Raw genomic sequence first — 72,089 nt, 5'->3', positions numbered from 1 at the left:
GGTGGACGAACGCGTTGCACGGATGATTTTTTGGCTCGACCATGGTTGGTCCTTTATGTTTCGTCCTTCAGCAACTTAATCTAAGCACGAATCATTCTCATCGCCAAACAACTGTATGTTTTTTTAAAAAATGATGTAACACTTGTAAACAGAGACAGTGAGAGAGAGAGAGAGAGAGAGAGAGAGAGAGAGAGAGAGAGAGAGAGAAAGAGAGAGAGAGATAGATAGATAGATATAAACGTTTTCCCTCAACAAACGTTTGCTTTGCTATCGTATAAAGTGAACGTACATGTTAAAATTCATCTAGCATAAATAATCAAATTAGAACAAATTCACATAAAGCGATTAAGTATGCAGAAAAGAAATATATTTGTTTGATTTGCTGTTTTTTTAAGTCCACTTTATGCACAGTAAGGCTAATCGGGACTGGACCTACAGTTTAAAGTGGGATCCGAACCACTTGTGCCTCCACCGGGTATCGAACCCGGGACCCCTTGATTACAAGGCAATGACGCTACCACTGCGCCATGGGGGAAGCCCCGAAATATATTTGTGATAAATACATAGTTAATAAGTAAATTCCAATAACCAGAACTTTCGTCACGCCGAATCTTGTTTACGGATGTTTTCAAACGTTTTGTTTTACAATTTAATTTTTTCACTGATATCCAAAACGAAAATACGTATTATAACTTAGTGACTTTCAAGGGGTCAAAATACTGTAATGTTAGTATGCTGCCGATCATAATTATGAGGTTTCTTCGAAAACGCCTTCGATAACGGTATTTGCTATTCGTAACGGATATGTGTATCACTTTTTCGAAACAGACTTTTGTGGAGGAAAAGAACTGTAACGTTACAAAAGTAACGAGCACAATTATACGAGACACCTACAGTGATGGACAAAAGTAATCATACAGTGGAACTGAAAGGAAGAAAGGACGAATTGCAGCAGCTAGGAAAACAATAAGGAAGTCAAAACTGTTAATGCTGTACCATGTATGCACCAAAAGATATATTGACAACAAAAATAAATATCAGATGCTGCTTGTAGAAAAGTAAAATACAATACATTCTCAATACTCGCTTCTTTGGCTGGACAAAAGTATTCATACACCAACATAAAAGTTCACTTTGAAGAAAAGAAAGAAACAAATACCATGTCGTCAGAATTTAGTATGCATTCCTCTGTTATGGAGAACAGCTGTCAGTCTATTTTGCATAGAATGAACAAGAGGCATGGTTATTTCAGATGTAATACTGTGCCACTCATGCAAAATGACCTCTTTCAGTCTATTCTTGCTTGTTATGTCATGTTTTCGGAGTCTGGTTTCCAAATGGCTCCAAAGATGTTCAATGGGGTTAAGATCGGTGGACTGAGGTGGAGTTTTGAGTGTGTGGGGAGTATTATATAACAACCAAAGGCGGACAATCTCAGCCGTATGTTTAGGGTCGTTGTCCTGCTGGAAGTAAAAATCATTCCCAAGACCCAAATGATCGATACTCTGCTGCAAATTGTTCTTCAGAATATCCAAATAGACAAATCTATCCATAGTTCCCTCAATAAAGACGAGTTCTCCAACACCTGAGGCTGACATAGCCTACAGCCCCAGACCATAACGCCACCACCTCCATGTTTAACTGTAGCCAAGAGATTTCGAGGCTCAAGCTCAGTATTGGGCTTTCTCCACACCAAAATTCTACCATCACTATAGATAATATTAAATTTGCTCTCGTCCGTAAACAACACTTTATCCCAGAAGTCCAAACTTTTACTCACATACTACTTTGCAAATGTTAATCTGGCCTTCTTGTTCTTCTTACTGATGTATGGCTTCCTTCTTGGTACCCTAGCTCTGTACCCTGCTCGGTTGAAAAGCCTTCTAATACTTCTTGAGGACACTTTTATCCCCAGGTGTTCGTGAACATCTGCAGACACTGCTGATGATGTTAATTTTGGGGTTTTCTTGATCATTCTCAACAGTCCTTGTTTCTCTCTCTCGAAGTAAGTTTCTGAGGACGCCCAATCCTTTCCCTATTTATCAGCACTTTTGTGTCTTTGTATCGTTTGATGACACTTTTCACAGTCGCACGACTTCTCCCAACTATGTCTGCGATTTCAGAATATGATTTCTTATTGTGGTATAATGATATCATAATTCTCCTATCTTCGATCGTGGTTTCCTTCCCTTTGCAGCCCATTTGACTTCCTGCAGCACGCCAACACCAAACCAACCACTTCCTTACACAGGTGCAAGTGTAGTAAACACATATCTGGCACTGAATGATGGAAACGGTTGTTTCTCGAACTTTTTTTGGGGTTTATAACCTGGCGTATGAATACTTATGACCATCCAGAAAGCAGTTTATCTAAGGATTACCCACATTTCTCATGACAATTTCAATTGTATGCACACAATTGCTTTGCGTTTCTATTCTTGCCATTCCAATGGAGCATATGTGCTACAGACTTGACTTGCCTTTACTGTCTTCTTTGTATAATAACATGTTTCATTCAGAAAATGCCTTTGTATGAATACTTTTGTCCATCACTGTATGTTATTCTATCCGGAACACGGCATCGGACACGGTATTGCACATCGGAACGTCTGTATGATACCAGCTATAAATAACGTTGTTGCTTTGAAAAAAGGAGTGTAACGTTTTTACAGCCGTGACCTCAATTAAATTACTGGTTAATTGTAACGTTACTATCACTTTCCACATACACTAAAGTTACTAGTCAATACGTGACGAACCTCTTTCTTACCCTGTAACGTTACTGGTTGCTGGCAATGGATGTAACGTTAAAGTGTCACGTGAAGACCTACTCCTTTAGAGATCAGTTATGGTTCGGTACCGTTATGCACACCTGTAACGTAATGTTCATATACCTGAGGTAACGTTTCTGTTCACGAAAAAAGTTATTCTGTTTCTGGTTGTAACGTAACGGAAACCGTAATTGAAAATACCGTTCCATTTCGTTACGTTACGACTCCCTGCTTGCAAGGAATGCAGTGAAAAACTTTGGATGTTTTCAGGCTTACCAACTATTGAATACTTGCTATTAAAGAGTAAAGGCTTACCTTGTCTCGTGGAACAAATGACAGGTCGGGCAGGTTGATATTTGGACACTGAGGTAACACGATTACACACATTTTCTTCATTACGTCACTCTTAATAGGACAAGGATATATATATATATATATAAAAAAGAATATGTTGAATATATATGCGAAAAAAAATGAAACAAAAAAAAAACGAGCGCACACGCAATCACTTTTGTTGCTAAATCAGATTCAATAATAATAATATGATATAGTGAAGAACTTAAAGTACGTGTCATTATGCGGCAACGGATTAGATAAGCACAATATTTAGTTCAGGTGAATGCATTCCTTGTGTATTTGATCTTGGGTCACTTCGGGGAGGAGGGGAGACTACGATGACAGCTGCTCCAGGTACTACATTTCAAATGTTGTATTGCCGAATTGATGCAGAAAATTTCTCAACATGGCTACAAGTTTCGTTTCCGTATCTTCAAAATGAGAATCTACACAGCTTTTTAAAAATTGAGTATACGCTTATGCTTACTGAGGACATTTTGAACAATATATCCTCGCTTTCTGCTCTCAAGAACTAAAACGTGGTTGGTGCTTATTCCACAAGGAGGTACTAGCAACAGTGATACATTTCAAAAGGAAAATACCACATATATTCACAGATTTCCAAAATAAAACACGTCGACGTGTAACGCAACAAGCCAATGAGTGAGTTACTTCACCTGAATATTTGAGGGTTGAAATTCGATGCACATTATCCATCGGATAATCAAAATTTGTACCCAACACCATGTTATTCCTCTCGGTTGAATAGCTATCGGCTTTTATAAATGTGAAGTGATGCATTGTTTACATTTCACTCGGCCGCCATTACATTGAACTCGTCACCCAGAGCTCGCTTCTCATTGGTTATGCTAAGAAAAATGCTACGGAAATAGAACCAATTCTATCCTTGAGAAATGCCATGAAATGTCAGGTACAAGGTAGCATTTTAGTCAATGCATAAATGTTTAGAAAAATGCTAAGGAAAGCGCTTTCGTCTAAAGCGGGCCTTATACACAATATGTCAAGGTTTCCTCTTTTACTGAAAAGGTTGGGTCAAAGCTATGTACAGTGGGATGCATAAGTATTTTCCAAGCAAATTGTCCATCATCATGTTTATACTACTTGTTTCACGCAATGAGAATTGAAAGAAAATATCAGCAAAGCCACTGACAACTTCTGTGTCACATACGTAAATACCCGGTCTTTAAAAGCACGTAGAATGAATGCAAGATAAAATTAAATGAAAAGGTTCATGGAAAATTTGCCGGGCAATACTTCTGCATCCCACTGTACAATAATTCGTGTAACAGCATACGAATTGTACAGACACGTTGTGTCCATCCAATATTTTTTGGGGGGAGGGGTCTTTTTTGTGATGAAAATTTGACTGAGGGAGCAAACAGTACACCATTGGACACAAGTTAAATTACGTTATCAAATAACTATTGCTTCTATATAAATAGCAATGTGTAACTGTCTAGTCTAGGGAATTGTAACTTATTCAATATGTATTATCGAGGGGTGGGTGGCAATATCCAACTCTTACCAAGGTTTTTCTCAGGGGGAGCAAAGTAAGATTTCATATCTTACGTGGTACGGGTGAAATCTGTGATCCTTTAAAATCCTTCTCACTGTACTTGCGCTGACACCAGAATCACGATCAACTTGCCTGATACTCACGTGAGGATTGAGATGGAAGGCTGCAAGTACACCAGCAGACCTCTCATCTCGAACAGGCCGAGCAATGCGTTCATGTTTGTTACTGCTAGAAGGCTGAACATTGCCCCTTCTGCGTACACGATCGGCAAGGGTGTGAAAAATATGTCTTGAACGATGTTCCCAATCGGGATACCTTGCAGTATACACACGAGCAGCAGCAGAACTATTTCGTTGGCACTCACCCAATACCATGAGCATATCTAATGCTTCTTCGTTCGTGAAAGGCATTATTAGTTCACATTCAAGAATTTGCCACTGCGAATTAAGTACAGGAATGCACACTATCCGCGAGGAATGCACTGTAGAACGTCCTGAGGTACCACACAATGCCTTCGACGATGCAACCACTTGTAACAGACAACGGTGAATGAGACCAAGATTGGAGGGGCGTATTCGCGTTATCAGTGGAAGCACACTGGAACCGACTGCTATGCAGGAGAGCTCGTCACACCTCCACCCGTGGTACTTTCCGATTCCCTTTGTTGAACCGGGTAGTGGCAACAGCGTACGTGCAGTCAAATCGAACTGGACGCACTGGCAATTGGCGTACTTTGTAATTTGTCGACTGGACCAGCATGCTGTGTTGTGTACTGCAGTCTACCCAACACATGGGCTTATGCTTATTCCTACTCGTACACAATGGACTTGAAATTCTACTCACTGCATGTTGTACACTCACATGTACTAATACGAAACAGCAAACCTCTCACCCGGACGTTCAGTACACTGACGTTACATGTGACGGGTGGCATGGTCTGACAATGGTAGCGAACCAGTAACCATTTAGAAACCTTGTCACGAATAAACAGCTGTTCCGCTGGCATTCTTTGTACAGGATCTCATGTACTCTGTCCAGTGTTTGTGTTTTGCTATTTACGTACGTAATTCCTCACTTTGGAACACCAACTTCAGGGGTCCGAATTGTTTTGGTCACCATTTTGAAACCGATCAGTGGATTACAAAATCATGTTCGCATCCTTTTCACGTTTTCTGTGACCTTTAAAACGAGGTATTACTCGACCCCCCTTGCCATTTGAAATTTTCGAGTTCTTCCCTAACTTTAGACCCCCTTTTTTGGGTCACGCGGTTTCATCCTTTTTAAGTCCCGCAGTAATCATGTGGCATATCGTTGGAAAGCTTGTGTCCTGCACTTTCCGAAACTGTTATGGTGCTGCACTTATCTTAATTATTAAGCTCGGCATGCTCGATTTGGCTCACCTTCCTTTTTTTGCAAAACCATTTTCTACACGGAAAACGGTAGGTGGTACAGACAAATGTTTCATATGACAATCGTATTGTTTCCCCGCCTTTCCGAATCTGCATTCAAAACATACCCTTCCCATTTGAAAATCGCACGAACGGGGCATGTGCCCCCCACTAAAACCACAAAGGATGGCTTTCGGCCTGTTGCAAATACTTTCTACGGATTCTTTGGGCCCAACTTAGTGGTGCATGTTGTCGTTTCAACTTGATACGATCTCCCGTTCTCGAGAAAAATGTAGCGTCTGGGTCGCTCTGAAACACCCTGTATATATAATACAGGGAGGTTATTGCAGCATGACACCGCAAGAGCGTCGGCCGCTTGCCGGCCCAGTCATGCAACAGGTGCCGGCAAATTGCGTAACAGATAGCCCGTTACACAAACCGCTTGTTTTGTAATGTTTCCACTTTTCACAATTATAGTTACAATTACAACTTAAATAAGCACGTACCTTGTCGTAAGGATGCTGGAAAAGGTGTCCTCTAAAATACAAATATTTCTGGCACTTTATTTTTGACATGTAATCTTTCTTAGACACCGCGAGAGCGTCGGCCGCTTACCGGCCTTGTCATGCATCAGGTGCCGCCAAATTGCGTAACAGATAGTCCGTAACAGAAACAGCATCGCGGCGCATAAAGCAAACCGAAAGTGTAAAATTATATTTAAAACTAATAATAATGATGATCACTAACCTTCTGTGTTATAAATGATGTTGAAAATGACCTCCTTCAACACCAATACATTTCCGGCATCTGCGTATGAAATTCCTCTGAACATCCATAAGCTCCTCAGGTGTGATTCTGGCAATTTCTCTTCTTATATTTTCTTTTAAATCCTCTATTGTACGCGGGTTATTCTGATACACTTTGTTTTTTAATGTTCCCCATAAATAATAATCACAAGGAGTAAGATCGGGGCTACGAGAGGGCCACAACTCAGTACTGATAATTCTGTCCTCAAAAATCTCGGCAATAAAATTAAGTGATTCATAAGCAGTGTGAGCAGTAGCAGAGTCCTGCTGAAAAAATGACTGCTGGCATTCAATGTCCGTTAATTGTTCAAAAAAAGGTTGTAGTATGTCTCTTCGATACCTTTCACCATTGATAGTACCTTCATAAAAAATAGGCCCTATTATTCTGTGCGCATTCAAACCACACCACACACCAATTTTTGCAGGATGGAGCGGAACTTCATGCACAAAGTCAGGTTTTTCTGCGCTCCAATAGCGATTGTTTTGTGAAATAACTCGGCCATTCAATTCGAACCAAGCTTCGTCTGAAAATATGATTAATTCTGGATTTACTCTGCCAGCAACAATATTATCCAGCATCCAGTTACAGAATCGAACTCTAGTCGCGTGATCGCGCGGTTGCAATTCATGAACCACTGTAATTTTGTAGGGTTTTAATCTAAGTAATTTAGTGGCATTTCGTGCTGAGGATTTTGAAATGCCTGTTTCCTGAGCAAGCCGACGGAGGGATTTTTTTGGAGTATGTTCAAGTCGTTCACCAATTTCGTCTAGCTTTTCTTCCGTAAGAACACGTCGTCTGGAAACACGTTTCTTAGGTTCAAGAGATCCTGTCTCTCGTAATCTTTTAACGAGGTTGTAAACAGTATGTCTGTCCGGAACAGGATTGCCAGGAAATTTTCTTGCGAATCGCCTGACTACTTTTCTGCAAGAGTTCGTTTTCACGTAAGTATCGTACATAAAAACTCTTTGTTCAAGACTATATTTGTTTGGCGGCATAACTAATGAATGAATAACAATTAACACACGATAAAGCACTAGCACTGAACAACACGAGTACTGATAAACGCAAACCGAAGTGAACACGTCTAAACAACTGGTAGCCGACAGCTGTCGCATTCGCGTAGTATCGAGAGGCTTCTCGCGGCTTACCACTACTCCGATAAGCCTCTGACGCTCTTGCGACATCTGAGGAATTTCGCTTCTAGCGTCGGCTCTATAGACACTGGATGGACCAAATTTTGAGGGAAGCACAACAAAAGACTACTCTATGAGGATATGTAATGCTCCTGCCGCAACTTTGAAAAAAAAAAAAAATATGGAAATTACGACGTTCAGAAATTTTGCGTAATTACGGGGAAAATAGAACTTTGGGATTTGGCCCCCGTTTCCCCCTGGACTCACAATTGTCGGAATTTACATAAAATGTTGCTTTTTGTTCATTCTTACATTTAGAATTTAAATTTCTTAAAAAGATGCAGTTGTTGAGCAGTTATAGCCTTTTATATTCAGTTTATCCCATAGTAGCAAAAGGGGAAAAGTGCTTATTTCAAATGGCGCTCTCAGAAAGAAAAACGCACACAGTGTATGATCGCTACTTTACTTCAAAAATATTCACACGTTAAAATTAAGTGACACTGTTAAATAATTCGTTTATCTGCGCTTTCGTTTTGCATAATAATGTATACGTAACCTCCCCCCTCGAAAATCTTGGGCACGCCACTGACTCTAGTGTTCAAAAGGATTAATCTTGTGTTATCTGCAAAATAAGAGTCACGGTTTTGTTTATTCGAAGGCAAGACAAGAATGAAAAATTGAATCCTTTATGTTGGATGAGTCATTGCTGTCAGAAGCGATATGGGCAGAAATAAACTGCCAGAAATATTTGTATTTTAGAGGACACCTTTTCCAGCATCCTTGCGGCAAGGTACGTGCTTATTTAAGTTGTAATTGTAACTATAATTGTGAAAAGTGGAAACATTACAAAACAAGCGGTTTGTGTAACGGGCTATCTGTTACGCAATTTGCCGGCACCTGTTGCATGACTGGGCCGGCAAGCGGCCGACGCTCTTGCGGTGTCATGCTGCAATAACCTCCCTGTAGTTGTTTGTGGTGTTTTGTGTTTGTCCTTTATGCAGAGTGGACGTCTACTGCTTAATTTTAATTCTTGATTACGAGTTTATCTCCATATAATTCGTTCCAAGAAAAGCATTAATTCTTTTTATTCGTGGGAACTGCGGTAAGTTGCGTTGTTTCTAGTGATCCATTTCAGTTCAGTATTGAGAGGCAGATAGAAAATGGTCTAAATTAATTATTCCATTTACAATTCCGAAGCTCATCATCTTTCTTGAGATGAAACTAGTGATATAAATATTCAAGTTATAAGATAATAATATAAATGACAAACATATATTTTTTGAATTTTTTTAACCAAGATAAATATGATCTTGGAAGAAAATAATTTTCTTAAGTATTAGAAACAAAGAAAGTCACTTACTGAAGTGCAATTCTCCTGTAAGAGAATTCAACTATATGTGCTTTGGAGAACATATTGCCCACCTTCGGTACGTACAAGACTTGACATTCCTTCTTCTCAGGGCAGGTTTTTCAATGTCTGGTCAACTTTTTGGTCAGCCAACTCCCAGTTGGAGCTTACCTCCAGACTTAAGTAACACCGATTTTTCAATGCGAAAATAACCAAAGGTTGCTGATCGTAGTTTGGACGCCGAAGAATTATATGTTGGTAATGATTGCGAGAGAAATTCGATCACACTGCTATCTAGATGTCTAAAATTCAAATCAAATTTCGCCTGGTGTGAAAAGGTAGAACTGCAATAAGACACATGCGGTTGTTGAAATTCATTGTTTACATTGCAAATACAGAAGCTGAGGTGCTACGTATTGCCATGGTACAAAGAAATACATTGAGTTGGTGTTTTTAAGTCCACTTTATGCACAGTACGGCTAATTGGGGCCGGACCTACAGCTTAAAGTGAGATCCGAACCACTATGTGCCTCCACCGGGTATCGAACCCGAGTAATAAGAAAAAATAAGTTGACATTTTGCATGCATATTTTGAATAAAAATTTATTCCTGTTTTGTGTGCCCCCCTTTTTTTTACCCCGAAAGAACGTAACATCACAGAGAAATTAAATATTTTCATTGAACATTCATACTTTGTAGACAACCTTCACACAATATCTCTACCCGTCGACATTATAAACAACAAGTTTTAATATTTATTTTAGGATCGCGGAAAATGAAACATAGAATCAATGTCCAAATAGTTTTAAACAAAAGATAAAGAAAGGAAAGATCGAACTCGCGATATAACACGAACACCCGCTCCAAGCTACTGCTCTTTTCCACTTGCCACTTCGGAACTTCGACCATTTCCTTTGTTTTACCTGTTACTAAGCACTTAATTTCAACTCTGCCAAGCGCAAGAAGTTTATTTCGTGCTGTTGTCGTCTATGATTAATTATTTCTGTGTACTGTTATTAAATGAAAAATATCTTTCACAATTCGCGAAGGCGAAGCCAAACTTCTTTGGGCTGATTACATATCTAAATTACCTGAATATTAGCATAAATGGAAACGCAGAAAATCACTTTTTGAAAATAACTTCTATCACAAAACTTCACAACTCTTACATCGAATTCTTCACTGTTATCTCTGTTACCATAGAAACGACAATGTTGCCAAACACATTAACGTAATTCAATTTAACATAAATAGAAAACAAACGTTATTAAACAGGAACTTGAACATTAACATTTGAAGTTAAAAATAGATAATAATCATAATGACAAATGAACATAATAAGTAAAATAAATTTGTGCTGTAGAGAACAGTCACAACCATTGAACTATATATAACATGGAAGGACTGCTTTACGGGGCAAAAGTGAAGCCATTCTCTGCCTTAGTTACGGCAGGGAACTTAGGAAGAAAAGCTCAAGCAGACGATTTTTTTTGTGGCGGCAAATGGATTTTTACGGCAGATTATTTCCGAAAGAAAAGCCTTAATTTATGAAAAAGCATTGCATTGAGTACATTACCTGCATTCAGACACCACTTTCTATGCATATTCTTGTTACTTGTGAATAAAACGTGTGCAAAATACCTTTTAAAGGATATAAAACCCTTAACATGTAAAAGTGATAACAAGAAGGGAAATTGAATACAAACCGGCTGTTCGAAAAGGTTATCAGGGGTGAGCTTTACGTAATACTTGACATGTAGCTATTTACTTGTGATTAACGCAATATTTTTTATATAAATTATCAGAATTATAGCATAAATAATGCATAATTACAGTAAAATTGAGTAAAAGTATCTGAATTATTTATTCCTGATATCTACCAAACACAACCTAAAAAATTGCAAAAGAAAGTGGGAAAATTCGAAACGTTACCTTTTCCTAAAGTATTTAATATACAATTTCTACTGTATAATTACCAGTTATACTCAGTATGTCAGATTGAATTAGAGTTTGCCTGCAACAAATTTTAAATGTATTGCTTGTCCTTTTCCTTTTTCAAAAACCTACTCTTGTTGCATTACTACGAAAACGTTGATTTTTCCACGAATACAGTAAATTTCCCTGATTTTTCAGGATTTCCAGGCTGGTAGACACCCTGATAACATGCTTTTGGGCACACGATTAATGCACAATTAACACTTTCAGCACAAAAAAAATGAATCACGGTCAAAAAATCTCAAACAATATTTAACACTCATTTCGAAGATTCCACACCTTTCTTTCTTCCTGTGTGTTTTGCGAAAAACATACATTGTGTGGAAGTTGGGCCATAATGTCAAGACACTTTTTTCTCAATTAATTTAATGTATTTAGAAATTATGAAAAATTCCAATTTGTTATTACAAAATTTAATCACTTGCGAGTTGCGACAGTCGACAGTTTATGAAGCACGTGGGTGTAAACTCATTCGAAAGCTTTCTCTATAACATTTAATTACCGTCATCAACTTTTAACAAATACATTTATTCGTAATATTCACATATTTTAAGAATGATACCGATAAAAGTTTACACCCGGGCAATTGTATAAACGATTTGTACATCAACCCACTTAAGACTGGATAAATTGTTAGAAGAAAACACATGTCAACTATTAATGCAGCGATGAAACACTTAATAAGACATTCATTTATAGCACGAAAGCAAAGAGGCGAATAAATACATGTTAGCTTATTCTGATCACCACGTTTTCTTCCCGTCTTCCCTGGAGACACTAATCGCAAAAGTGGCTTCAGTTTTCGCGGCCGATCAGCCTTGCAGAGAGCGTTCCAGTTATGTATAGTTCAATGGCCACAACACTCCCCTTCCTCGGGGAAGAAAACGACGAGTTGTCAGAAACTCTTGAGTCACCCTATAGCAATTATATATTGACACGAGGAGTTTTCTTCATAATATTTGTAGGTAAACTAAGTAAATATAAAAAAGCTAACCTAAGACAAATTCCCATTTGGAACCTAGGCACACTCTATCATGGAGTCATACCTCATAGAGCATTCATAGATCTGGGTACCTTACATAAAGGATTATTACCCATTTAACATTAACATAATACATCTCTCCTTAACTCTTCCTCTCTTAGGACTAGAGCTTAAATTCTAAGTATCCATTACTTCACATTAAAATTAATTATGTCAGTTCAACTTCTTGACTCTTATTCACTTGAAAGTAAAAGTTCTCCTCGACGACAAATAAAATCCAATTGTGACTTTCGTTTTACAATCTCTTAGACATTAATGCTATTCAGCTATAGGCGATAATCGTTTTAACAGACTAGATGCTTTCAATTCTTTTACGTTCATACAAGATAGCATTATTACAATATTATGCACTTATTCATCATTATAAACTTCAAATGCTTTTGTTACATTTAACTCGAATATATACAATATTGTAAAAAAGATCAAACAGCAAAGACTGTGAAGGAAACTGAAATCGTGCATAAACATAAATGTCGAAACAATTTTCCTTCCGTGAAATTGAACATACCAGGCTGTCCCAGAAGTCCTGCACCATCAGCACACTGAGCTCCAAGAGGTGAAGTTTGCGAGGGTAGGTGGCGCCACCGGTGAGAGGCTGTTGGCAGGCATAGAAGACAGGTTCGTGGGATCAAGTGAAGGCACGCAAAGCATGTGTAGCGAGTGTTCCCGTGAAGTGGGCACGATGAGTGAGGACCAAATTGCAATTCGTGCAGTGCTACTTTTTTATGGAAAAAACGACTAACAGCAAAAGCCGCAGCGGAGGAAATTTGTCGCGTGGAGAACGAAGAAGTGGTGCATCGATCGACAGCTTCCCGTTGGTTTAAAACATTCGCTTCAGGTAATCAATGCCTCGCGGACAAGACCCGCACCGGGTGACCTCCGATGGACATTAACAAGTCTCTGCAGGATGCTGTGAATGCTACACCACAATCCAGCACACGTGTGTTAGCAAGACTGGTTGGGGCATCCAAATCGACAGTAAACAGTGGCTTGAATGACATGGATTACACCAATAAACAGCCCCGACAAAGTCCGCACGAGCTGACAGAGGTGCAGGTCCAGCTCAGAGTTGCAATTTGCCAAACATTGCTACAAAACCCGCGTGATCTTCGTTTTTGGAGGAGTATTGTGACAGGAGACGAGAAGTGGGTGTTTCTGAAAACCCTGATACACGTAAACAGTGGGTGAAAAGAAGACAGGAGGCCATCGCCCATGTGAAACAGGACAGATTTGGGAAAGAAGCTCATGCTGAGTGTGTGGTGGAATATTGACGGGATTGTCCATTATGAGTTTGTTCAAGAAGGTCATGCTGTAACAGGTGAACTGTATTCTGAACAATTACGCCGAGTGTATGCCATTGTGAACGAGAAATACCCGGCAATAACAAGGAGGAAGAGGTTACTGCTGCAAAATGACAAAGCTCCGAGTCACCGCTCTCGAAGAGTGACCAACACACTAGCTGAGCTTGACGGATTTGAGTTGTTACCTCATCCCGCCTATAGTCTGGATGTTGCATCATCGGATTACGGTTTGTTTCGCTCTCTCTCGCATTTCCTGTATGGTCGGCAGTTCAATTCATATGATGAGGTAAATTCTGCCTGTCGCGAGTTTTTCAATTCTAAACCTGCCACCTGGTATCGCCATCACATTGAACTGTTGTCGCAGAGATGGGTGAAGGTAATCTAACATGGAGGCCTGTACTTTGCTGAATAAAGTCTATCTTTGTTTCTGATATTCTGTGTTTCATTTTCGCCCTTGTATGGTGCAGGACTTCTGGGACAGCCTGGTATTAATAGGAAAACACAGATTGCTTAACAGTACAATATATAAGAGTTTGTTTCGATGAAATACTAACAATGATTACTTATAAGAAAGTTCTAAAACTTATAAACTCTTAAACTTTGTACTACATATTTTTGAAAGTTGAAGATCACCTGCGGAATTCATTTAATGTTACATCTGATGTAGACTGATCGAACTGTTTACATGCAGTTTCCCTACAGTCAAAATTCGGAGCGTTTGCGTTCAAAGAATTAGTCGTAGTCCTTTCTTGATCATTTTCGTTTCTCGCTTGACCAACTTCATTTGGCTTTGCACACATTGGACATACGGTACATGAAGAAGGGTTTGTAGAAAACCTGAAACTAGAGCTCTGTTCTTTACCATCGTTTACAGGATGGTTTCAATGAGAACGCCAGTTAAACCTATTGTTCGAAAATGTTCTATTTCCTTGGTAATTTCGGAAATTACTATCACATCTTCTATTATTTCCAAATTGATTGTTAGAGTTATTGAAATTCCTCCTTCTGAAATTTCCGTTAGAATAAGGTGATCGTTGATTACTGTAATTACTGTTGTTGAACTGCCCATCAAAATTCAATCTCGGTCTCTTATTTCCTGAATGTCTATTATTTTCCCTACTTGAGGTACGACTGTTGGATGAATCTGAATTGTCAGGCATATATTATACATTAGTATTATTCTGCGATTGCGTTGCTTATTATGACCTACAAACATATCACTTCGTTTGTTAACAGACTGCACTCTCAAATTACTATTAGAATCACCATTCTTCGCGTTATTTCCAGATTTCAAATTCATAGCGTTGAACCCATCAGGCAATTCAAACTTTTTATTGGATCTTACATTTACTAGATCTAATATTTTCAACAGATCGATTACATCATCTACCTTGCTCAATCTAGCAGCTATTACCGACTGAGCGATAGATGTGGGCAACTGGTTAACCAAAATATCAATAGCTTCAGAATCGTTAGGATGTTCCACTAAATTGTAATAAGTAGAGTAAGTGCGTACTGCAAAACTTCCATACTAACACCACTCTTACTATCATATATTCTACTTCTAAGTTCAGAAACTTGAGCTTGCGTCAAGAAATATGATGTATAGTGTTGCAAGAATTCCTTTACGAAATCTTGGTATGTCACAAAAGTGTCAACGTGTGTATTGTACCAGCCCTCTGCCGGTCCCTGGAAGCAATTAGAAATGCACTCCAATCGTTGTGTATCTGGCACTTGCAATAAGTCCAAGTATGAAGTTAAGCTTTTAATAAATTTACGCGGACTGCATTTTTCTAGATTGCCAGAGAACTTTGGAAGCATGTTAAGTTCATTCAGTCCTACATACTTTCTAGTTTCGTGCGTGCCCTTGCACTTAATTATACAACTCGGCCTATTAACACCAGGCACAAATGTTGAATGTAACGGAGACTCGTTACAATCTTGCATTTCTGTACATTGATTAGAGTTAAATTGACAAGGCTTATAAACTGTATTACAATATTCATGGTTAGGTTGTGATGAGACTTTTACATTATCTTTATTTCTTTCTACTTTTCTTCTGCTGATCTTAGGACGTTTAATTTTGCATGGTGAATTACATTGATCACACATATGATCTTTTTGTTGTTCAGCACCAGATTATCTGTAATCGAAAGATGATGTATCTTCTTGATTTTGTGCAAACAACCCAACATTTTGAATACCATGTGACGTTCTATCAGTAACTTGAGAATGTCGGTAAACGTTCCGACAACTTGGCAATGTAGTAACTGGAGGCGTTGTTAAAAGATATTGAATTCTTACTTCACATACTTCAAGACGTTCAATTATTTCCCGATCAGAAACTAGATTAGTAATTTTTGACAAACTTGCAATTTGCCCTTGCACCTTTCCAGTCACTTCGGAAAAATTGCCCTTAGACACACTAATTTGTTCTTCCAAGTTGGTAAATTTATTAGTGCAGCCAAGGTTTACTTCCTGAAGTTGTTCTGAAAGTTTCTGAACTTCATTATCCATTCTCTGGTGCAGACTTCTGGTATTTGATCGACATAATTCACCAACTAAACTTATTTCTTCTTTAAACGATTCCCTCATTTCCTCGACGTTGCGGTTAAGTGATTCCATTTCCTTCCGTGATTGAGATATTTCAGAAGTGATATGTTGTTGAAAACCCATAGATCCCTGCTGGAAACTGTTAAACTGTTCCTGTGACTGCTTCTGGAAATTTCTGGACTCTTTCTGGAACCGTTGAACTGTTCCTGTGAATGCTTCTGGAAATCGTTGAACTGTTCCTGTGACTGCTTCTGGAAATCTCTGGACTCCTTCTGGAAACTGTTGAACTGTTCCTGTGACTGCTTCTGTAAATCACTTATTCTACGCAGTTCGCCGAACAAAGCTGACAGTTGCGTAACTAAAATATCTTGAGGAATGGTAGGATTAGAGTTAATAGTAACGCTTACACTATCATTCTGATCTTTCTCTTGCACATTTTGACTTTGTACAAAAGCTTCCATTGCAAATGGATCATAAGACGGACCACATGTCTTGCACAAGTACCTTTCGTTATCTTGATACAAATCCCAGTGTTTGTCAGACAATCCTACACATTCTATGTGCCACCAAAATTCACATTTGTTTCAATAGATCAACCTTTCCTTTCCTGAATCTTGGCAACATTTAACATGATGTAATGAATCATGGCTGTTCATAGACTCATTGCCTGGTAGAGAACTCGCAGATGTGCTAGGTCTGGATCGCAGATTATAATTACTTCCTGAAGATTGCATTATTGTAATGTGAACATACTTACGACAACAGGTACAAACAAATGAAACATAGACATTGAAACTACTTCACAGTACACATTACTCGAACTATTAAATCGTTCCACTTTACTGGCCACCAATATTTGTGCTGTTGTCGTCTATGATTAAATTATTTCTGTGTACTGTCATTAAATGAAAAATATCTTTCACAATTTGCGAAGGCGAAGCCAAACTTCTGTGGGCTGATTACATATCTAAATTACCTGAATATTAGCATAAATGGAAACGCAGAAAATCACTTTTTGAAAATAACTTCTATCACAAAACTTCACAACTCTTACATCGAATTCTTCACTGTTATCTCTGTTAACATAGCAACGACAATGTTGCCAAACACATTAACGTAATACAATTTAACATAAATAGAAAACAAACGTTATTAAACAGGAACTTAAACATTAACATTTGAAGTTAAAAATAGATAATAATGATAATGACAAATGAACATAATAAGTACAATAAATTTGTGCTGTAGAAAATAGTCACAATTTTTACACTAATGTAATATTTTATTGAATCATATCTCGTGCCTGAGAAATCGTCTCTTCTGATGAGGCAGCCATGTTTGTTCGCAACTATCAGTCATCTCGCTGACCACCGGATAGAGCACCGATCAAGTTCAGTGCCACTTAACTTTCGGTTGAGGAGCTGACCGCAGATGGGAAAACCAAAAAATTGCAATAACCCCTAGTTATTTGCCAACCCTAACTTTAATCGCACATTGAAAAAAAACAGCACTCAATAGCGAAGGCAGCATCCTGTTTCGAGTAAGGCTTTTCAAAGATTTCAAGCACGAGAAGCTTCTTTCACACGCTGCATTGGAAACTGGGATTGCTACAGAGAATTCAACTAGTGTGAACCTAGTGAAATGCCAATTTATACATTCCTAGTGTTTGTGTTTTTAGATGTTTTATTTACTAACACGAGTACTACAAATAACGTTTTATGTTGAACAGCTAGGAACGCACATGTAGCTGCTTTTGCACAAACGTTCGAGCAGCCACACTCTTCGCGAGCTTTCGCCTGATTGGCGTGCGTACATAAAGAAAGAAACAAATGCATGTTGCAATGCGCGCAAGGCGCTGTGTTTTTGATGTGACATTTCAAAGTTAAAATAAACACATGATTATCATACATTCTCCCCCCTCTTGGTCGTACAATAAACCAAAATAATATTGTACTCTACTTCACTGTGACGTGATTACACTTGATCACTTTATAACTGCAAATTGTTATATTAACACTAAACTGCACTAAACACTAAACTATGGTTCAGAATCATCTTCGATGGGAAGCGGTACAATCTTGACGACTGGTCTTCTGTATACACCTCCTTTAGTCTTGACGTCGATGACACGAACAAGTCCATCCTTTCCAGGATAAACTGCTTCAATGATGCCGACATTCCACACCAGGGGAGGAAATCGTTCATCCGTCAGTATCACAACGGTACCTGCTTGAATTTTCTGCTGACAAGTCCACTTGGATCTATGTTGTAGTCCATGTAAATATTTCCTCGACCAACGATGCCACAATTGTTGGTGAAACGTCCTGAATTTTCTGCCATCTTGTCAGTCTGTAGACTGGTAATTCGGAGATGTCTGGCTCGGGTAATGAGGATAAAGGATGACCTATGAGGAAGTGACCAGATGTAAGTGGGGTTGGATCTGTTGAATCTTGCGACATTAGTTTAAACACGCTTCTATCTGACACAATAATGGTGTCAATTCTTCGAATGGTATCGATGACTTGCCTATTGTTCTTACCAAATGATGTTTCATCGATTTAACGGCTGCGTCAGCGAGTCCTGAAAAATGTGGTGATCCAGGTGGCATAAAGAGCCATTTTAGACCTTCTAGCGATAAGTAGTCTTGTAATGTCGTATGAAATGCTTCTGATTGAAATAGTCGAAAAACTTCTTGTTCCATTGTCACTGTACAGTATATGTTTCTACTCTTCCCTCTTCGTGAAGTGAAACGTCTAAGGGTAGCAATAAAAGCCTCAGCGGTGAGATTGCTGACTGCTCCTAAATGTACCGCTTTTGTTGATAAACAAATGAATACGGTGACATAGCATTTGGTCACTGTTTTGCTTCTTACGGTTCCTGTTTTGACATGTATTGGACAAGCGTAATCAACAGCCACATTGGTAAATGGTCTTGATTGTTGAAAGCGAGTTGTAAGTAATTATCCCATCAATTGCGACGAAGTTGTGCTTTTTTAGCTTAAAACAGATTATGCATTGATGTAGTATTATCTTAACTACTTGCTTGCCACGTGGAATCCAATATTTGTCTCTTAAAGAACTTACTAATAGCTGTGATCCTGCATGTAGAAGTCTTCTGTGCTCTGCTTCGACAATCAATTTTGTGAGATTCCTTTTTGGTGGTAATGTCATCTGATGCTTGGTTGAGTTCTTCGATTTCCATGGAATAGAACGCTTGTTGTGCAATTTTTATACATGTGTGTAATGCGCTTTGCACTTCATTGGGTTTGAGATGCCCATTCAGTCTCTCATGAGAGTTCCTGAGATTATAAATAAACCGTTGGCAATATGCCACGACTCTTAATAATTTAGACAATTTTGAAAATTTGTCAATGATATGAGCCTCTTTGTTCTGTATGAACAATGATAATGTCGATATTCGTCTCATTTCTGGTGCTTCAGTTTCGAGTTTTATTGATGAATGAGGCCATCAATTTGAATTCTCTTTCAACCATTCGGGTCCTTGCCACCATAATGAACACTGTTTTATGATGCTTGCATCAGTGCTTTTTGATATTAAATCAGCTGGATTATAGTTTCGAAGGTACATGTCTCCAATTACTGATTTCTGTTAAATCCTGAATTCTTGATACTCTGTTTCCTACGAATGTTTCCATTTTGCTGGTGAGGCTGATATCCAGGACAGAACAATTGAGGATCTGTCCATAAATGTATGCTTTCAATTTGCAAATGCAATGCGGGCATTGCCTTATGCACGAGTTCTGCTAAAAATAACGCTGCACAAAGTTCTAGTCTGGGCAATATTACTTTCTTTATTGGAGCTACTCGTGACTTCGAATAAAGAAGTTTCACTGAAACTTGACCTTGCTGATTGCTGGAACGAATATATAAGCATGCGCCATATGCTCTTTCACTTGCATCTGAAGATCCATGCAATTGTATTTACGTCACGCTACCTTCTTGTAGTACAAATCTTTCGACGTTTATTTAATTGATAAGTGGAAGTTGCACTTGCAGTTTCTGCCATTCAGTAATTAATTCTGGTGACAGCTGTTGATCCCACTCAACTTCTTTCTGCCAAAGACGCTGAAGGAACATATTGTACCTGATGACTATTCGACTAATAAGCACCAATGGATCGAAAATGGATGAAATGACGCCTGTTATTTGACGCTTAGTGGAAATGCTAACAGTTATAGAACTAGAAGTAAATTTACTGCTAACGATGAATTTGTATTTTACAGAATTCCAAGATATTCCTAGTGTGTTTACTCCTTTTTGCGAATGTAATTGTACTGGAAAGTTATCATCTCTGTATTCTAGTGGAATTGATCTTAATAACTCAGAATTATTACAACACAATTGGCGTAATACAAAGCCTCCTTCAGCTAGTAACTCCACGAGTTCGGCTTGCAATTGTGCCGCTTGTTGTACATTTTGAGATCCACTAGCAAAATTGTCAACATAAAAGCTCTCTGCTAAAATGTCCGTTGCTTGAGGATAATTACAACTTTCTTCTTGTACTAGCTGCTGCATACAGCGTGTTGCTAAAGCGATGCTGGCGCTGTCCCATACATGAGAGTTTGTAATTCATATATTTCGATTTCTTCGTTTGGCTTGTCTCTCCATAAGATTCTTTGTATCGGAGTATCATCTTAATGTATTCTTATCATTCGATACATTTTTTCGATGTCTGCCGTGAAAGCGATTGGATGTGTTCTAAATCTTAAGACTATGGACATCAAATCCGGGTTGAATGGTGGGTCCAATCATGAGAATATCATTCAATGATTTTCCGTTATCTGTATTGGCTGACGCGTTGAATACAGCACGTACCTTTGTGGTAGAATTGCTAGGTTTTACTACAGCCTGATGCGGCATGTAAAAGGTGATTCCTTGTGAGGTGTTACTTTCCTCTTCATCAACTTGTTTCAAGTGTCCAAGTTCTTCATATTCATGCAAAAATTGTACGTAATCTTCACGTAATTCTGGTTCACGTTGCAATTTCGCTTCAAGTTGATAAAACCTGATTGAAGTTAGGTTGTATGATTGTACTAATGTTTCTTTAGCCTTCTTGAATGGCAAATGTACCGTGAAACACCCTGTATGGTCACGAGTGGTGTGGTTTACAAAGTGCTGCTCGCATTTCTTCTCTTGTTGTCACCGACGTTCCTAATTCCTCCAGCTCCCAAAAAGCTCGTATCTGCATATTAAGGTTTGTCATCTGTCATTGTGAAACATGAAGTAATCGATGTGCTGGAGCTAGATTGTTGTGGGATGTGTCCTGATAGAATGAAGCCCAATTACGTGTCTTGAAGTACTGGGAAGTTCTTTGGGTGAGTCATACGTTCTGGCTTCAATATTTGAAAGAAAACATCAGCGCCTAATAATAACTGTACTTTGCCTGGAATAGCAAATGTAAGATCTGCCAATGCGATATTTTTCGGTATGTTCCATTCTTCATACAGAACCTTTTCTGTCGGTAAATTGCCACTGATGGTTGGCAACACTGCACATTCTATGGTTGTAGAAAAATAGTTTGTAGTGGATTGCAAACATACTTCAACGCATGAACTGGTTTCTGATGTAACACAATTATTTCCCTCTTATTGGAACGACCGTTCTTTGTTACGCGAGCCCTAGTTGTTGAACCACATCTGAAGTTACGAAATTCGATTGAGAGGCACTGTCTAATAACCCTCTGCATTTTATCCATCTTCCTGTTCGATCTTTCAGCTTAACTAACACAGTTGTTAGCAAAACTTGTGACTGAGGTTTTCCCTTTATTGTGCAATACGAAGCTTCCTGTGAAGAAAATTCATTCTGATTGTACTGATTTGTGTTAGAAGGTTCCGAGTTATCAGAACGAGTTTCTGATTGTTGCGACCTTCTTGGATTGGATTGATTTGGTGTTTTAAGTCCACTTTATGCACAGTAAGGCTAATCGGGACTGGACCTACAGTTTAAAGTGGGATCCGAACCACTTGTGCCTCCACCGGGTATCGAACCCGGGACCCTTTGATTACAAGGCGACGACGCTACCACTGCGCCATCGGAGAGGCCCTTGCGACCTTCTTGACGCTTCTGTTGCGCGTCCTACGTGCAATAAGGTGTTGTGGTTCTTTCGGCATTTTCTACATAAGCTTGACTTGCATACATTTCAAAAATGTCCTTTTTTGAGATAGTTAGTACAGATATTGTTGTCTCGCAAATACTGATATTTCTACACTTGATTTGCATTAATGAAGTCGTTACATTTGTAAATAGCGTGTGATAATTTGCAAAATGGACATGTTGGGGATGAAGTAGTGACGTATGCTCTTGTGAATTTTGAATTTGAATTAAAAAATTTTGGGTGCGTCAGCACTAAGGCTATTTTGCACTCGTCACATTATACGGGGTCCAGCCCCTTATCGTTACACATAACAACTCTAACGTTGCAGAACTAAAATCATAAAATATTAAAAACTTCTGACTTTCGTTAAAGGCTGAGGCTGTAAAGGAGCACTCAGCATAAATAAGGACAAAATACAGGACAACACAAACAAAATTATACTGGCCATGCGGCCAGTCGCCAGAGCCTCGTTAGTCTGCAGTCCAGGGTGTACTACATGGAAGTGAGGTTGACTATTGGGTGCACTACGTGGAAGGAGCATCCCTTACACCCCCTCTTGTGAATTTGTCTTGCTTCGCATTAACATACGGTTTTTTGCCTGCTTGTTTGTTATCAGAATTTGAATTGACCGTATTTTTGATGGATTCTAACGCTTGGCATCTTTTTTCTAAAAATGACAAAATGTATTTCAAAGTGAGAAAAGAAGCTTCTGTGCATTGTAATTCCCATTCCTTTCTTGTTGCAACATCTACTTGTGAAACGAAATGTTGCGTAAGAATCATGTCTTCCAACAACACGTCGGTTTGTATCCCTCGAAGTGCATTTAAATTACTCGTCGCTGTATTGACAAATTCCCCGGGTTCTGTTGCATTTCCCTTATGCACGGGTTTAATGTGAAGGATTTCATCAATGTACGAAGCTGCAATCAACCTTTTGTTTGAATATCTTTCTAATAACAGCTCCCATGCAACCTTGTAGGTAATTTGCTTCGCTGATCTGAAGATTTTCAATAAGACGCAACGCTTCCCCCTTGAGCGAAGTGCGCAGATACTGAAACTTCTGTATTTGCGGGATGTCTTTGTTGTCGTGAATAAGCGAACAAAACGTATCTTTATACGCCAGCCAGTGCTTATAATTCCCCTCAAAAGTATGCCTTGGCCCAACTAACTGTAGAGCAGGGCCGCCCAAATCGGCAGAGGAGGAGGAGGAAAATCGAGTGGTGAAAGCGCAGCATTGCCAAACGTACGGTCCTGACCGTACATGTACGGAAGTACGGTCCAGACCTTAGTCCATACGCTAAATGCACGGCTTGTCAAAATTTGTTCTTGCAGTTTTATCCCTAGTATTTCCCTAACAAATTTTTAAACCAATCGTACCGACCTGGAGACAAAAATACGGTCCGTTTGCCATGTGCAATGTATTATCCTTTTCAAAAGTTTGCAACGCTGCATACTGAATGGGGAAATCGGGAAAACTCCCGTCGCCCATTACACAATCCCGTTTCTCTCACTGTTCATTGGTGGAGCCGTCTCGCGTCACTACTTGCGCAGAAGCTTGTTCTCGTTCGTCTGGTCTACAGTTAGCTGGTATGGATAATAGGTGTTGTGTTATCAAATTCGTGATATTTGATGATTGTTCTCATTGTTGACTTAAGCGAAAAATACAATTCTATTTCCGCACATACTTCTTCCTGACATGAATCGATAGACAAGATGTCTATCTCTTGCTGCACGTTTTGAATCGTATGCCATATTGTTTCTAAGTGCTGTAAACGGGTTCATATTTCCTCTACGTTACCATGTTCAATGTCAAAGGCACGTATAAATGTTTGCATTCTTGTCATCTGCTCCTTTTGGGTTCCATTTGCTTTACCAACGTTTGTAATTCTTCCATTGCTGTGCGTGTTTATTAAGAGATACAAGGAAAATAAGTAATTGAAATTGACGTAAAACGAGTCAGACATAGAAAAGGTGTATGCAACTGACCTGCTTGTTGCCAAGTCGCTGAAGTGTTTCGTACGGCTGCTCTACGATGCTACTTGAAGCGATGCTCTCCGGGTGTCGGTGGTCGATGCGGCAACACTGCTGGATGAAACTGCGTAATCACTAGACTTCGGATTTTAGGTTTTTAACCTATTTTTCCTTTACAGGTATATAAGAAATGTCCGCGCTTTGTTAAAGAACTCAACAACTGCTCAAGTTTTATAGTGCTTAAAAAATCTATTTTGCTTGTTAGAACCTATTTTAGGTTTATGTGCCTAAATGAAGCCTTTTTTAGGTTCTTATATACGTACACAATTTTTATGTCACACAGACGCATTTGCTTTGTTTGGTCACGAAAAAATTCAATGACAAACGTGTTTGATACGTACTCTGTCGATTTCCCTTCCTCGAAGTCCATGGTGATTTTTCAAAGCTCTAAACAAAGCAATATGTACAGTCCAAAGTGCAAACTTCTGATCTGTGTGGTCTTGCTCACTTTCGCGTCACTTTGGTGCTTTGTGGCATTCACGCCTTGCAAACTGACATTTCAGCATTGAAGTTTGCACCACTGACTATGTTTTTGTTGAAAGATTATTTTCAGCATAGAAGATGATCCACACAGACAAAATTGCGGAGTTTGACTGTGGATAACATGAAAAAACATTGTTGCTTAAATAAGGCGAAGAGTGGATTTTAATCTGTAAAATTTCCAATGCCATCGCCGTAGGGTTTGGCAACACACAACGTTATGCAACATAGTAAGTGTTTAATGATATAGATGTTCCATTTTCATTGCCTAATCAGTATTTTTCAGGAATTTTGAACTACATATTTTAAGTTCTTTTCAACCTACTTCAGGAGTTTTCGAGCGTAACTTAAGATTTTTAGGACCTATTTTAGGATTTTTAGGACCTATTTTAGGGTTTTTCGAACCTATTTTCAGATTTTTAGAGCCTATTTTAGAAACCTAAAAGCACACTTTTTTTTAGAACCTAAAAATCCGAGGGCTAGGAATAACAAGTCTGCCGAATGATCGTTGCACAATCAACTTGTACGTACGCGTGATAATGTTTGTGCACTGATTTGCATCACTATACGGCTCTGGAGGACCATATATTTGTGTTTTTAGATGTTTTATTCACTAACACGAGTACTACAAATAACGTTGCATGTTGAATAGCTAGGAACGCACACGTAGCTGCTTTTGCACAAACGTTCGAGCAGCCACACTCTTCGCGAGCTTTCGCCTGATTGGCGTGCGTACATAAAAAAGGAAACAAATGCATGTTGCAATGCGCGCAAGGCGCTGTATTTTTGATGTGACATTTCAAAGTTAAAATAAACGCATGATTATCATACACCTAGGATATTGAAGAAATCCATTAAGAAATCCACTTTCGTTCCATCTGAAGAGTTTTGGGCAAAGTCTGCATTTCATCTTTCAGGCAAGGATATTACCGGAATAAAAATATGAAAAGGTTACAGTTATGTCATAATACAAGAAATATTCTGACCCTGGTGCACCTCTCAGTCTACCTCTCCAACGTATGTTTGTGCTACACAATTACAGGCATCTATGGAGTTCTTGGAAAGGAGTTCTTTGATTTTGGTATGTGCAAAAAGCGAACCTGCATCTAATGATTGAAGAGCCGCGAATTCTAAAAAGCGTTCTTTTACCTAACCGCGATACAACTAACTAACACCTGGATCATTCCATGCATTGGGCGGAGTTTGAGTCTTGCTTTGGGGGGGGGGGGGGGGGGGCAGACTCTGGGAGAAGCATATGGTATTATAAACTAGGGGATATTCAATAACCCTCAGGTATTGAATATCGCCTAGTTTATAACGGGTCCGGAGGCCTTCCCCCGGAAATAATAAAAAAAAAAAACAACTTAAAATCACTGAGTTTTATGTCTTTTAGATTTGCAAATGTTAAATTTCCTCTCTTAAGTAAAGAAATATTAATTAGTATATTGCTTGTCAGTTTTAAAAGAAGCAAAACATTACGATTATGGCATTTCATTATTTTTTTATTGATACAATACTCGTATTACTTTAAAAAAGTTACGGTACAATAGTAAGCTTTAGAAATTTTAGAAAAATTAAATTGAAAAGTTCTTTTGATGCCTCAGCAGTAACTGTTGACTCAACACAAAGTCATTTTACGTTTTTCTTTCTTCAAACTGTACACATCAATCAAATCGTCTAAGACCCGCTATTGCGGCGCAATTACCGCACATGCCATCATGCCAAACGTCAAGATTTGCGGTTTGGCTTCATAACAAAAATGTAGTAACTGAACTTAATCATGTGTTATATTTTAGTCTCTTTTAAGTTGGGGGGCCAGGCCCCCCTGGCCCCTCCAGAACTCCGCCTATGATTCCATGCCAAATCATCATAACTCCCAACCCGACCATCTCAGATTCTCATGAAATTTGGTAGGATGGTAGAGGACATAAAGTAACTCACATGTGTAAAATTTTAGCCGTCAGTGATACACCAGCGTGGGTTGCCAACTTCATAAAAAAAAGTCAAATTTATGCTTACAAGGTCAACAAAAAAATCATAACTTTTCTTCTAATTACGGTATAACTTTCATCTTAGGTTTATTTTGAAGCTAAGGGAGCATAGTTTTAATCAAAAATAGTCTCATATGAAAATATTGAAATTTTCATTTCAAGGTCACAGACCGTTACTTCGACCTTGATACCTAATAAAACGTATCTTCAATTTTTGTCGAAATAAGGTATATTATACAGTTAAATGTAACCTTTGTTTGGTGTAAGTTTCATTTTGAGATGGGTGTGGAGACAGGATTAAAAAAGATCTGTGCTATCTTACAGTCTAATAAAGTGTTGTCGTATTGGGAACTAATTGCAACAGAAATGAAACAAACTGTTTCTACAGTAAAAAATATGAAGAATCCAATTTATAAGTTTACCACTCTCTGACCTATAGGATCACCGCCATCTTGAAAAAATGGCGCCAAAATTCACCTTGAAAATTAAAAATTATTAATACTCGAAAACGGTGAATTTTGCACAAAAATGGAGATAACCAAAATGTTAGAGCATAAAATTTGCTAAATTATGGTTTTTGTTCGATAGAGCTACCTTAAGCACTAATTGAGGCGCTCAGAATAATAACGGTATATCCCATCCGACCTCGAATTTTGAGATACAAGTATGACGGTAAACTGCTGCCACCTACCTTTCGTATGCTGAAGTATCAAAAGAATTGGGATATGCCAAAACTTTAAAATTTGTCTGTAAGGAAAATGAAAATATTATCAGTGAAAAAATGACATATCCCAACTTTTGTTTATGTCAGCTACGAGTTCGATGGCGTTGTAGACAATATGGCAGTGTCCGTGACTGAGTGTGTTCTTATGCCAGAATCTCCGAACAAAGGTAAAAAACGAGTGAAAAACTCAAGTGAATGGGTAATGAATAAACGGAAGTTATGTTGAAGCAGTTAAAACAGTATTAGTTCAAATTTCATCATCAGAAATAAGGATGTTGATGGTGCTCCTCTGCTCTTATGTAAGGTTACTTCCATTAACGGCCCCTGTGGCAGAGTGGTTAGCACATCGTTCTACGACGCCTGGGGACCCGGGTTCGAATCCTGGCCTGGGCATGGATATTGTGAGTGTCCATTCATCATATCATCACCATCTTCGCAAATTAGCCAAAATTGGCACAAGAAGCGAAGTAAAATAAAGCAAATCAATCAACTTCCATTATTGTGGAACATTATAATCCTGATATTGTAAAATTTAGTTTATCTTATTCTTACATTGACGTGCATCAAACAGTTAATTTTAGGAAACGAGGTAAAACTTTAGACGTTTCATTGTTTAAGTTACAGCAGAAGTACAGTGAACAGGGAAAAAATAAGAAAGCTAAATACAATGACCTGATGTAACTATTGAAATATAAACCACCCGCCTATCATGAATTTTATAAAAATTGTTCATGATGGTGTTGATGTTGTTGAAGAATGTGAAAATCTGAGAATGAAGCTGGATTAATACAACATGTTAAATAAAGGTAAACTCAATAAATAAGTTTTACCCCATTTTTTCACTTGTGTATATTTTTTCCTATTAAACAGCACAAAATCTGTGAAACTATTAACCACAATTGTTCAAGAATTTGCAGATAAACTAGAAAAAACATATTCAAAAGAACATATAAAAATTACGTCCTAATGTTAAACATCTCCTGACTTTTGAAATTAAACAGAAAATGCCAACTTTGGTTGGGATCTTCCGTTATTATTCTGAACTCCTCAATTGAATTAGAAAGCTCCAGCTATTTACTTAATTTTTAGAATTTGTGTAAAAGTTGGTTTCTGACACAAGTAACAGCAAATATGTAACAAACTATGTGATTTACATCCTAAAGTCACTGGGCCAAATTCATAGCTCATGATTTCCTCTAGAAAATCGTTTTCTTTCGTGACTGTAGAGTCAGGGGTTGAGGAGATACATAATTTAAAACAGCGACATGAGTTTCCCTATACTTGACGTGTTCATTTATTGTTGCAAGTGAGAATGTAATGCATTTTTTCTACAGTGGGTCTTTCACTTGAGTTTGTTGGCTGCTGTTTTTGTTGTTTCGAAAATAATTAACCAGATATTGAAAAATATTCTATAACAAGAGTTGCCAGGTCAACTCAAAACCGACCACTTCGCCTAACATATAACTAACTAATTAACTCTCTAGCCTTCTTAAACCCGAAGGTTCATGGCTGCAGCAACACAGGCCTTCCATCTGTCCCTATCTTGAGCAAGATCTATATACTCTTTTCCATCTCTACCGATTTCCTTTAGGTCCATCTCAACGTCGTCCCTCCATCTTCGTCTTGGCCTTCCTACAGGTCTCTTACCATCAGGTTTCCCAACAAGAATCCTGTAAACTTCTCTTTCCTCTACCATTCGTGCCACATGGCCTGCCCACCTAAGTCTTCTTGATTTAATTATTCTAATAATATCTGGACATGAATACAAGTTATGTAGTTCTAAATTATGTAATCTTCTCCACTCACCTGTCTCCTCATCCCTTTTAGGTCCAAATATTTTCCTAAGGATCTTATTTTCAAATACTCTCAATTTGTGTTCCTCTTTCAATGTAAGGGACCAAGTTTCACACCCATATAATACTACAGGCAAAATTACTGTTTCGTATATTTTAACTTTTAGTTTCTTAGATATTAAACGAGAAGACAAAAGTTTAAGAAGAGAGAAGTAACATTCATTTCCTGAATTAAGCCTACTTTTTATTATATTAATATAATTTTAATTTTTAATATTACTCCTAAGTATTTGAAGTTGGAAACTGGTTCAAACGAGTTGTTATCAATAATTAGATTTTGATTATTACTTAACCCTTGGTTTCGGCCTGTAAGCATATATTTAGTTTTCTCTTTGTTAACTTCCAAACCTATCTCTTTAGCAGTTTTGAAAAATATTTTAGCATTATTCTTAATTGTATTCACATCATCCCCCAGTAAGTCTACATCATCTGCATATGCTAACAACTGAGTCATACCATTTAATTTTAGTCCTTCGTTAGTTTCTTTTACCTTCCTAACAGCATATTCTAAGGCAAAATTAAAGAGCAAAGGAGATAATGCATCTCCTTGTTTTAACCTATCATGAATTGTAAATTTGTCAGACACATTAATACCCACACGAATTTTACTTTCTGTTTCACTGGTGCATACTTTTATCATACTAACAAGCTTCTTAGGTATTCCAAACTCGACTAATATATTATATAATTTATCTCTTTTGACCAAATCATATGCTTTTTTGAAATCAATGAATAGCTGATGGACATTTTGATTATATTCCCACTTTTTTTCAAGTGTCTGTCTGATGTGAAAAATTTGATCTGTTACGTTTAAATCCACATTGATAATCACCTATAATTTCATTAGCATATGGGGTGAGTCTTGTTAAAATAATGTTAGATAATATTTTATATGTTGTTGAGAGTAGAGAAATTCCATGGTAATTATTGCAGTTCATTTTATCACCTTTCTTAAACACAGGAATAATTATGGATTCTTTCCACTGTTGAGGGATTTCTTCTTTATTCCATATTAAACAAATTAATTTATGAATTTGACATATTAACGAATTTCCCCCATATTTAATTAACTCAGCTGGTATTAAATCAATACCAGGTGCTTTGTTATTCTTTAGCCTTTTAATAGCATCTTTAACTTCAGTCAAGTTAGGTTCTGGAACTAAAGGTTCTGCTGTGTGTACTTCATTTACTTCTGATTTATCTCCTACATGAACATTTAAAAGGTCATTAAAGTAGTTCCTCTATCTATTTAGAATATCTCTTGGGTCAGCTAGAAAATCACCGTCTTTATCTTTTATGAAGTTTACTTTAGGTTGCCACCCCTTTCTAAATTCATTTACACCTTTATATAAATCTCTGATATTTTTGTTTTTGCTGTTTGTTTCAATTTCGTTAATTTTGCTTTTCAAGTAATCTCTTTTTTTTACTTCTAAACTTGCGTTAACTTCTCGCTTTATTCTATTATAATTGCTTAGATTTGTATCATCAGAGTTATTTAACCACCTAAGTCTAGCCTGATTCCTTATTTCTATTAGATTATGACATTCATGATCAAATCATGGCTTACTTTTTCTTGGTTTATGGTATCCTATACTTTCTTTAGCTGCTGATTCTATTGCATTACGTATGTGCTCCCAATTCTTATTTACGTCTGTTTCATTTATATTTTCATCATCATTTAAATCCTGCAAAACATCAAATCTATTTGACAGTTTAATTTGGTAATCTTTCTTAATTCTTTCATTAGCAAATTTTCCTGTATTAAATTTTATAACTTTTAGATTTTGTTGCTTATGATTTATCACTGAGAGACTTTCTCTTAATTTAGCAATTACTAAATAATGGTCACTGGCACAGTCAGCACCTCTATGTGTACGAACGTCAATTATACTAGTATGCCTTCTCTTATCAATGAGAATATGATCTATCTGATTATGAGTTTTACAATCTGGAGAAGACCAGGCATATTTATGGATATCTTTATGTTTAAAAGTGGTACTTTTCACAATTAAATTCTTTGAGGTTGCAAAAGTAATCAATCTTATACCATTATCATTACTTAATTCATGAAGACTTTCTTTACCAATCGTGGGTTTAAATGTATCTTCTTTGCCAATCTGTGCATTACAGTCACCTAACAGCATTTTCATATCATACTGAGAAAATTTATCAAAGACCTGTTCTAACTCCGTATAAAAATCATCTTTAGTATTATTATCTTTATCTTCCGTTGGAGCATGTATGTTTATTAAAATAATTTTACAGCACCTACCCTGTAAAACTGCATATGATATCCTATCATTAATAAATTCTACTGTTTTAAGAGCCGAAATAATTCTATTATTTATGAAAAAGCCTGTTCCAATATTATGATTTTCAGTACCACCATAGAAAAAAGTATAATTTTTAGTTTTACAATTCCCTTCTCCTGGCCACCTAACTTCCTGGACAGCTACTACATCTAATTTATACTTAACTATCTCATTAACTGTACACTGAAATGCCCCAGGCCGGTAAAGGCTCAGAACATTCCAGGTGCCTAATTTAATATCCTTATTCCTAACGTAGATCTTATCCTTAGTCCAGGGACCTCCTAAAGTAGTCCCCACCCGGAGATCCGAATGGTTGACTATTTTACCTCCGGAATATTTTACCTTGGGAACATCCATGGCCTGATATTGCCTGTTTCTTGACATGTCTTTTTACAGTGCAGAGTTGTCAGCACTACGCCTAACCCCCAATATGAATGGAGGACCGCACCTGTCGTTTGTCAGCGGATCCCTCGGATCTTGCTGGGAGGATCACATTGTAGTCCACCAACCATACCCCACTTCTGCCGATTGTGGGACGCTCATAGAGCCATGATAGGACAGCTCTGTACCATTTAGTAAATTAAATTATTGCCTCAGAACAGTGGTTCCAACCTAGGACATTAAATCTTGTGATAACATTTACACATAATTTAGAAACACTTATATTTACATTCTAATAAAGTAGGGTGACCATAATATTTTGACCCAAAAACGGGACGTCTCAAAGAAGTCAGTTTAACCTAACCCCTCCTGAAAAATGGGCAATCCAGAAAATATGTTAGCATTCACCAATTAATTATAAATTTTCATTTTTGAGTTTGTGTCGATACGCAAAATTTAAATTCATCGTGCATTGTAACATGTACACTTCTTGGCAGTGGCGGCGATTAGGGGGGCAGTTGCCCCCCCTCCCAGTTTTTGCCACTTTTGCTCCTGCACTATGCTAAACCTTATCTACCAAGGGGGAAAGTATGAGTCATCAAAATTCTGATGCAAGCCTTCTCGTACGTGAATAGTTATTACTGCATGGTGAATAGGCCTACTACTTCATTTTCCCGCAGTATAAAGTACTCTGATTTCGATGATCTAAGCACGTCCGGCGTTATTTCCGGCCTTTAATAGCATAAGCGCGCGGACAGATTTCAAGAACATGCTCGTCTGATTGGCTGCTTCAGGAGCCTGGCGTTATTCCCGACCACCAATAGCGTAAGAGTGCTGGAAGATTTCAGCAACACGCTCGTCTGATTGGCTGTTCCGAACGCCTGGCGTTATTCCCAATCTCCAATAATATAAGAGCGCGGGCAGAATCCAAGAACATGCTCGTCTGATTGGCTGTTTCGAGCGCCCGCTGTGACCCGTAGGAAAGGCAACCCCGCAAATGACCAATCACGTCTCCCACCTCCTCCAATGACGCAACAGCCTACGTGAAAAGAGGAGGGTTCACGCCCGGAAACTACAACGGACCTGGAAAAAAAAGTACTTTAAAAAAGAGAACCATGTATCACTTAAAAATTACCAAATAAAACGGGGGGGGGGGGGGAGGACCAGTGAAGGGATTCTCTCTGGATATTAGCCAGGTCATTTTCGGATATGATTCAGAGTTCTTGAGGAGTTGTAACATCATTTTCATCTTCAGGGATTGAAGTAACTGAACTTCAGTCAACTAACTTCAGTCAACTTATTTCACTTTTATCAAGCATTTTTCAACGCCTAACATATAGTCCATTGCAATTTTTTCATAGATTGATTACACGATGGATTTCATCATTTCCTATAAATACAGACGTGCACTTAAAAAGGGGAGTATATTCGTAGCTGATCGCAGATGCAAACTCGCTCGGTTTTCGAAGAATTTCGAGCACCCTTTTTTTTTGCAACCAAAGAGCAGCAGTATTCTGTTATCTTTCAGAGTTTAAGCAAATGTAGATATTCTTAGGTATTTCATTAAAAACCCTAACTCTACAGTCCCGAAACGAAACTATTTTCTAGAGGAAATCATGAACTATGAATTTGGCTCAGTGACTTTAGGACGTAAATCACATAGTTTGTTACTTATTTGCTGTTACTTGTGTCAGAAACCTACTTTTATGCAAATTCTAAAAATTAAGTACGTAAATATAAGGAGCTTTCTAATTCAATTAGGATTCAAGGTAGGTAAATCAAAAAAAAACATAATTTTGCAATCTTTCTGCTCTAACATTTGGTTATCTTCACTTTTTATGTACAATTTATTAACCGTTTTTCAGATACTATTTTTTAAAATTCTCAAGGTGAATTTTGGCGCTATTTTTTCAAGATGCAAATACTGCTCCTATAGATAATACATAATGAAAGTGGGCTACAACATAATATGTGTCATGTAATACAATATCTAATGATGAATTTGCTAGTACTGTTCCTGTTAATCCTGCTATGGTAAATAGGAAAATAAATCCTAGGGTTCATATTATAGATGGTGAATAGTTAATTTCTGTTCTGTATAATGTGGCAATTCATCTAAATATTTTAATTCCTTCTTAGTTTTGAAATTTTAACCACTGTGTTAATTTTTAAATACGAACGTTTTGTAGGCTGATTTTGCCTCCGTCTTCAGGGTAGTGTGTAATCTACTAAATCATACTTGAATCCTGAACGTTATGTGGTCCTGTTGGATAAATTGCATTCAGCTTTGAAGGAAAAGAGGCGGGGCAAACTGCCAAAAGGAATCCTTCGATGAAGATGTAAAGATTACAGGCAATGTTTTATAGAACATTTTGTAGATGTTTTGTATTTTCGATTACATTTATTTGACGATCTATGTTTAACCTATGTACATTAAGATGGTAACTTCTCCTGCAAATGTGATTCACTTTTGTGCAAAATCCTTATACGATAGAGAAAAATGGATGTCATATTTGGAATCAGCTTATCAAAAAACATAACAATCAGCTCTCAGATATCAAACACCTTTTAGTGACCAGAATTTTGCAGGTAGTGTTATCAAAGCAATAATTCCACTGAAAGAACAACTTTTCCGATGGAGCAAGTGCTCCAAATTCTGGTTCTAGTTTCTGTCTAGACTATCTCTAAATTACCTGAACACACAGAACAAGGAAAACATTTTAAAAGTTTATTTATAAAAAAAAAATCTTTGTAATTGTGTGAATGAGGAATATAGTTTGTAACATAATCATTCAGATCAATATATGATACAAAAATATGATGTGGTATTTATTTCTTTGCATGTTATATCATACAATGTAATTTCACAATAACATTACCCTATTTGTTGATTTCACATATTATTTTAATATAAAGTTAGAAAACTCAATGTATTTCGACATGTTTAACATCCATACTCCCTTACAATTTTTAGATGAACTGTCGTAGGAAATGATAGAAACTGTGTAAAATATAATCTTAATTATTTGGCAAACAATTACTGAAGTTACAACAATAACATTTATGTTCTTGGAGGAAACTTGCTAATTTTTGTGACAGAATATCAGATTGTTTTACATGTTCAAACTAAACTATTTACATTTGTCATTTTGTTTAGATATTATGCTTATGAACAGAGTTACGTCTTCATCAAGGGTAACATCATTGTGACAAAAAAAATAATTTTACAATGACACTTAACTACAAGTGATGCCTTAATTGAGTGTCTAACTCAAAAGTACTTATTTGATTGCTATTTGGGTAGAAAGAAATCCGAGCAATTCATGAGCACAGTTGAAAGGAAATAAGCTAATTTTCCTCTGATCTTCTTCAGCGGAAATCTTACCTACATGTGTTTTCCTCCTCTACAAAATGCCAGAATGAGTGTGGCGTTTCATTGCAGTGATTTTTTTTAGTGATGCAATATGACACTGATAAGAATACAGGTAGGGAAGAAGATTTTGGATTTTGTATAACAGATGAACATCACTGTAACATGTTCCCTTTCATTCCAAGATGATGGCTGTTGTGAGAATGATATACCTGATATGTGTATTTGTATGTGTACATATGATGATATATATGGGAGGTGCATGTATGTGTATACCGAGAAAGCTACAGAACGATTTCGATGCTAAATTTAACATGCCTAAGTAGATTTCAAATAGACTCATCCTTGATACCAAATACTATGTAGCAAGATCACATTTTGTTGTGACGTTATTTTGATAATAAGATTTCGTAAGCGAATCTGTCTTGCTCTGCCCAATGCCTCAAGTAATGAAACGCTTCAATGTTACCATGTAGTGAAGCTTCATATAATAGCTCCTTCAGACTTGTATGAAAGAGCGAAAAGAAACACAAGAAATCTCCCCTATCTTTCTCTATTTCTTCACGAAACCCTTTTAAGAAATTTAAGTCCCCATACTTAGCCAATACATACGGAAATGTCGTCAGCTGGGTGTGTCTCTTAGAAAAGAAAGAGAAAATATTGCCATAGTCCTTGAGAATTCTAGCAAGGAGTAATTCAAACAATTGAAAGGTGCTTTGCTTCAAAATAATTTTCAGGAATTCCTCTAAGTCAATGACACTCCATAAACGCCACTCCAGGATGTCTTCCTCGTCCTCTTCGCATACCACTTCCAGCAACTGTCTTGTAACATTCACGTTTCCACATGAAATGAAATAATGCAGGGGGGTTTCTCCGTTACCATCACTGTAGAACATATAATACAATAATGTTTCCCCATTTTCTTTCGCCTCGCGGATCAAGAATGCAAGACACTTCTCTGATCCATGTTTTGCGGCGTAATGGAAAAGTGATCGCCTTTCCTGGTCGGTTACACCCAAACAGCTTGAAACGGTTCCTCCTACATTCAAGACTAGAGAAAATAGATATTTCAAGGCGTCAACTTGGTCACTTATTATTGCAGAATGGAGTGGAGTCTCTCTGGATTTTGGCAAAATACAACGCAAAATCCAATGCGACTTCCTATTCATTATTCTGTTTATTTTTTTATGCTTTTCTAGCAGGAAATTACAGAGCCCTGCATGATAATGAGTTGCTGCATTCAAAATCAGAATGTCTCTGTACATTTGGTTGCAGAGAACGGCTTGTAGATATGTTCGTCCTTTTCTTTCAAGAATAGTCAGTAGAAGCTTTACAACTTCTGCATGGCCACGAGACGAAGCAAGATGAATAGCACTCTGTCCACCAGTTGTCTCTTGTAGTAGGTAGTGCAAAGTATTCATTCCTATTGTCCAAATCTTGGTGAGAAGAAATTCTACTAGAGGCGCATTCCCACCAACAGCAGCTGAATGCAAGAGCGTCCAACCTTCCTTTCCGGGATAGAAAAAGTGAACATAGTTTCCACACTCCTTCTCCACTTCCTCGAGTAGAAACTCCACGACTTCCTTTCTGCCTCTCTCAGCTGCACAGTGGACACTGGTTTTTCTTTCTTCGTTCCTTTGGGCAATGTAATACTCGACGCTCCCTCCGTTTCGATGTATTACATGAATGTAAGTTCTCACCACAGTTATGTCACAGATTGCTGCAAGACCATGCACAAAAAACCGAAGACCAAAGCTACGTTCCATCACCGATATAACATCTTTCTCTAGCTCGATGCAAGAAAATCTATAATTCAGCAAACACTCTGTCAGTGTTTGGAAAACAAACTTATTACAGCTAATGCAATTTGAAATATACTCTGAAACATTTTCACCTCTCTCTTTGATTTTCTGGAGTATAAATTTAAGAATCCGAATTCTCCCTTTCAGACAAGAGAACTCCAACAGCGAGAGCTCATTTGAACATTTACTTCTTCCAAAGAAAAGCAGAGGATCTCCTCCTTCCTGTTCAATCTGTTCCACCAGATGTCTGAACTCTTCTAATTGATTGTTCGAAATAGCGAGTTCTAAATCGCTTCTTGCCTTCAAAAATTTTGGTATTGCTCCATTACTTATCCTTGTTTTAAGGAAGAGAAAGCAAATGAAGCTTTCATCTATATATGTCGCCAATATATCCTGGAGTTTAACATGGATTTCTTCATTCATATGATTTCTAATCAATGTCATACAGACACTTCTAAGAGTTCTATCTGTGTTTGAACCTTTTGTCAAGTCTCTCGTCTTGAAAAGCTTTTCCATCTTACATTTTTCCTCCAAGTCTAGTTTCGGTAAAGGAATTTCATGCCATTCCATTTTCTCACAATATTCTTGCCATGCATATATTTCCTCTAAATAAAGGTCTTCTAAATAATGAAGGCAATTCCTTTGAGAATTATCAGTCTGCATTATGTAAGCCAGCACATTGTATTTGTGATCCATGATTTTCTCAAATATGGATTCAAACAAATAATTTATGTTCCCTGTCTCACTATCTATCTCCAATGCAAGTTCACCTGTGAGTTCCTCGGACGTCACATCCAAAAGAAGTAAGTTTACCATTTCACCGTTTTCGTGCATAACAGCCCAATGAAGGGGTGTCCTGCCAAAAGAATCTTTCTGGAATAAATACTCTCTTAGACTTCTTCCTCTTTCTTTCATTCGTCCAGTGTAAAGGCGATACAATTCAATGTGGTCTCTCTGCACTGCGTAGTGTAACAGTGAAAGCTCTTCTGTAATCTGAGGGAAAATATGGGGAAGAATATCCTCTTCCTCCTCTTCCAGCTTCTCCAGTAGAAATCTAACTACGTCCTCTGCTCCATATACTGCACTATAGTGTAGCATTGTCTTGTGTGTCTCAAAGCGTTGTAGAATACATGCAGCAAGGTCGTCATGTACCTTGCCTATTTTCATGAATACCGTTTCCATATCAGAAAGACTGCCATATAATATGGCGAATAAAATCACGTCGTGACGCTTAACATGTCCCTGTAACAAGAACTCCAGACACACTGAAATTAACCATGATCTTTCCCAGTCAAATTGAAAAGCATAAGCTTGAAATTCTTCAAGTATGTTTTGCAAGTAACCAGTTTCTAATGCATAATTAATTACTAAATTGGTACAGGAGTTACTTCTTTTGGGGTAAAAACAATTGCGATACAAAAGACGAAGAAAATGTAACATTTCCTCTCCTGCAATTGGCACATAATAATATTTACATTCCTCAAGTAGTATTCTAACTACATGATTTTGAGAACTTAGGACAGCCACTTCCAGCCCGGTACGTCCATATTCGTCCTTCCAGGACAATAGTTCTCTAAAGAGAAGAGAGTTACTCTTCGGCAAACGAATCCCATTCAACATTTTCTGCAGTGAATCCAACTTTCCTGTCTCACAGAGATATCCAAATAATGTACACTTCTGCTCTTTATTTAAATGTATTTTCCCTCGCTTGGTTAAGAACAGGGAACATATTTCCCAGTTCGCCAACTTTGCGGCTACTTCCGCTGGTGTCAGTTTATGGAGATCGTCTTTCATCTGTATATCACAGCCTCTGCTCAGGAGAAATTCTGCTGCCTCCGCTTGCCCACAGGCCGCTGCTAGATGACACGGAGTTCTTCCCAGGACATCGCGTCTGTTAATTGAAGTTTTCTCTGCTAGCGCTTTCTCAATCCTCTCTACATCATTTGAAAGTGCAGCCGTGTGAATTATAGATGTGGCTGATGCGTTATCCACAAATATCCGAATGAGTGAAAATCTAGCTTCATAAAATGCATTCTTGATTATTTCTAGGCATTTGTTGCAAAGAGTTTTCTTGGTCAACAGATTTACAATGTGCAATGCGACGAAGTACTCACCAAATGTTTTGTGACTAAAACAAATTTTGTTCTCAGATTTCTGTAGAATTCCAATGCTAAGCATTTCCTCTTCTTCGAGCAGTTTATGTCCCTCTGACATACTTCTCGTGAAGCAAATACATAGGTTTTTGATGTTTGGGAACAACTCGTCAAACGCTAATTCCGTACACTTCCTTCTGTGATCTTGAAAAACCATCTTTTCCATTTTCTGTTTAATGCATTTTGTTTTGAGCGCCATCCCTTCCTGCACAAACGTCTTGCACTTGTTTTCTTCAAATGTTCTATAAAGTACAAATACGTTTGCAATACTATATCTTGTAGATTCGTCCATCGTTCCAACCTTACTGCAATGGGTTATACACTCATTTTGATACACTTCCCCCAGCAGAGTTACTTGTAGAGGAATTCCTATCAAGCTCCCAATTTTCTTACCAAATGTTTCAGAGAAATTCTTCACGAGCTCTCGCGCGTAAACATACACGCGTTCGGATTTTTCTTCGTTGGAAGAAAAGCCCTGGGTTTTGATCCAGTTCTCAGCAAGGAGCTGCTCCTGCTCTGTTGCGTTCAGTGGCTCCAAACGGTAAGCGAAGGATGACGTTGCCTCTTCCAACTCCTCCTGGAAATGTAGTCTTGTTGTTATTATTGTTTGTCCACGTGAGTTCTCTTTTAGTTTCCGTAGGAGTAAAAGCACTTTCTCCCTTTCCTCTTTCGACTCAATTTCGTCATATCCATCCAAGAGCAGAAGAAACTTTCCTGTTTCAACCATGCTGTATTGAAATAACGCCTTTGATAGTGAAGACTCACCACTCAAGAAAATGTCGCTCAAGCTCTTAGCGATGGTGAAGATATTATTACCTGCATTCAATTTGAGAAGGCTCCTTGCAACATCTTTCAAACGTAGGTTGACAACCCATTTATCTTTATTCTGCTTCTTTTCTTCTTCGGCTATGCGATAGAGCTGAGTGGTCTTCCCCATTCCACGCTCAGCTGCTATTACAGCAACGGGACTCTGATCAATTCCAGTCTTGCGCAATTTCTCACTTTTGTCTATGTACGCTCTCAATGTACGCAGCGAACTTTTAGAACCAAGCCATTGCAAGTGCATATTAGAACCTTTCAACGAAATCTCTATCAAGTGGACATTTCCCCCTGAATTTGAGTTACACAGAGAGTCGAATGTTTGGTATGCTCTTTCGCAATTCACAGGGAAGAAATTATTTGTTGCTTGATATCTATGAAATAAGGATTGGTCTTTAGATGTAATCACAATATATTCATCGTCTGCTACATTTTGTAAACATTCATCAAGTAAGAAACATTCACGATAGAATTGTCGTGAAATAAACGAAGTCGCAATACCCTCCTTGCTCGGTACAGGTTTGCCTATAAGAATCTTAGATTCTGATACCAACAGCTCAATGTCATGTGAAGTAAGCGGAAAGAGGGGAAATGCATTCTTACATATTTCCTTCAACAATACAGAATGTCCTTGGAATGTCACACTCTTTTCCATAATGAAATTCTGAGTGGCACCAGATAGAGTTGAAAAAGAGTATGTTTCATTTTCCAAGGAAATCACTTTCTTACTTTCCATAAAGTTTTTCATGTTCTCATCACCTAAGACAAGAACTAACTTCACGCAACATTCATTCTGTTGTAGGGACAACTTTTCTCTTGGAATATCACTCTGAGTTTGAATTCTTTCTAACAATGACTCCAAGGCTTGTTTTTCCTCTACTACATTGTGCCCTTGTTCAACTACAACAATTATTATTGTAGGTACATTGAAAGGAAGGGAAGGGATAACACTATTCTTCACCCTTACCAAGTCTCTGAGTTGCAAGAGAAACAAGTCTGTGAAACTCATTGGATATGTGAGGAATTTGCTACAGCAAAGTTTTAGGGAAGAAGGAACCATGTAAAAAGCATTTTCACTGCTACCAAATAGTCTATCGAGATCATCGTACTCTGAAAATGTAACATTATTCAACATTAGGTTTTCCTTGGAAGTGTCCGAAAGCATTTGCAACATGATCTTAGCAACATCAATTCCTGTAAAATAGTTAGCTTCCTTATCCTCCATGAACCATTTATCCAGGCCTTTACAAAGATTGTCCTTTAACTTTTTTGGTTCGATTCCTGTATTTGCTTCCTTCAACTTCTCCTCCAAAATGTCATCCAGCTGACGTTCACTTGGCTTTCCTACGGCAAACCTCAAATGCTTCAGAAAGTCATTTACTTCAGTTGAGTTCCCTAGCATTTCTGCTACAAAATCTTCTGGCTGCAATTCAAAGAAAGTGTGTTCACTCGCGTCAAGTAGATGGCCGTCTTCTGTTACCTTCTTGAATATCAGAGACTCATTTCCAGATGATATCTTCCAAACATCTTCGTCTGTCTGATTTGTGTCGAAGTCAAGCACTGCTGGTGTGTATATGATAAACTTCTCTACGTCCGCTCCTCTGGAACTTTGGCTTTCTCGAATCTCTAGGAAGGATTGGAAATACTTTCTCAGGTAGAAGTCTCCATTCTGGTCTAAGAGGAGGTCCTTCAAAGTGATTTTTGTTCCCTCATCCTTGTCCTTAGCTTGAAGGCGCCACCGTACGCTTTGTGCCTGAAAGAAAACTTTGAAGACCACGTCATCAAACTTCCATGCAGATTTATCTTCAATTGAAAGATTGTAGTGAACGTTCCCTAGCTTCCAGGCTGAAACCACAAACAATGCAGCTATCTTCAGTTGATATCCTCCACCCTTTTGTGTTCTGGGAAGTCCAAGATCCTTCTCGAGTCCCGGTCTCCTGCCTTCCAACCATGTCTGATCTTCACCCTTATTTTCTTCCATTACTTCATATCTTGATCGAACTCCAAATGTGTGAAGATGCAGTTTTTACGAGGTTCCTTTGGAACAGGTTTTGATGCCCAATATCTTGTTTCTTCTTCCGGTGACCCTAAAAGTAAGATAAATAATTAAATTTTGAAAAAATAATAAGGAAGGGGACAGTAGCATGAAATGTATTGAGGAACAGTCGCTAGCAGCCACTTTCCATGGTTGACTGTTTGGAGAAGTGTACAAGGAAGGAAAGGATCCAAGATTCCAATCCTATGTAAGGTATGGGCATTTTACGTCGTCTGTGCCCTTCATTCATGATTCATCTAAATGGTTACAATTGGCATTCATTTTAGAAAAGCTACGTAAGGTAACATATAATACAGTTACAAAGAAGCATCGACAGTAATGTATAAATGCATACAATTTTAAAATAACAGACTGTGTATGTTTTCTTCAGGCATATATAAAGTTTTTAAGTTTAAATTAAGTATAAAATATAAATTTGTACAAGTGTATTATGCTGATTGACTATTATATCAGCTTAATCTCGTACCTTGTCTTCGTTACATATACATTGACCAGTGACCGAAAAATTAACGCTAGTTGTCGAAGTAGCGTTGGTGTTATTAACACTACAGCAACAATCTCTGGCTTTGTGTATAAGGGGTTCCATGTTCGATCGAACGGGAAATATAATATTTGTCTTGTACTATAATCTTAAATAATTCTCATCCTGATGATGAGGATTAATAATGATTGGAAGTCATTAACGAAGAAGGGATAGGAAAGAACACCCATGCTTAGGCCATGTGGATCACTCAACATGCGCAGCCACCGAGTGGTTAACAGTAGGTCCAACCTCTCTGTGTCCTCACAAAAAATATATCCAACATTTTGAAGTAGTGCGTTTTAAAATATTTTAGGGTTCCTTACATATCTCTTTAAGATTGAAACTTTCTGTTACTTTCTTTTTACAAAATCACTTAGATAAGTCTCGCTTTTCTAAGACTTTACTGTGAAGTCATAAAGTCTGTTAGAATCGTTGTATTGCGTAACTCTGCCAAACGGCTTGCAATATTTACACTCAAATCCTTCATCATTCTCCTCACTACATGAAATATCCTTATAATCAAATACACTATTTGCATCATGTTTTTCCACAATTTTCTAAAATTTGATGGATGCTAAGAAGTTACGGGAATCATTTTCATCTGGATACCAACTGACATTATTGAAAAGTTATTTTACATTTACTGAGCTACTGCTCAGATTTTTTTGGAAAGTTTCGAAAATCGTAGGAAAACCAAATTTTCTTGTCTTGGAGAGCAAGAGGGTACAAGGAAAGAGTGTGGCTGAAAGCAATGCAAAGACAAAGGGAAGAAGTTAGATAGAAAAATTGAATAGCAACGTGTAAGCAAGACAGGATATACTGTAAGTTTATAGCAGAGAACAAGACGTGTGACATACATACAGAAAGTTAGAATGGACATGCAACGAAAGACAATACGAGAGACCGCTCAGAGCACAGAGGTATTTCCACACTAGGGGAGGAAAGTGACAGAGAACGACAAATATCAAGATCAATTATACACACGGAGAAGGGTAAAGTAAAGATGAAAATTTATACAATAAATTCATTTGTTCATATATGCCTCATTTTTAAATACTCCACACTCAACAAACTTTACTGCTGACACAATTGGCTCTATTCACTTTCATTTCTCATGTAAGTATGGAATCTAGAATCTATTTTTTTCACACTTTGTGGAGGTGAGCAGAGGTGTAATAGCAAGCTATGAGTTTTGTTTGTGTTGTACATTTTGCATTCATTGTCTTCTGACATATAACCCACAACAAACGCCGTAATTGTTATCCTACCTGATAGCAAAATCATTTTGTATCGTGAAATCAGAAGCTCTCCTTGCAGTCACTTGCGGAATCTAGTGGAATCAGTTCAGCATTCAAAACCATATTCCTGTTCTTGATGTTGTTCAACAGCTTCTTGAAATACGATGACTTCACGGCATCTGGAAACAGCAGAATAATCTATATTAACTAGATGTGGACACTTATGTCCTGTTCCGCAAATACTACCTCGATTACAATGAAGAGAGAGAGTGTATTATTTTTAATATCGAATTCCTTACAAGTTCATTCCTCGACTTCAGTGGTGGGGTGGTTAGAACAACGCGCTACGACGCCAGGGGTCCCGGGTTCGAATCGTGGCATGGGTGTTCTCTGTAAGTGTCCTTTATCATTTTCATCACACTGATGTTCGTCTTGGCCTGTGGCCGAGTGGTTAGCACATCGCGCTGCGACGCCAAGGGTCCCTGGTTCGAATCCTGCTCGGGCTTGGTTGTTTATGATTGTCCATTCATCAATTTCATCATTTCATCACTCATCCCCATCTTCGCAAATTAGCCAAGAGGCGCGAAGCAAAATAAACTATCAATCATGTTCGTCTTGGAGGTTAGTTAGAAGTGGCAGAAGAGCGAAGTGAAATAAACCAAATATATCATTCAATTGTTTAAAGTAAATTCCATTTGGCATGCTGTGTGAACCAGTGGTGATGATATGGCCACAGAACACTCTAGCCACTACACATTCCCTATCTTAACAATGCACATGTAATACACACACATTTTTTTTCAAGTTCCCTTTTATGAACATATAGTCTAATTCGGAGTGACCCTACAGGGAAGGATGAAGTCTCGAATTACAGGGACACCTCAAGATCTTGGTATCGTACCAAGAGTGACGGTGGTATGTATATGTGTTATTCGAGACTTTCGCTTTTTCTCAAAAAAAAAAAAGAACACATCCGAACATACTGTACATATATTACTTTTCTTATTAGACACAGGTTTCTTCTATTATCCGCATGGACCGCTAACATCTTGGGCAACGCGAGTCACTTGTTAAACAAAATGGCCTATAAGTTTGCGAGTTTTAACATGGATCAGCATGCTGCGACGAAATTTCTTGTGAATGGAGGCATAGAACCGAGGGAAATTCACAGAAGACGTCAAGCACAGTGCGCTGATGGGACTCTATCTACAGTAAAACGTTTGAATGGTGCAAACTGTTCAAATACTGCAATACAACAGTACAAGACGTTGCGAGTTAACTCAGATGGGCTGACTGTCTAAGAGTGGACTCATGGGTGGTTGCATTTTGGAAGCATGATGATGGGTGGAGGTGGAGAATGTGAATTTGATGCAATAATTTATTGTAAGTGTATGCTCAGCATAGGGTGGCAATGAGCACTGCTAGGAGAAGAATGGTAATGTAGGAGGCGAGGTGGCGAGGTGATTCCATAAGTTTGTTGAAATCGAAAGCCCTTGCCATGCGGTGTCAAGAGAGAGAGAGAGAGAGAGAGGGGGGGAGAAGGTGGTAGAGAAGAAGAGGAGAAGGACCACACAAAGAATATTATTGTTGGGAAGTCCTATGAAAGGCTTACAGTGAGTATTGGGAATGTTTTATATTGTGTATTGTTAATTTGAATTTGAATTTTGTTTTAAGTTAACTTTTGTGCAATGATAGAGTAATTATGACTGGACCTACAGTTTAAACTGGGATCGAAACCACTATGTGCCTCTACCGTGTATCGAACCCGTGACCCCTTGATTACAAGGTGTCGGCGTTACCAGTATAGTGTGTATTGTTAACAGTGACGTGCACTGAGGAGTAGCTAGTCTAGCAGAGATAGATCAATCAATCTCACGTCTCTAATTATTTTCAAATCACAATATTTATTGTCTTGTTGAAGCCGCAGTTCATATACAATACTTTTTTCACGCGCTTCTCGCCCCTCGCTGACATCAGCCGGCAGGACTGGCCTAGCTCGCTCTTCTTCCGCCGCAGCACTTTCAGGTAGAAACGGGTTTTCGAAGGGAAAGGGAAGATTTCTGCCTCTACCTCCCTTGCCTCCTCGCACCCCGCTGCAATGGTTGAAAGCCCGTGGTTTCAGGTCCCCTAGTCTATCTCCTATAGGACAGATAGGGGACTGGTTTCCCTTCGATTCCTTTGTAAATGCTCTAAAGAACTCGGGGGAAAATGTCTGCAGTACTTAATACGTTCTCTGCATTTATGCACGTTGTATAATATGAATGTATAATGTGGGATGTAAAAATATAGTTTTATTGTTTATGAAATGGGAACGTATTATGTGCAGACAAAAATACTTGGAAATGTTATGCTTTATTTTATTTTTTCAAATATGGAAGATATAATGATTAAATAACAAATATTTGCTCACTCGCGCTCTCTCTCTCGCTCGTCTAAGTAGTGTTTTATTTAAATAAATAAAAATACGGGTAAGCTAAACGGTCATAAATACAAATGTATTTATTTGGGCCAAAGAACGCGCGTTCTTATTGTTGGTTTGGTTTATTTTACTTCGATTTTTTGCCACATTTGGTTATCGCGAAGATGAAGATGATTGATGATGTGATGAAATTGATGAAGGAACTTCACAAAGAACACCCATGCCCAGGCCAGGATTCGAATCCGTGAAGAACGCGCATTCCTGTTCGATGTGCTGTACTCTGCAGTCGTGCAGTGAAAAATGAAATAATTTGGAATGAATTATGTATCCCAGAGCTCAAAGAGCCAAATAAATAGTATTGATTGATTGATTTGGTGCTTTAATTCCGCTTTATGCACAGTAAGGCTAATCCGGACTGGACCTACAGTTTAAAGTACGGATCCGAACTGCTACATGCCTCCACTGTGTATCGAACCCGGGACATCTTCATTACAAGGCGACGACGCTACCACTGCGCAATCAGGGAGACCCTGAATATTACTGAATAAAGTACACAGTGTCTATTATTACCAGTTCATCCGCCTTTTACTATGTTGAATGTTTACCACCTTCCATCACTTTTTCTAGCTGTATAGATTAAATTGCCATAATAAGTAGCTAATGAGCTTTTGGAAGTCATGAGGGACATTCATAAATAGAGAGCTCTTGACTCCTGATTTCGTAGTGCCTTGCAAATGCACTGGAAGGAAATAATTTGTATTTTTGTTATTTAGCGTTGCTCTTTCATCACCTAATCTTTGCTATGACGATGAACGTTGATTAAATTAAACGGGTGAAGAGTGGTTACAAGAAACACTGATGCACAGGCCAGGCTTCGAGCCTGGATTTTTCAGTAACGAGATCTTGCGATTGTGAAATTAGGGAAATCAAGAAATAAACATTATTTAAAAAAACACGAATCATATGCAAAGATTGTGTTTAAAAAATGCATTTGAAAAATACAACAGCGGAAAAGTGCAGTTTGCTTTTCCGATACAACCGTATCCGATTAGTTAGAGCTTTCCTCCCGTTTCTTTTGTTTGACCAACCTCCCTGGGGAAGTGGTTATCACAGCGCACTACGACACCAGGGGTCCTGGTTTCAAACCTCGACCTGGGTATGCGTGTTCTTTGTGAGTATCCCTTCATCAATGTCATCATACCATCGCCCATCCTCTACCCCGGGATTAACCAAATGTGGCAAAAAGGCTACGCCAAACAACAAAAATTAAATCGTTGATTGATTGCTTGATATGCTTTATTCTATTTCACTTGTCTGCCACTTTTGGGTAATCGCGAAGATGATACGATAAAATTGATGAAGGGACACACACAAAGAACACCAATGCCCGGGCCGGGATTCGAACCCGTATCTCTATCTTCGTAGTCAAATCAAATCGTCTTTGTTGTCATCTGTAATAGGTTCGGTTCCTAATGGGGACCCCAAAGTGTGTGAGAGCTACTTAAGAATACGTATTGGATCCGGTTTCAGAAAAATGCGCGATGGCATTCGATGCGTTGTCTACGCGATACCCCCCTCTTTCCTCGCACTTTTTTCTTTATTTTTTTAATAAAAGGCCCTTGGTTGGCATTAGGTCTCAAAGAACCCTTGTTTTCCTAGCTGCATAGACACCGAAGCGGTAGCAACCACTCCCCTCCCCTTCTCGTTTCCTGGCAAGAAACAATTGTCCCTCGGAGATATCACTCGACAAGAGAGGCGAGAGATGCCGCAGTTTACAAGTATCATAAAAAAAAGGTTGCCAACTATTAGACTTTTTGCAAAACTACAGAATTTATGGAATCACCCTCTGGATAGTGTATAAACTTGCATAATACAATTCTGCGCAATGCATCTAGCAATCCAGAAAAATAAACGTATGTTATTCGAAAATTTTGTTGCGCCAATACTTGAATTGGATTTTAAAAATATTCATATTTCTCTCGTGTTTCAGTGGGATAGAAGAACTGAAATCAGACAAATATTGGCAACGATGTCTCGTGACCCTTGGTGAAAATAGGGTACGGGGGTTAGTTAAAATAGTTGCTTCCGTTCCGAGCTGTGAGTGTAGACGTGAGTGCTATTGCGATTCGCGAAGGTTTTCATAGTGCGTTTTTAAGCAAAGAAAAGTTCGTTGTGTGGTTGTGCGTGTGTAGTGTGTGTGCCTGCGTGTGCGTTTGTGTGTAACAAATCAAATGTCCGAAGAAAATCAAGATCTTGTGGCCAACATTCTTCAGAGACCATTTGCTTGCAGGACATTTGAAGAAAAGGCGGCACTGATCAAGAAAGGTCGACCAACTCCACCTCTTCAAATATCGCAACAGAAGAAGAATTACACGCGCCATTTCTTACCGTCTAATTACGATAAGACTTACTGGTTGACAGGTAGTACAACAAATAAGAAACTGTATTGCTGGAATTGCCTACTTTTCAGCACGGACAGAAATTCTTCTTGGACGAAATTAGGTTTCTGTAATTTAGGGGGGTTTACCAAGGCTGTAAAAGTTCACGAAACATCCCTAACACATATTAAAGCGTCTCTTGCCTTATCTACGTTTAGCAATGTGAGAATCGAGACTCAACTTAGTGAGCAGGTTAGAAAGGAGAGGTTGCTGCATAATGAAACCGTAAAAACAAACAGGGAACTTTTGAAACGCCTGATAAACGCAGCTTGCTTTTTAGGCCAACAAGAACTCGCATTTCGTGGTGACGATGAAACAGAAAATTCAGTGAATCGGGGCAACTATGTAGAACTTCATAATTACACCGCCCAATATGACACTTTACTAAAAAATCATCTTCAAAGTGCAACAGTTTTCAAGGGTGTTTCGAACAGAATCCAAAACGACTTGATTGAATCTATTGGATGTGCTCTTTACAGCAAAATTCAGAATGAAATTACATCATTGAAATTTGTTGCAATCATGGCTGATGAGACAACTGATGTCACGAATAAATCTCAGTTGTCAATGGTATATCGGTACATTAAAGATGGCCACGTGGTTGAGAGATTTGTTGGTTTTTGTGACGTTAGTGCTAACAAAAGAGCCCAAGCTGTTGCTGAAGTCATTGTTGCAAATGTAGTAAATATGGGCTGTTGCGACAAAGTTATAGCACAAACTTACGATGGAGCTGCTGTAATGGCTTCGGGCTTGAATGGAGTACAAGCAATCGTCAAGGAATCCTTTCCTGGAGCGGTTTTTGTTCATTGCTACGCACACGTTTTAAATCTAGTACTGTCACAAAGTGCGTCAAATATTTCAGAATGTCGTATTTTTTTTGCTACCTTAGGTGGATTGGCAGCATTTTTTTCTCGGTCGCCAAAACGTGCAAAATATTTAGAAGAGTTCCTGAAACGCCGTCTCCCAAGTGTCTGTCCAACCAGGTGGAACTATTCATCGCGTCTGGTAAACACTGCACGAAAAGAAAGAAAGCCTACGCAAAGTGTTTTGTGTCATGATCGACCACAACAATGAACTTGAAAGAGATGTTTTGGAATCTGTAGAGGGTCACTTAGCAAACATGGAAAATTTTCAATTTTGTTTCCTTCTTGTTGTTTTCCACCGAATATTCATGCACACAGATGTTCTCTTTTCCTATCTTCAGAAGCAAGCTTTGGACATTGTGTACTGCAGACATAAGGTGTCGGAAACTTTAATGGCGATTCAGTCTCAAAAAAATTCTTTTGATGAAATTTATGATGAAATTGTCACTGATGTGGGGCCACCACGTAGAAGACCACGTAGTTCCGATGCTTCGTTAGATCCGAAGTTAAATTTCAAGCGTTTGTTCATTGAAATATTATATAATATACAGCAACAGATTCAGACCAGATTTCAGGACTACAATAGCATTTCATTTTTGAGTCTTTTGGACACATCCAAATTTCAGACATATAAACATCAATTTCCTTCGGAACACTTCAAGAACCTAATTGCAAGTTACGGTCGTTTCTTTGATGAAGTTCTGTTGAAAAATGAGTTGGTCGTAGCCTATTCCTCTGCTGAATTTGCAGACAAATCTCCTCACCAGCTGCTACTTTATCTGAGCGCAACGCCTGTTGGGAAGGCAATGCCACAGCTTCTCATACTAGCCTCCTTGATCTCTACAATACCGGTAACGACAGCCACCGTGGAACGATCGTTTTCAGCAATGAAAAGGATTAAGAACTACGCGAGAAACAGATGCGAACAAATTCGTCTTTCTAATCTTGCGCTTATATCAATTGAATCAAGACTGCTGAGTGAACTAAAGGAACAAGATACATTTTTTGAGTCTGTAATTGACCACTTCGCTACAGCAGAGCGTCGAATGGACTTCACATACAATAGGTAAGTCTTTGGATTTGTCTTGCATTCTATGTTGTAGAGTCACAGACACTTCTGGGCTGTAAGAAATCCCATTAACTGTCAATGTAATCGTTACATTCCAGAAGTGTCCGTGACTGTATGTTTTGAATGGATTTGATGTTGTTATATCTATTTTATTTTTCGTTGTTTATTTGAGACGAAGAACATAATTACGGGCGCATCCAGAGAGGACAACGAGGAGCGTTAGCACCCTCTCCCCAAAAATTGTCCAAAATGTTGTGATGGCAAACGTTTTAATATTGGTTCAGCTATATTGCTCAAACATTAAAATTGTAGTTGTTCATCTGCCTGAATAAAATATACATTTTCAAATTTGTAAATATTAAAAAATATCTTAATGTTGTTTTCCCCCGCGGGAGAAAGTTTGTTTCCCTGGAAAAATTTCTGGGTACGTCCATGAACATACTAGAAAGTACAGATCGATGTAGTCTCACAATATAATTTGATTTGTCGCTTGTATTATCGTCTTCGTGCTATACACTTATCGACTAACCAAATTGTTTTTTTTTATTTGATTTAGTTTATTTTACTTCGCGTTTTGTGCCTCTTGGCTAATTTGCGAAGATGGGGATGAGTGATGAAATGATGAAATTGATGAATGGACATTCACAAACAACCAAGCCCGACCAGGATTCGAACCCGGGACCCTTGGCGTCGCAGCGCGATGTGCTAACCACTCGGCCATAGTAACCAAATTGTTTGACTACAATGTGAGATTTTCAGGATACCTAAGCATATACCTAAAGTTTGTGTATTCTCATATCTCGCTTTATCCATAATTTTGATGATGAGGTTGTGACGATTATGATCAATCTTCAATACTACATATTGTTGCAAGTCAAGCTCTTTATATTTAGCTATACTTGTCCTAAAGGGGGGGGGGTATGACACCACCAACCCTCCTTTGGCACTCCACTGATTGCTACCCCAAGTGTCGATGTCACCGCACGTCACTGATTGTTAAGGTAGGGAATGTGTAGTGTCTAATGTGGGCGGTGGGGTGTGTGGGTGTTTATGGAGGGAATATTTTGAATGGGCGTTTATTTAGAAGTTTTGGTTATTTGCCCAGGTAGCAGGTAACTTATGGATGTGGCAGATTCTTGAGAACCACAGGGAAAGATAGGATGTATTCGAATGTCCTCCGTGATTATAACATCATAATTGATTTTCTTCAATTTTAAGTTCTCTTTTATGCACATATAGGCTTATTAGGATTAAACCTACAGTTTAAAGTGGGATCCGAACCACTATGTGCCTGCACCGGGTATGTACCCGATACCCCTGGATTAGAAAGAGAGAAGGTCACCATAAGGTGACCGGCGAAGTCTGATTATAACATCAATATTGCAAGCGACAAGTAGCAATACTGGATCTAATTGCTCGTGAATTATAATATACTTTTTTCATCAATATATGTACAGGGAGGCTCAAAAAGTCACTTAACACCCCCGATACAAGGCCACTGCAGCGCGCAACATGGAAATGGTGATGACCAATCGTTATCAGGCCAAGGGGGAACCACATTGACGCCAGACACGCGGTCGGCGGCCATCTTCATGATAAAGTGTACTTAGTCTTACTCAAACTCCTCCTTACCGGATTCGATAGCCGGTGGAGTGACATAGTGGTTCGGATCCCCACCTTCGAAATACCAAGCAAAACAACACCCACGCAATACCAATGGGGTACATTTTGGACCCCAATGATTTGTTTCTTTGTTTAAAAATGAGGGTTTTTCAAATATCATACAGAGAGTATTTTTATAACGTATTTCCCAAGTTACAAGTATAAATAATGTGTGACATGTAATAATATGTAAAAAACACAGTCATGTTCATCAGTAAATAAAAAATACTATTACCATATCTGCAACGCAGAGCCACCTGTCGTGCTGCAAGAAAACACGTCATCCAAGAATAAATGAAAATATAGTTGACAAACAACTTTTCGAATGCCCAAAACACTGCATTTACTTTGGTTATTGGAATACCAATGGGGTCCATTTTGGAACCCAGACACACAAAACTTTTTTTTTCATAGAAAATTTTTTCGAGAAAGGTCACCGTTTACTGCTTATCATTTATATTAAACAAAAAAATTCAGCCACAAAAAATCCCAGTTTCGGAACTAAAAACCAGATAAAATACAGCTACAAATATATGCGTGGGGCACAAAATGTACTCCTTTGATCTTCCGGGGGAACTGTAGGTCCAGTCCCGATTAGCCTTACTGTGCATAAAGTGAATTTAAAGGACTAACTTGATCCACCTCATACTAGCCATCTTGAAAAGGGGAGAATCACCGGCTCCCATGGCGGATTCGTATTCCGCGACGAGGCGAGGTAGAGAGCAGACGTGTCTAGCGAGCGCTCCCGAACATTCGTCAAGTAGAGTAGAATCAACACGCGGAATTAGTTTCTACAGACAGGTGAATATTATATTAACAGCAGAGCGAGCAGCTCAGTATCAGTGACGTTAAGTGAACGTATGTAATTTCTCAGACATGCCGGTCAAAAGGTTAAATACTTTGCAATTTTCCTTCGCCCGTGTGCAGCAAAGACCGACCACGCTCGCCATTCATGAATGGATGAGAGATGTAGTGAAATTGCGCGTAGCGGACGTTTTGAGTATCGAAGTAGACTTCTTAAAACACCAAGTGTTTGTTAAAGTAAGCACCGAACAATTTTGCACGGAAATAATAGCACGTAGTAAAGGAACTTTCGTCTTCGCAGACGACACGGTGAATATGATATACCAGTACATAGAGCAGACAAACCTGTCACAATCGTTCGTATTCATCTAGTGCCCATGGAATTACCAGACAGTGCCATAACAACTGAAATGTTCAAATACGGAATAGTACAAACAGTACGAGATGAAGTTTATTCCACCTCTCTCCCCTACCCAGTCAGAACGGGCAGGAAGATAGTACGCATCATCCTACAAAAACCGGTGCCATCTTACATTATGTTAAATGAAGAGCGTTATTGGACCACGTATGAAGGGCAACCCAAACTCTGTTTTAGATGTAATGCACAGGACCACTTACATCATGAGTGCCAGCATAGGGTGGCAAGGTCGACACGTACTGCTGGATACGCTGCAGCGGTGGTTAATATACTCCCCAGTTCTTGACACCCTCCTGGGGCATCAACTGCTCAAGACCAGAATACCCGAACCATTTTACCAGTACCGGCATACCGAAGGCTACGCCAGAGGACCACAAGGAACAACACGAGCAGATGGTAGTCACTGAAGACAACGAGACCAAGTCAAGTACTAAGATTCCCAAACCCCCAAAGTTAAATCAGCAAGAAGATAATGCAAGTGATGGGAACAAGGAAAGTGTGCACGAAAGTGCAAGTGAAAGTGTAAGTGGGAACGAATCTATAGTTCCAATTACCCTATTCGAATTCCCGAATCAGGACCCCCAAATTCCAACAAGTTTAATGTTCTTAGAAGAAAAAAGGTAAAGGTAAAGTGTTCCCCTGTGCATAGCACCACGCCATGAAGGCGTATAGGGGGTGTGGGGGTAACGCCCCACACTTTCTTGATCCGGTCGTGAGTGTGGGTGATGTGATCAGCATCACGCCCCTGACCGCCTTTACCCCCCAGGGTTTCCCCCAGGTACCCATGTTATTCGACGCTGGGTGGGCGCCGGGGCCGCTTCCACCGTTAGAAAAGTTCCCGGATTTGAACCGGCCGGGGATCGAACCCGGGACCTTTAGCATGGTAGTCAGACGCGTTACCGACTGAGCCACCGCGGCCACTACTACTTAGAAGAAGAATTTCCAAAACCTACCCCCTAAAAACCCCGCTCACGATCCGCCAGGGATGCGAGGAAAAATGCTACAGACCATATGACCTTACGTCCGAAGAAACAAAAAAAAGGATGACGTGGTAAGTACAGCAGTAGAAGTAAAGCTTAAGCCCAAGAGAGAAAACCCTATTCAACCGAACCCTTTTTTAGGAAAAGAGGAAAAAAGTTTAGAACTAATAGGGGCAGGGACTCATAAACCAAGTGATACAGAAATGCCTACAGTTCTTGTCGCAGGTAGTGACGAAGAGATATGAGTGAGTCTGCCCAGCGTCAAAAGTGGAACAATTGCAAAACATAAAGTACTAAAAATTATTAATGCATTGCTTAAATAAGATCCTGACATCCCTAATGTACATATTTACATTAGCAACGATTAACCTTAAGAAATTACAAAGTCAGAATAAACTAACGGCGTTAAATGATTTTTTGTCACAGTCGGATATAGCTTTCCTACAAGAAGTAGGCATTGACAATATTTCATCCTTGGCAAGGTACAAGGTTCATAATAATTTTACTGCCACATATCAAGGCACAGCAATAGCGGTGCATCAAAGAATGGATTTACATAATGTCACCTTCCACCCATCAGGAAGATTAATAAGTGCGGAATTAGGTCCTTTGTTTTTATGCAATATATACGCGCCTTCAGGAAGTCATAATAAGCATGAACGAGAACATTTCTTTTCAACAATCTTAAGTCCAGAATTAACATCGCATACATTAAATGCGTTAGTGGCTGGCGATTTCAATTCCGTCCTAGACAGGCAAGATCAACAACCAGGCTATAATTTTTCCCGGGCACTATATGAATTCACAAAGGGCTTAAAGTTACAAGATGCATGGAGTTGTAACCATAGAGACCAACCAGGATTTACACATTTTACAACTCAAAGTTCTTCACGCATCGACCGCATTTATATAGCGAAGGGTTATAAAGAAAATGTACACAGTGTAAGTGTGTTTCCTGTTTGTTTCAGTGATCATAGTGCCTTAATATTAAAAATACAATTGGAACAAAACAAATCATGTATGGGAAGAGGATACTGGATGCTAAATTGTTCAGTATTGGCGGATAAAAATTATGAACTGCTAATAAAAGACACTTGGCTACAGCTAGTTAAGCGTAGATCACCCAGTAAGACCCTAACAGACTGGTGGGAATTCATTGTAAAACCAAAATTTCGTTATATTAGTAAAATGTATAGTATAGAAAAAAGTAGAGATTTTAACAACATGTATAATTTCTATTATGCCGTGTTACATGATTTACAAAGTCTAGCATTACAAGGTAATGTAAATATGCCTTACATTAACGATGTGAAATCAAAATTACTCTCTCTACACCGAAAAAAGAGAAACATTGTAAAAATTAAAAGCAAAAAGCTACCTTTGGATAATGAAGAAGAGGCAAATTTATATCATATTTTACAAGAGCATAGACAAGTTAAAAGTCACCTAATAAGAGAGATAACAGACGACACAGGAGAGATTACAACAAATCCCAGAGTAATTCAGAATACATTCTTACAATATTATTTAAATTTAATGGGCCAAGCTCATAATCCCGAAGAATCCTAATGGGACTTTACGAACCAAGTAACAGAAAGATTAACTGAAGAAGAGCGAACGGAAATTAGCAAACCCTTTACGAACACTGAAGTAAGAAATGCAGTTTTCAAAGCGGCCAGAAATAAATCAACGGCAGAAGATGGCCTGCCCTCAGACTTTTACCAAACCTTTTGGAATCTAATTGGGGATGTTTTTACGCAATGGGTCAATGATGTATTACAGAGTGGGAAATTAGGGTCCTCAAGTAGAACAGGAATTGTGGTTTTCGTTCCAAAAAATCCGAAACCTAAAGTGGTTACTGACTACCGCCCGATTACAATTCTAAGTAGCGATATCAAGATTATCAGTAGATGCATAAACATCCGCCTAATTCCTTACATGCATAAACTAGTAGGGGACACACAATATGCATGTAACCCTCAAAGAACAATTCATCATTTATTACAAACTATACGTGATGTAATTATTACAACACAAAACCAGCAAGTCAACAAAGCAATTTTAACAGTGGATTTCTCACAGGCTTATGATAGAGTTAGTCATAAATATATGTACAGTTTTTTAAGGGCTTTTGGTTTCGGAGATACCTTTAGAAAATGGATACAAATTTTGTACGGAAACACTAAGTTAAAACTAAAACTTAATGGGTGTCTTACGAAAACATTTAAAATGAAACGAGGTGTTTTACAAGGAAGTCCACTCAGTAGTGCATTATATGTATTAACACTAGTTCCCTTACTTAAAAGATTACAAGAAATAAATGAGGGCATTTCTGTCATGTCTAAAACGATTCAAGCTAGTAGTTTTATGGATGACATTACGTTATTGCTAAATAGCGAAAGGGATTTGGAAAATGCACAAAAGTACTTGAAATATTTCGAAAATGTCTCGGGTGCAAAGCTAAATTTAAACAAAACGTTTTTGTTACCTTTGGGAGTCAACAATTTGTTTAGTAATAACACTAGTGTACGTGTAGCACAGAAAGTGAAAATACTAGGTATACATTTTTATACAAATATCCGAGATACCATCGAACATAATAGTCGGATAGTGACCGAAAAAGTTATATATACTTTACGTGCAAATCAATTCAGGTTTCTTTGTTTGAAATCGCGAGTGAGATACGTAAACATCTACGCCTTATCGAAGTTTTGGTACCTATCCAAGACATTGACCTTGTCAGCGAAGCAAATAGCTAGGGTAAACAACAGGTTGGCAAATTCCTCTGGCACGACTCGGTGTTCCGCGTGGCCATGAGTGAGCTATATCTCCCGGAAAAGAGGGGAGGTAAGAACTTAAAGAGTGTGGCGATACAATGAAGAGCGTTATTTATTCAAAGCGGTCTTTCAGCGGCATATTCTCCAATTGACTCCACTACGCAACAAATAATAATTACAGTGTTAAAAGATGTACCATTAATAGCACCAATGGACATACAAAGCATTCCCAGAGAATTAAAGTTTTATACCGAGATCGCTATTCATACATTTTATAGAACTGTGCAACATACTTACGACAGTCCTTCTGTCAGACAGATTTACAGAGAACAACTCAACGCAAATATAATAACAGTTCGAATCGAAAGAGAAAATCCCAAATACAATTGGAAACAAATATGGAACAATGTAACGGCGACACATCTAACGAACAAGGCATTATCTATATGGTACAAAGTGATTCAACAAGTAATTGTAACGGCAGATATATGTCATAAGTATGGTTTCAGTAATTCTCCAAATTGTTATAATTGTCATGTTCCAGATTCGATTATCCATAAGATAACAGAATGTAAGGAAGCAGCCACAGCTTGGTCAAAATTAAGAACAATGCTCAGCAGAATTTGTCGCACTTCACCAAACCAAGTATCAGCAAAAGACATTACCTTACCAGAGTTTCATTTGTTCCCAAGTACAAAGCAAAAATCAGTTCAGTGGTTAATAGCACAATACCTAATGTTTTTATTTCCTGTGGGAAAAAAATATAATTACTTGGACTTTGGACTAACTCTAATACAAGAATATGAACAAATGTCTTTAGATTATAGAAAATCACATTATGCCAACTTTTTAAATGTAATACTTGAATAACATACCTGTAAGATTTGTAAAGATTTACTGTATTTGTTTGATTTAAAATGGAAATAAATTTTTAAAAAAAGAGTGGTTAGCACATCGCGCTACGACTCTAGGGGTCCCGGGTTCGAATCTCGGCTTGGGCGTGTATGTTTGTGAGTGTCAATTCATCAATTTTATCATGTCATCACTCACCTCCATCTTCGTAAATTAGCCAAAAGTGGCACAAAAAAGAGAAGTAAAATAAAGCAAAAAAAAAGGGGGAGAATCTTTTTGTAAATTAAATTAATCTGAACAATCATATTATGCAAAACAAATCATACACGAGTTTCATTTCATAATTTATCGCAACTCTAAAACTAAATAATGGCACTCTCTTTACCCAGTGGCGTAAATAATACCCCCGCAACCCCCGCGGGGCGGGGGGGGGGGCGCTGTAAGAATGATAAATTAAGAAAGTCCGATAGTTCACAAAAGTTTTCCTTTCGGGGTTAAATTACGTTTTCAACCAAACATATTACATTTTATGTCCCTACAACTGCAACAGAAAATGTTAATCTCTAGAAAAGTAGGTATTACCATATTAGAAGAAAACCTTCATTAGCTGAATAGTTCAAGTCATTGACTAAGTCACCGAAGGCAAGAAAATTCGCTTTCTACCGTGCTTTAGATATTCTAGTAAATAAAGTGAACAATAGATTTCAGAGTATGAAACAAATCAAAGAAAGCTTCAACTTTTTAGTTTTTAAGCGCCACCGTCCTAACGGAACACATCGACAGACAATGGAATCCGCTACTAATTTCTGGGAGAAATATGAAGAAAATATATCTTGCACTGTAGCCATGGGCGTATTAAGGGGGGTCCAACGGTTCAATCCCCCCCTCCCTGTTTGGTTCAGTAAAATTACCAGATTACCTGTTCCATCTGCTATGTGCAGAGACTTGTTCGTAATAAATTCTTCAGACTTATTTTGTTCTCATAAATTACAAGCACTATAGAACGGGATACAGATGGGGAAGAAATTAATTCCACACACCAGATGGGGCTGCAAAGCAAATGTCTGCAATTTCCTGATAGTTTCGGAATTTCTATGGAAAATACTCAGAAAATTCCTGACATTTCACAAATTCTATAATGCCACATGTAATTTCTGCCAGAAGCAGGTGCTTGTGAACTTATAGCACGAATATTATAATTTCACTAGAAGTTCCCGATATGGTTTGTTACCATTCAAGATTTAAGTAGTATTCCTCAGGTTCTAATTTTTTGATAATTTGAAATTTCCCAACTGTTTGATAATCCCGAAAGTCGATAAACCATTTTCCAAACTCTAGATCGGAATGGAAACTTGTCCCTATTGGAGATTGTAACTGCATCTGTGTTAGCTTCAGCTATTAGTACTTCTACTTTTCTCTGGGTTGGGTGGGTGTGGATTTAGAAAAAAAAAACAATAGTTGGTAAAGAATATGTTAGTGCTGATGTATAGGGTGGTGGAATTATGGGGATGAGATAGATAGAGAAGTGTCCAAAAGCATTTTTTGAACATTGTTCAGCACATATCTTAACCCTGGCTATTGTCCATTTCTGTAAAATTTCTGCGATATTGACACTGTCAAATCAGTTATATTTTTTTCCCCTCGAGTCTTCTCAAACAAGCAGTCCTCGGTGGTTAGCACATCGTGGGTCCCGGGTTCGAAACCCGGAATGGGCATGGACGTTTGTGGGTGTCCATTCATCAATTTCATCATGTCATCACTCATCCCGATCTTCGGAAATTAGACAAAAGTGGCACAAAAAGCGAAGTAAAATAATGCAAATAAATCAATCAATCTTCTCAAAGTAATTTGGTTGTAAAAAATGCAGTGCAAGATAGCTAGGAAAGTTCTGTAACGTTCTCAAGTTGTTTGACACAAGATGGACAGCAAAGTATCAATACTCAGTAGAATGACTTGTGAAATCGTATGGGCTACACTAATAGTAGAAACTTTACTGTTGTCCATTTTTGGACCATTTTGTAGTAGAAATGAACCCAAGTTTCTCTGAACACAGTCAACACATTGAGAAATTGCAACAACTTATTCCAATATGAAATACCTATTGCTCATTCATTGGAACAGTGTGTCAAAATGTTGGATGGCCCGGTTGATATTTTTTCCATTTTCAAATCTGATTGAAAAATGTGGCAAACAGTAATTGAAAAGACATGTCCAGGGTCTGCATTGTAGGCAGTAGAAAATTGTGACATGCTCTTATACTCAAATATGTACAAATTGTTTGATTGATTGATTTGGTGTTCTAAGTCCACTTTATGCACAGTAAGGCTAATCGGGACTGGACCTACAGTTTAAAGTGGGTTCCGAACCACTATGTGCCTCCACCGGGAATCGAACTCGGGACCCCTTGTTTACAAGGCGACGACGCTACCACGGCGCCATCGAAATATGCACAAATTGTTGATGATCTTGGCTACACTGCTCTTTTCATCTTCAACACCCGAGAGGATGTGTTTAACATTAAGAAGGTTGAAATAATGTCCTCGCAATCCAACGGGGGATCCTCGACTAATGGACCCTGCACTGAGAAGTGTACATACATACGAATATTTAAATAACACCGATGATGTTATTTTCAATTTTGTAGCAAGGAGAAAAATACTAATTCTTTTTTAAAGAGAAGCTGGGATTAGCTTTTTCAAAAGCACGCATTTTCTGCTCATTTTATGTTGAAAAGTTAGAAGTTCGTAGATAGACTTAATTTAATAAATGTCTGACCTTTCATGTGGTGGCAGAGTGGATTTTGATAGCCAGATTATACCTAGGAACGCTATACGTCCAGGATTTTCAGGATCAATCCCGGAATGGTATTGATTACAAGGCGACGACGCTACCACTGCGCCATCGGGGAGGTCTGATTTCAGTTACGATTCTCTTCCATTGTATAGTAACCTGCTTACTATAAAGAGTCAGTGCTTGGGTGCCTATCTGTTCAGTCCGCAGTTTTCAAATAAAGTTCCCACACAATGTGGGATGTAAATGACAATTATGTTGTAAAGTGGGATCCATGAGTATTACGGTGCGAATTGTCCATCACCATGTTCGTGCACTTTATTTGACCCAATAAGAGCTTCAAGAATTAAAAGCAAACTCAAAACAAGCTGTTGACAAATTCTGCACCAGCATACATAAAAATCCATCGCTTAAAAACACACAGGATGCGAGGGAAAAATTAATGAAAATAGTCATGGACAATTTGCACGGTGATACGACACCACTGTACGACATACAACTTTATAGGGTCCAGCCCCCCCCCCTCCCCCCGCTCCCTAACAAGCTACCGGTCAGTGGTGTCGCGGATTTTCACTTATGAAATATAGGAACTCTAATTGAACCAAAAGTTGACCCCACCCCCTTAGGTGATCTATACATACGTCCATGACTGTAGCTACAGAATTTGTTTGTTTTCGGAATGTAGTGTCAACTGAAATCAAAAGAAGAAACATGTGCAGAATTTCTCATGATAGAAAACCAAATTCGAACAAGCAGCATTCCTTCGTATGCACTGCTTATATGCTGTGTATGCCTACCTGTGATGTCTTCATTAGCTGAGAGGTCGTTTTCCAAGCTAACATTGATCAAGAATGACAAGAGTGAGACTGGTTGGAATGGCGCTGTTAAGCATCGAAAGAGGCTCGGGCTCGAAAACTGGACTTGACCAAACTAACACAAGAATTTGTTTCCATGTAACTAATGTATTTCCATGTAACTAATGTATTTTCATATTTGTATATAACTAATATAAATGTAGGCGTGAATTAATATTTTAGAATAGAAGTACTTTATTATTTTTCAAATCAAGTACAGGGTCGCACAACTGAAAGTTGCAGGGAGCGCAGAGCGTGTTAGTTACGCCATTGTTTTTACCATACCAACATTGATTACAAATGACGTATAACCTCATGTCTGGAGGTCAATTGATTTTTATCGTTCTTTCACACGAGGCACTAACATGCGTGCAATCAATATCAATGTGTGTACTCATCTGACCTTGCCCCCAATGATTTCTTTCTTTACCCAAAGATCAAACAAGTTTTGAAAGGAAGACATTTTGATGACATTGAGGACATTAAGGCGACGGCAGCTCTGAAAGCCATTCCAGAAAAAGAGTTCCAAAATTGCTTAGAAGGGTGGAGTAGGCGCTGGCATCGGTGTATAGCTTCCCAAGGGGAGTACTTTGAAGGTGACGACAGCGTTATTCAGCAATAAGGTATGTAGCATATTTTCTAGGATTAGTTCGAGGACTTAATTGTCAGACCTCGTAGTTAAGTCAGTAGTTCTCAAGTAATTGTAACGTTAAGTTGACGCTTGAAACAAACATCTCAGAAGTCCATTCGTGTGTGTCATAACAAATATATTTCTCCTTTTCACTGTTCATTCGTGTGTTGTAACAAACATGTTTCTCCTTTTGACTGTACCAATTTACAGTAAAAATGGGAAAAATGTTTGTTACGATATACGAATAACGTCAAAGGTGGAAACGTGTTCATTTTAAATGAAAGGAAGAAAAGGATATACAACACTTTATATGCGGCACATTGGAACTAGAATCGAGGAAATTCTGCATGAACACAACTACGTTGCACCAAAAATTAAAGCCGGTCCCCGTGGCAGAGTGGTTAGCACATCGCGTTACGGCGCCAGGGGTCCTGGGTCCGAATCCCGGCCTGGGCATGGATGTGAGTGTCCATTCATCAATTTCATCATATCATCCCTCATTCCCATCTTCGCAAATCAGCCAAAAGTGGCACAAAAGGCGAATTAAAATAAAGCAAATCAATCATTCAATCAACCAAAAATTAAAATTTATTAGCGCTAGGAACACTAAAAAAATAATTATATTGTGGTGAATTTTTCATGCACATTATTGCAAGACTATCATATAATTCGACGGACTCCAAACCAATGCGTTATTACTCGTGTTTCTACACTATGTGTACTTGCATTTGAGAGAACAAATGTCAGAGACGATCAGGATCAAAGAATGTCTTTTTAAACTCTGCATAGACCTTATTAAATTATTCAAGAACTTTTCTCCCCAAAATATGAGGTTGGACGAAATATTTGAAAATTAAAAATAGGAACGTGATCAATTATATAGGCCTTGGAGGGGGGGGCACCCATGGTTGTAGATACGCCAGCAAAGTAATTTGCACTCACCTCGTGACGTAGCAGTGAAGATGGCACAATATAGCACATGTATTCCAGTTCACCAGCATACGAGAGCGTCACGTGCACAACGGAAACTAAAATTTAGTTTCTCAAAGAAACTAAAATATCTTGAATGCATATGAAGATTTTTTGTTACGGACTCCGAAGACACTATTTGCTCTAGACCCTCAACCACCTACGACCTGTCCCGACTCCTCCAGGCAAAGTGTTCCTGGCAAGTGAAATCTACTGCCCAAGATGAATTTGTATTTGCAATTCTGATAACTGCTGTAAATTCAAATTTTTTACACATGGTTTTCTTTAGGATGGTCAAAACTGCGTTTGGGAAACTGTTTTAAATCAATAATTTACAATTATTATTATTACTATAACTCGAGGTTACAGTTAAATAATAATAGTGCAAATTTAATTATTGGATTGATATAGGAAAAGTAAAATCTCATTGTTCATAGAAATATATTTTTATAATATGTTTATTAATAGAATGATATACATATATACCTATATTCACGAGATTGCGAAAAATATTACTTTCTTGAATTTTTTAGATATCTTTTCCTAAAATTTTGAATTTCAGACGTGCAAATAAAAAATTGGCATTAAATTATTACGTAATAACTCAAATTGCAAAAAAATATGTCCAGACAACTTCTGAACATTGCAGTATTTTGGACCAGTAGAACTAACCCTTCGTATAAAGTAATTGAGGACTAAAAGTGGTAAACGTTGTAAGTGCCAAAATCGAAAGTGTTGGGAAATCGCTTCGTTCAGCACATCAGCCCGTAAGAACGTTCACACTAGTGACCTCTTTCCACGCCCTTTGAACTACTTAGAGGGCTACCAGCCACTTTTCGCATTTACCACATTATAGAGCATGGCACATTTCACAGTTTAACGTGGAAAACGGTGTTTGAATTATTGTGGCACTTACATCGTTTACCAATTTTATTCTTCATTTGTTACAATATTAAGCAGTGGGATACGTCGATTTTGTAATACTTTTCACAAGATTTTTCTACAAAACGTACTAGCTATTCTAAAAAGTGCAAGAAACGTTTCAATTTCACTCTCCCTCTCTTTCACCCATTTCCAAGCAAACGTACCTGTCTGATTTTTTTATTATTCACACAACATTCACCAGCGCCCGGACTACCAGCAGTATGAGGTGATATTGACACGTCTACTCCAAGAGAAATTGTCGCTGTGGAATGCATAAAGAAAAGTCACTCTATTGTCACATGTCCCCGCCCCCTCATCCAATAATGCACACGCAATCCACTAGTTAGTTGCACGGGAGGAAATAGAGCGGAAACGTCCGGTCAATATTTTCAGAAGCAATAATTCAACAATATTCCATGTGACGAGTTAACCTCGACGTTTAATATCACGCAGAAAATATTTATAATAACTACAGTTTTAAAATTCCTAACATGAGACTTAAAAAGTATACCGCTTTGTAGGCTGCAAATGAATTGGATTTTACCCACTATGTTCCAAGTGTCTCTGGCAACAAAAGTGAATTTTTGCCCCTCTCCCACGTAACAATGTCATTAATATCAGGTTTTTTTCTTCGCCGTACGCAACGGAAATGCGTACTAGCACCTTTTTGTGGGTAAGAATAAAAACAAATAACTTTTCATTTTAACAAAACAAATGTGTGTGTGTGCGTATGTGTGTGTGTGTAACTATTGAATTGACGATCATTTGTGAACATACTACATTATTTTGATTAGTTCTTATATTAGCTCTCGCATAAAATTCTCCAAGTTTCCATCCTTAAGTTATAAATAGAGCTTGGATTTGTATGTAATTACTAGACCCCGGATTTTTATGTAATATAAAAGTACAAAATATGTACATTAATATGTAGGGGTGTGCGGGATCCCGAGCAGTCGGAAAATACCGAATAGTCATTTTTTTTAAAAAAAGTCGTTAATTCTCGACGTTTTTTGCATTGTAAATGTCTGGAACTTATCGGAAATTGTTAGTTTTTGTACCAGAAATGAAAAAAAACAATCACGTAAAGTGCAAATTACATGTAAAATTCGAGATTTCCAGACCTTTGGGAAATTTGGATCATTTCCCGTCCAGAAAATTGCGAATTTTTCCCGTTCCGAATGTCGGAATTTTAAAAATTTCCCCTCCCGATTCCGCCCCTACCCAATAAATTCTGTCCCACACTACCCTATAAATATGTAATAATAATTGATAAAATATGTACCTAAATATGTATTATCCTCCTCGATGGCGCAGTGGTAGCGTCGTCGCCTTGTAATCAAAGGTTTCATTCCCGGTGGGGGGCACATAGTGGATCGGATCCCACTTTAAACTGTAGGTCCAGTCCCGATTAGCCTTACTGTGCATAAAACGGACTCAAAACATCAAATCAATCAATCAAAAGGATATGTAGCCAACTATGTAGTATCATAGGATATGTAATATTAATAATAATCTAGTATCCAAGCAATTTAAGGAATCCTTCTACATATTTATATTATTTGAACATATTCAAGGACATAATTTGATCAAATTAAAATTTGTATCAAATTTATAAACTGAAAAAAGCAAAGCAACGTTTACATATTTAACAAACCAATTTTGTCAACTATTCATTACTTTTCACATCGCAAATTGTTGTAGAATATGATATGATATGATATGATATACTTTATGTGATCAAAAGTATCCGGACACACCGCGATACGTGTGGTTATCATAAAGGGCGACACAGTACTGCCATCTACCGGGTGCAACACATAGTCAGCGAACTCAGTAGTCTGCAGACATTGTGAGACAGCAGTATGGGATGGTCTAAGGAACTCGCAGACTTTCAACGTGGTCAGTTGGTTGGGTGTTACTTGTGTAGGAAGTCTGTGTGTAAGATTTCCACCCTCCTAAACATTCCTCTGTCCACTGTTTCCGATGTTATATTGAATGGATGTGTACAACCCAAAAGCGTGCAGGCCAACCTCCCATGTTGACCTCCAGAGACCATCCAGTGTTGAAGATTGTCGTAGAGCATTATCGTCAATCATCCATCGCCACCATCACACAGGAATTGCGAACTGCATCAGGATCTACTCCAAGCACCATTACTGTTTGGCGCAAGGTACGGCAACTTGGTTTCCATGGCCGAGCAGCTGCCAATAAGTCAAACATCAAACAGACAAATGCCAAACGCCGCCTCGTGTGGTGCAAGGAGCGTCGAAACTGGACCATAGAACAGTGGAAAACCGTTCTGTGGAGTGATGAATCACAGTACACAATGTGGCGATCCGATGGTAGGGTGTGGGTGTGGCGAATGCCTCGTGAACGACATCTACCAGCCTGTATAGTGCCGACAGTGAAATTCGGAGGTGGCGGGGTTACAGTGCGGCCATGTTTGTCCTGGAGGGGGCTTGGCCAACTTGTTGCTTTACATGGCAATGTCACGGCATAAGCTTACGTTGACATTTTAACAGCTTTCATGCTGCCTACCGTTGAAGACCAGTTCGGGGATGACCATTGTGTCTTTCAACACGACCGAGCAGCCGTCCATACTGCAGGGCTTGTGGGGGAGTTGTTTGACGACAACAACGTCCCACAAATGGACAGGCCTGCGCAGAGTCCTGACTTGAATTCCATAGAACATCTCTGGGATGTTTTGGAATGCCGACTTCGTGCTAGACCACACCGATCCACATCAATACCTCTTCTCATTTTGGCGCTCTGCGAGGAATGGGCTGCCTATCCTCAGAAAACGTTCCGGCATCTTATTGAAAGTATGCCTGTGAGAGTGAACGCTGTCGTCAAGGCTAAGGGTGGGCTAACACCGTATTGACTCCCAGTGTTCCCGATGTAGGGTTGCCGAGACTTGTACTTTATTTTCAGATGGGTGTCCGGATACTTCTGATCACATATAGTATATTGATATTGATACAAGCCCTTGGGCTGTGCGTATTCTCCAATATTGTTACACAAACACCCCGCCTTAAACATACACCCCATTGATCATGCATTTAGAAACATTTATAGACAGAAACATTTAGAAAAAAAGAGTATAAATATATATATATATATACATGCATAAAAGGCAATATTTCTAATATTTCTCTTCTAACATTTGAGATTGTTCATTTTCATTATCACTACCTTCACAACACTGCACTACACGCCCGACCTATGCCTGATCCACTGTTCCGTATCCTTCACTTTCACTGATCCCTTGCTGCATTTTCCTGCGCTCCCTCTAAACTGCATGTAAATAGGAGCCCAGGGCTTTGATGTTTGCATTCGTTATACCACTCCTCTCCTCCCTAGATACAGCCTGGATTGTTTGCTCAATGCTGTCCCTTGCACTGACCCCCCATTTACGTTGTCTGAGGGCCGCCGACCAAACACACTCATGCAGGATGTGAGTCCTCGTCTCCTCTTCGCCGCATAACGTGCAGATGGCACGACTGTCCAGCCCCTTGAGTTTGTGTTGCCTCCACCCCCTAGCAGGAACCAGGCGAGTCCACTGCTTTGCTAATATATACAAGTATCAATGTACAGTTTCCTCCCCCATTCTACCCACACCCCTGGCGGTTGTGCGGCGGCGAGCGTTACCTTCTCCCTACATTCTGCCATGATGTCTTGCCTGCTACTGTCCACCAACCTCTCCTTTATAATTTGCAACATCCCAGTTTCGCACCTCCCGCCCCTCACACCTTCCCACAGTTCCCCCAGACCCATTCTGTAGAGGTCGTCTCTAATCCCTCTTGCCCAGTGGCGTGCGAACCCTTCCTCAATCTGAACTCGCAGACACCGTTCTTTCAGTGAGTCTACAGCCCCTTGTTCCAGCTTCACCCAGTACTTGAACCATCTCATCCTCGCTTCGACATCCTCCCCTTGTTTTCCCATATTCCTCAGGACGTCACACGTGCTTGCACTCGTGCTGGTTCCCAACAGTTGTTTTGAAAACCGCGCTTGTATCTGATTGCTACTCCCCCCTGCCCTCCCCCATACCATACCGCTCCTTTTCTGCGAAGACATAAACTTTCTTAAATACCATTATTTTAGTTTTCTTGTGTTTACCTTCAACTTCCATGTTATGCAGTATTGCTTCAGTCTGTCTCAAGGGCTGAATGAAGAGCCGTCGTGGGCGACTTCCACCAAGGACCTATTTTACTTTTTCACATATTGATAAATAGTTTACACAGTTGGAACGAAATATATCACACATAGTGTCAATTAAGAAACATACAAGACTGGAAAAAAGGGGGACGGAGGGGCGATAGACCCTTAAGGATCTAATTTTATTTCTTCAATACTATGGCAAATATGGCTTCCATTATGGGGACCAGGAAGCTTAACGGCAAGTGCAACGAGTGATTAAAATAGGGGCTACGAATGATAAGGGGTCAACGAGAGACAGGGGGAGAACAAAGATAAGAAGGACGAAAGATAGGGGTGACGAATGATAAGGGGACGACAAGTGACACGGGGCGAATAAAGATAAGAAGGACGAAAGATAGGGGCGACGAATGATAAGGGGGCGACGAGAGACAGGGGGCGAACAAAGATAAGAAGGACGAAAGATAGGGGTGACGAATTATAAGGGGACGACAAGTGACGTAGGGCGAATAAAGATAAGAAGGACGAAAGATAGGGGCGACGAATGATAAGAGGGTGACGAGAGACAGGGGGCGAACAAAAAGAAGAAGCACGAAAGATAAAGGTGACGAATGATAAGGGGGCGACAAGAGACAGGGGGCGAACAAGGATAAGAAGGACGAAAGATAGGGGCGACGAATGATAAGGGGGCGACGAATGATAAGGGGGCGACTAATGATAAGGGGGCGACGAGAGACAGGGGGCGAACAAAGATAAGAAGGACGAAATATAGGAGTGACGAATGATAAGGGGACGACAAGAGACAGGGGGCGAACAAGGATAAGAAGGACGAAAGATAGGTGTGACGAATAATAACGGGGCGACGAGAGACAGGGGGCGAATAAAGATAAGAAGGACGAAAGATAGGGGTGACGAATGATAAGGGGACGAAAAGAGACAGGGGGCGAACAAAGATAAGAAGGACGAAAGATAGGGGCGACGAATGATAAGGGGGCGACGAGAGCCAGGGGGAGAACAAAGATAAGAAGGACGAAAGATAGGGGCGACGAATGATAAGGGGACGACAAGAGACAGGGGGCGAACAAGGATAAGAAGGACGAAAGATAGAGGCGACGAATGATAAGGGGGCGACGAGAGACAGGGGGAGAACAAAGATAAGAAGGACGAAAGATAGGAGTGACGAATGATAAGGGGACGACAAGAGACAGGGAGCGAACAAGGATAAGAAAGACGAAAGATAGGTGTGACGAATAATAACGGGGCGACGAGAGACAGGGGGCGAATAAAGATAAGAAGGACGAAAGATAGGGGTGACGAATGATAAGGGGATGACAAGAGACAGGGGCGAATAAAGATAAGAAGGACGAAAGATAGGGGCGACGAATGATAAGAGGGCGACAAGTGACAGGGGGCGAATAAAGATAAGAAGGACGAAAGATAGGGGTGACGAATTATAAGGCGACGACGAGAGACAGTTAGCGAACAAAGATTAGAAGGACGAAAGATAGGGGCGACGAATGATAAGGGGCCGACGAGAGACAGGGGGCGAACAGAGATAAAAAGGACAAAAGATAGGGGTGACGAATGATAAGGGGACGACAAGTGACAGGGGCGAATAAAGATAAGAAGGACGAAAGATAGGGGGGACAAATGATAAGAGGGCGACAAGTGACAGGGGGCGAATAAAGATAAGAAGGACGAAAGATAGGGGTGACGAATTATAAGGCGGCGACGAGAGACAGTTAGCGAACAAAGATTAGAAGGACGAAAGATAGGGGCGACGAATGATAAGGGGCCGACGAGAGACAGGGGGCGAACAAGGATAACAAGGACGAAAGATAGGGCGACGAATGATAAGGGGGCGACGAATGATAAGGGGGCGACGAGAGACAGGGGGTGAACAAAGATAAGAAGGACGAAAGATAGGAGTGACGAATGATAAGGGGACGACAAGAGACAGGGGGCGAACAAGGATAAGAAGGACGAAAGATAGGTGTGACGAATAATAACGGGGCAACGAGAAACAGGGGGCGAATAAAGATAAGAAGGACGAAAGATAGGGGTGACGAATGATAAGGGGATGACAAGAGACAGGGTGCGAAAAAGATAAGAAGGACGAAAGATAGGGGTGACGAATGATAAGGGGGCGACGAGAGATAGGGGCGAACAAAGATAAGAAGGACGATAGATAGGGGTGACGAATGATAAGGGAGCGACGAGAGACGGGGGGCGAACAAAGATAAGAAGGACGAAAGATAGCGGTGACAAATGATAAGAGGGCGACGAGAGACAGGGGGCGAAAAAGATAAGAAGGACGAAGGATAGGGGCGACGAATGATAAGGAGCCGAATAGAGACAGGGAGCGAACAAGGATAAGAAGGACGAAAGATAGGGGTGACGAATGATACGGGTATGACAAGAGACACGGGGCGAATAAAGATAAGAAGGACGAAAGATAGGGGCGACGAATGATAAGGGGGCGATGAGAGACAGGGGGCGAACAAAGATAAGAAGGACGAAAGATAGGGGTGACGAATTATAAGGGGACGACAAGTGACAGGGGGCGAACAAAGATAAGAAGGACAAAAGATAGGGGTGACGAATGATAAGGGGACGACAAGTGACAGGGGCGAATAAAGATATGAAGGACGAAAGATAGGGGCGACGAATGATAAGGGGGCGACAAGAGACAGGGGGCGAACAAAGATAAGAAGGACGAAAGATAGGGGTGACGAATTATAAGGGGACGACAAGTGACAGGGGGCGAATAAAGATAAGAAGGACGAAAGATAGGGGCGACGAATGATAAGGGGGCGACGAGAGACAGGGGGCAAACAAGGATAAGAAGGACGAAAGATAGGGGCGACGAATGATAAGGGGGCGACGAATGATAAGGGGCGACGAGAGACAGGGGGCGAACAAAGATAAGAAGGACGAAAGATAGGAGTGACGAATGATAAGGGGACGACAAGAGACAGGGGGCGAACAAGGATAAGAAGGACGAAAGATAGGTGTGACGAATAATAACGGGGCAACGAGAGACAGGGGGCGAAGAAAGATAAGAAGGACGAAAGATAGGGGTGACGAATGATAAGGGGATGACAAGAGACAGGGGGCGAACAAAGATAAGAAGGACGAAAGATAGGGGTGACGAATGATAAGGGGACGACAAGAGACAGGGGGCGAATAAAGATAAGAAGGACGAAAGAAAGGGGTGACGAATGATAAGGGGACGACAAGTGACAGGGGGCGAATAAAGATAAGAAGGACGAAAGATAGGGGTGACGAATGATAAGGGGATGACAAGAGACAGGGGGCGAACAAATATAAGAAGGACGAAAGATAGGGGCGACGAATGATAAGGGGTCAACGAGAGACAGGGGGAGAACAAAGATAAGAAGGACGAAAGATAGGTGTGACGAATAAT

General features: G+C 39.0%; 1 protein-coding gene across 1 annotated transcript; it reads right to left on the bottom strand.

Moving 5' to 3' along the window:
- Positions 1–34,757: 34,757 nt before the first annotated feature.
- Positions 34,758–64,686, bottom strand: LOC146001748 (uncharacterized). Its single transcript, XM_083139459.1, has 3 exons — positions 64,672–64,686; positions 44,088–44,236; positions 34,758–42,327 (listed from the first exon to the last, which is right to left on the bottom strand). Exon 3 carries the CDS (start codon positions 42,219–42,221, stop codon positions 35,856–35,858), a length of 6,366 nt encoding a protein of 2,121 aa, XP_082995585.1. The 5' UTR covers positions 42,222–42,327; positions 44,088–44,236; positions 64,672–64,686; the 3' UTR covers positions 34,758–35,855.
- Positions 64,687–72,089: the final 7,403 nt, after the last annotated feature.

The sequence above is a fragment of the Lepisma saccharinum genome, chromosome 17 (assembly GCF_977018435.1).
Source record: "Lepisma saccharinum chromosome 17, izLepSacc3.1, whole genome shotgun sequence".
Taxonomy (NCBI): domain Eukaryota; kingdom Metazoa; phylum Arthropoda; class Insecta; order Zygentoma; family Lepismatidae; genus Lepisma; species Lepisma saccharinum.
Note: the sequence above shows the minus strand (reverse complement) of the source record. Positions and strands in the feature narration are given on the sequence as shown.

What these genes read in the sequence shown, in the direction of transcription:
- LOC146001748 (XM_083139459.1), bottom strand. Translation starts at nt 42,221, where the DNA reads ATGGAAGAAAATAAGGGTGAAGATCAGACATGGTTGGAAGGCAGGAGA.